Genomic DNA, 69,623 nt, shown 5'->3' on the forward strand with positions numbered 1-69,623 from the left:
TTCAAGGATGGCTATCCGCTGGAGGTACATGGTAGGGAGAGAACTGAAGGCGAAACCCACCCTCAGTTATGAAAACCATCAGGATTTCACTCTTCATCTCCCTGCTGTTGGATTAGATGATGTAGGCCAGTATCGTTGTGAGATCACCATCCAAGGCATTACCATCATTGAAAATGTCACCCTGGCAGCGATGGCAGGTGAGGAAGGAACCTGTAGCAGACCCTTTCCCTCCCTTAAGGGATTTTTCCTGAACGTTAAAGGAACATAACCCACCCCCACCTCCCAGCACCACCAAAAAAGTTTGGCTGGTCAGCACAATTATCTTATGAGGAGGGAGCATGGACCACCAGAATATTTATCACTTGGGAATAATTGAATGGGGTGTCTTCTAGGTGCATTGAATTACAACTCCTACCATACCCAGGTATTGGCCAGGTTACCTGAAAAGGGGGAACTGATGGCCAATGTATCCAGAGAGCAATAGGTTGGGGAAGCAGATCAAAATACATGTAGGCACAAACTCACCTAAGCAGTCAGAATAGCCCATAGAACAAGGCTCTTAACCTTTCTGTCTCATGGACTACTCTGAGGGTTGGGTGAAACCTACAGACCCCTTCTCAGAAAGATGTATTTAAGTGCATAAAATAAAACACAATTATGGAAGGAAACCAATTATGCTCAAATAGTTACAAAAGATTTTAAAAATAACGAATATGTAATGTAGTAATATATGTGCTTCTTTATTAATCCATTAAATCAATAACATGATAATATCCTTTTTAAGGTATAATCATTTTAGATAGTTGGATTTATTGAAATTAACAAATGTTTTTGGAGTCCACAGGCAATAAATTACTTTATTGCCTAAATACATTATTGAATGACAAGCTAAATTTTAGTTGGAGGTTAGTGAAAATACATTTATCATCTTTTTTTCCATCCAGATTCATAGACCCCCTGAAATCTATCCACAGACTCCATGTGAATAACCTCTGCTATAGAGTTATAGCTTCCATTAAAGTTTTTAAATGCTTGTACTGCTCATCTGAGAAAGAAAATCCAAGACTGATATTCTATGGTTACTTATCTGAGACTCAGCCACATTGAGTGGAAACAATGATTTATATTTGGTGGTACTGGGAGCTCTTGGGGGGCAAGCTTGATGTTGTATTGTTTGCCCACTCCTCTGAGTTCTTGCCTCACCCACCCCTCATCCCTGCACTGGGAGCTTTCAGTACTGTAGATTTCATAGCTATGATTCTTTGTACGCAATTTCTAGTTGGTTTCACAATCCCTGTTAAGAGATGCCTGACTTGATTTTTTTCTGCTTCTGAGAAAATAAGTTTTGAGGAAGGACTTGAGAGAGAAAGAAGTCTGGGCATAGAATATAAATATGGCTTAAGGGACATTAAAGGAAGAAAAGGTGTTGAATGTTTGTATTTATTTTGTACCATTGAGTCAGTGTTGGACTAGTTTCTGCAGAAGTTGCCTTCTTCTTAGGGGTGACAGAGAGAATGACTGACCCAAAGTCACCCAGCTTGCTTTGTGCCTAAGGTGAGACTAGAACTCATGGTCTCCTGGTTTCTAGCCTGGTTCCTTAACCACTATACCAGACTGGTTCTCATTCAATATTCTCCAGCTTCCTAAAAACAGTTGAGGATGTTGGAAATGGACAACCAATGGAATACTGCAGTGATGATACAGGTTCAAGTGCATCCTCACTCATGACAGTTCACATGTAACTTTGGGCCAGTCATTCTCTACCAGGCTTATAAGGCTGGGGAAGAAACTCTATACCCAGAGGACTTTTGTTGAAAATGCCCTTCATTAGTCTCCACAGAGTGAATAATTGGCAAGTGCAGTGCGCTAAAGAGAGCATCCAAACTAGATTTTATTTGACAATCATCCTGGTATACAATGAAGCACACATGCCATTAGATTTCCAGATCCTAGGCCTTATATTGTTTTGTGTGTTATAAGACGTATCTTGAATTCAGCTCAATAACAAACTTTTGTATTAATCCTTTAACCATTGTTAAATAATTTTGTTGGGTAGATCTGATTTTAAAAAGAAAAAAGAGCATTTATTTATAGAAACATGTATATACTGTCTACTTCCTTGGACAAAAGGTAATTTACAGTCTACATATACTGTAATGTTGTATGTTACAACACTGTTTAACAAAAAAAAAGTGATCAAGTAAGTTCACTGTAGTAAATTTACTGTATTATTGCATATAATACTAAAGTACAGAAATTAAAACAGATTGCTCAGCATGACTTTTATGTAGGAAAAATGATGCAATAATATTCTAATATCATGTTGCTATAACATTAATTCTAGTATTGTACTGCATGCAATAGTGCTAGTATAAAAATAGTTTTAAAAACTTTGGTTTTGGGGAGTAGTCACAAAGTGGTACAGTATTTTTAAAATCTTGGGAGAAAGAGTCTTGCTCCACCTTAAAAAACATCTGACATATTTATTATAGCATTCATTAATTAGCACACACTTCATTAGATGCAAAAAATGTATCGAGATAGGAATACCATACACCTATATTTTGTTGAGCAATATAATAGTAACCACAGAAATCAAAGAGAAATTAAAGAGAGCTGCAGACACCAAAATAATGGCCATTCACAAAACATCTGGTGTATGCAAGATGCAGATATTCCTGCACTGCTGTACTGACTGGTATTGCATTTTTGGAATTGTCTTAAAAAAAACAAGCATACTAGAGATGTTTTATCAATGTTTTAAAATATTAAAATAAAACAAAACAATAGTCTTAAAAGGGTGCCATCTGCAAAGATTATGGCAGCGGTTTCTGCCCTGTATCACTCACGGAACTGCCTGCAATGGTCCTTTCTGCTGGGCCCTACCCGCTGGTGCTAGGAGGCTCTCTTGGAACCCTGTGGCAAAGCTGCTAGCCCATGGGGTCTCACAGGGTTCCCACTGCCTCCCAGATTATTGAAAATGTTCATGGTATTATCGGGGAGGTCATCTAGGGCTTTGGAGGTGGGTGTCACCAGTATGCTGTGGTGTACCATCCAACTTAAGGAAGACAAAATACAATTAGGCTGGATAGGATGAAATTAAATCCAGAGAGCCAGTGAGGTGTAGTAGCTATGGAGTTGGGCTAGGACTGAAGAGACCCAGTTCTAATCTATCCTTAGCTACAGAAGCTCATTGTGTGACTTTAAACCAGTCATCCTCTCTCAACCCAACCTAAGGTTGTTGAGGTGTGGGAATAATTGGAGGAGGGAATGCTTTATACAGATCCAGGTCACAGTGCTGCAATTTGATTAACTTAAATCATCGTGGCAGGAGGAAGGTGAGGACATTGGTGACTTCTGTTTCCTTCCTTTCCTTCAGTCATTCCCAGCACTGTTGGGCCAAGAATTGCTGAAGGTTCTCACTTGCTCCTCAACTGTAACCTCAGCTACTATAAAGGAAAAGAGCATTTTCAGTGGAAGCGGCTGGACTTGCAATCCACCAACAGCTCGCAGTCTGAGTCTGTCTCCATGAGGCCTGAGATCCTGAAACGGGGCCCAGTCCTGGAATTCCCCCAGGTGTCACCAAGGGATGCGGGTATCTGGGAATGCAGTGCCCATGGTCCTGAGGGGAAGCTGGGATCGGTGCAGTATCACCTGGAAATTACAGGTATTCTTTGCCTCTTTACATTTAATTGTTGAAATGTCTATTTCACTCTAAATTTCATGGATCACAACAGCTCACATCCTTAAGTTTAACAAGAAAAATGGTAAAAACTTCAGAATATTTGTATAAGGTCAACAGATCTTATGAAACAGATCAACAAAACAGATCAGCAAAAGCTTGGAGAAATTAGAAAGCTCTTCTGGTATTTGAAAGATATTAGAATGCATTCCAAGAACTTGTCTGGGCACAGCATTCAAAGGGCAGAACACCAGTAACCCCCACCCCCTCCACCAGCTGCCCTGATTCAGATGGCAAGAAGACTGAAAGATCTCCTATGCGGCTCTGAAACCATAGAAAGGCACAAGTGACACACGACAGCATCCAGGTACCTTAGCCTTTGCCACCAAGCGCTTAGAGGGCAAAACGGTGAACTGGGCTTGAAGACAAACTAGAACACAGTGCAGTGGGCCAAGCACCAGCAGAACAAGATCATGTTGCCCAGTTCCAATCGCCATTCTCACAACCTGCTTCTGAACTAACACAGTTTCCAAGTTACCTCCAGAGGCAGGCTCAGATCTACCGCCCTGCAATCGTCTGATCCAGACGACGTGAGGGCAGGCTACCCGTGACCCGACAGAGAAAGTCTACTGCAAGGCTTCCAACGGTGGGGTCGTGAGCGAATTGGAAAGAGGGCGGGGAGGGGTCGTCGTGCATTTGGCTAGGCGCGCAGACACGAGCGTCTGTTCAGGCGGGAGCGTGATCGGGCCGGGCTCCAGCCGCGAGCCGCTGACGTCACCCCGCCACCCGCAGGCAGGGCGCGCTCATTTCCTCGCTCGCCCCCGGGGCTCGTTCGCAACCTTTCTCCGCAGGAAGGCTCCGAGGTTTTTCCCCAACCCGGCTAGGAGAAGGCGCCGCCGCGGCAGGTTAAGGAGGAGGGCGAGCCTGGCTGCCCGGCGGAGGGGAGGAGAGAGGGAGAGAAGGCGGCCACCGTCGCCGCCACCGCCCCACTCGGCTCTTTCTGCTCGCGGGAGCCGCGGACGCCCTGGCTGAGAGGGGCAGAAGCAACGGCGGCAGCGCCCCTGCCCGCCACAAAGGGAGGAGCGAGGTGGGGCATCGCCCCAGCGCTGGGTGGGCGCTGCCGCGTTCCCACGTACGGCGGACGTAAATGGCGCGGTCTGCCTGCCTGCCTGCCTGCCTGCCTGCCTGCCTCTCTTCGGGCGCTCCTTCACCCCCCCCCGCCCGAGCAAAGGAGAGCGGGGAAGAGGACCGAAGAGCGGCGCTGTTTGTTTTTTCCCCCTTCGCGCGTTTCATGCTTGGGCTTTGGGCCAGCGGAGCCCTTGTGCGAAGCGGGAGGAGAGAAATCGAGCGCTCATTTCCTTTTTGGGCGGGGACGGGGGGCAGTTCTGTCCTCTTGGACGTTGGAGCTCCCTTTTGAAGGATGGTCTCTCTGCAATCAGTGGGCTGCCTTCAGCCCTTCTGACTGGCATCCCTCACCCTTGGTCAGCCTGGCTAAAACTGTCGGGGGTTGCAGTTCAGCAGCATCTGGTGGCCCGAGATTGTAGATGACAATGTCATTATTAAAATTAGGTGATCCATTTACTTCTTGCACAACTCAAACCCCAATGAAACCATTATTTTTGTTTGGGGGGAGGAAGTGTCACACACATTCCTGTCTCATTTTAGGGGGTCACAGCATTGCAGTTTGAGAACCCCGGCTCCATCCCAGGGTGGGAAGACGACATACTACACTACTAGAGATGGTTCCAACAACGGGCCCAAACAGCAACTTGAGAGAGAGAGTGTTGTCCCAAATAGGCTGAACACCATTTACTCAGCAGACACCTCCAATGTACTTGGTTCAAGCCATAGTTGGTTACACGGTCCGTTAACTGCTCAAGACAGTTTTTATAGGTGGTTTTCCTTGCATTCGATTTAAGAGGAAGGGGTGGGTGTCATCTGATTATTAATTGCATATCATTTCAAATCTCTGGGTGATCTCGCTCAGACATTTGATGTAGAGACTGAAAAGTACAGATAGGCTAAACCTTGTGGGGCCTCAGTAAAGCTATGGGCTTCTAGATTGGAATGGTGGCATCATAAAATTCAGATAGTCTACTCCAGTGTTTCTCAACCTTAGCAACTTTAAGATGAGAGGACTTCAACTCCCAGAATTCCCCAGCTAGCATGCTGGCTGGGGAATCCTGGGAGTTGAAGTCCACACATCTTAAAGTTGGCAAGGTTGAGAAACACTGGTCTACTCAGAAAAGTATGATGATTAAAGGGATTGAAAGCTTCAGAGAGGCCCAGAAGGATTAACCAGTCTCTCAGCATTCATAAAGGCAACCAAAGCAGGCGTAAAGGATGCCTGGAATGGATCCAGATAATTTTGTGATCAGGAACCCCAATTTGCATTTGGGGGTATTAAAGAGCATAACTATGGTGATAAAGCTGCTATAGTGTTTGTGACTGAGAGTTCCACCCTATTCTCTTAATTTACCAGGTGGAGGCTTAAAATTATTTGATTGTATTTCTTACTTCATTTTTTAAAATCAAGGGGATGGGGGAATTAGTGAGGTGGCTCCCTTATTTTTTACTTCCTTTTATTCTCTCTTTTATTTTGTTTTATATATTTTTAATGTATCTTACTGTTTTTAGCTTTGTTGTATGCTGCCCAGAGTTGCCTGTGGTGAGATGGGTGGCTATATAAATTGATTTAATAAATAATAAATAAATAAATACAATCTGTGCAATATGGTGGGATTTGTTGCTAAGTAAATAGGAGACAGAACTTTTATCTTGACACACATGGTGCTTCCCAATTCCTTCTGTGTTTTATTGTTTAATCCAACCAAGCATTATGAGCGCTGCCATCTGATTAAAAAAAATAACTTTGCTCTCACTAGTATACTGTTTATTTACTTCCTACAATGTGTATGCTGTTCAGTTCTGAATGGCTTTGTTTACATCTCCTCCATAAGCTGCCATTTTGCTACAGACATCAGATAATTGATTTTCCATGTGATATGCATGCATAATGACCCCGCTATATTGTTTTAACTGCCCAGGTTTTATAGTGCTTCCGTTTTTAGAAAGTTGGCCAAAGATGATAGTTGAATGGAAAAATTAGCCTGTCAACTTTGAGGATCCATGGCTGCTTCATGCAACTCTCTTTTAATTGTTCTCTGTCTCGAGCTAAGCTAAAGATTGATTTTTGAGTTAGCCATTTTCTGATCCTCTCTGATTTTTTTCCCCATTGTGGCTTTATTTAGTTGTGGTTTTGTTTTGCAGCCAGTCCCCAGATTGCCAGCTTGCCGCCAGTCCCAACTGAGATAATATTTGGTCTGTTACTCTTTCTCCTTGTTGTTTTACTCTCCATCATAGCCTTGATCTACCTGAGACGAAGGGTAAGTCACAACCCCTCTCCCTTTTCTTCTTAATTTTCGGTGGGAAACCAATCATCTGAAAACAACTTGATTAAAATGCAGTGAACATAATAGAGTTTCTTGTAATTACCCTTTTTCCCTGAAGAACAACTGATAAAGTTGTTACTAGAACAGAAGACAGAATGTAACTACAATTTCTTCTACCACTATTAATTTTAGATGTGTTCCCTGAACTTCCAAGCATTGGATAGAATTGTGGATGCTTTGCCAGAGAAAGGAGAAAAGAATGGAGGCCAGCAGAAGATTCTGCAGTTGGAATGCTAAAGGAAAAGAAGGAAGAACATCATTTATATGAGAACTGCCAGGACTGGCCAAACAAAACCTATGAGTAGATTTCTGTTGGTTTAGGACAAGGGTCAGTAAGCCTACTGTTTCTTAAACTGTGAGATAGATCCTCCTTGAAAATGTGAAACTTGGATATACAATAGTCCATTGAGGGAGAGGATGTGCAACCAATTTCTTCACAGAAATCAAATTTAAAAGATCCTCAGTTATGCCTGCTGGATTTTGCAGAGATGATTGCTCCCTCTTTACTTCCACCATTCCAGACTGATTTGGGATAACTGCTTGGTATTCCCCTATATGTTTTTTTCCCCCTTTTGTGCAAGCTTAGGAGGGTCAGAAAAGTCTTGTTCATTTCCGTCCCTTTCCCAAGGCTATTGTTGGATTAATGTCCTGATCTACAGATTTTCACACAAAACAGTAGTTTGCAATACAATAATTGCATGCCAAGATACGACCATACATGTTCTGCTGGGGTATGGATGGTTAGTGCAGAATTCAGAGATCCAGGAAGTAGAAAAAAACTGGTAAAATGCCGTTTGTTTAGGTATCTATCAGTTGCAGAGGTGATGATAGCTCCCTGTATATTTAAACGTTTTTACTTCAACCTTTTCACTCTTTAAGCCAATCTCTCTGTGTGGTAGCAAGTACTACCTTCTTGGCATATTTAGGTGCAGTTTGGATAGTTTTTACAGGCTAGAGAGAATAGAAGCCTCTTGATTCCATATATTACTGCATACATTTGTTCAGCTTGTTCTTCCTTAGTGAATAATATCACTTTTATAATAATGCTATTATGGCTTTTAAATACGTTACATGTATTAGTATTGTTACAAAACTATAAAAAATTAATCGAGCAAACCTTTAGCCTCTGAATTCTTTACAGGTAGTCCTTGCTTAGTGACTGCCTCAGACAGTGACCATTTGCAGTTACATTTGCAGTGACCATTTGCATTTGTGACCAATGCCCGCATTTACCTCCTTTGCAGGTCTGTAAATCAAAGGAAAGCTGAAGTAAGATTGTAAGCACAGTTGTGGTCATGTGATTTTTCAGTTAGCGACCACTTTGCTTAACAACCGAGTTGCCAGTCCCAATTGGGGTTGCTAAACAAGGAGTACCTGTATTAGTAGCACCAGCCAGATCTGCTTTACAAAAATCTGCTCTCTTCTCATTTACTTGTTTCTTTATTGCTATACCTCACAAATGATCTAGTGAAAAGCATTGTACAGGGAAATCTTCTGAGTGAAGAAAGCTGGAAGAAGGGGACCCAGTGAGGATGGAGCATGGTCAGTGGACCATAGAAAGCTGGCTGAGTATTGGCAGGGGTGGAATGCTGAATGGTGCTCATGAATGGAAAACAGTGGAGAAAAGGAATTAAATTTAGTAGCTGGAACATTAAACAGCACCATTTCTTTGCAGAACCCACTTGTTATTCTCCCGTTTGTAATCCACAGTTCTATAAGCAGAAATAATTATCTTTGAAAGCTCACCTCTTTCAATAAAGTAATTTCGTTTAGGACTTCAAAGGCTCATCTTTTAAAACAATTAAATTAAAAATAAAATAAATAATTAAAAGGCAAATGATAATTCATGATAAACCTCAACATTCTAAATCCATGTTCAAATCCCACCAGCTGTCTGATGGGCTGGGGAAACTGTGTAATAAAGTAGGCAAAGTGGGAGGGCCCACTCATACAGGTGGCCCGGTTTTGAGGGAATGTGTTCCCTTGCTTTACCTCTGGCTTAATGCTGGTTCGAAAGATGCTCCCCAATGAGCTGTTGGGCAGGATGGTGTAGCAGGGTGGTAAAGTGGGAGAGCTGGCGCTCTGAAAACCCAGTGGCTCCATGCTGAGAGAGGCAGGCTCGACAAAGCCAGCCCTCCCACGTTATTGCACAGCTCCCCCAACCCGCTGAACAACTGGTGGGTGGGCTTATTTTAGTGTAAGTTTAGTCCTTTTTCAAAACCCCACATGCTTGCAGTCTTGTGAAAGTGCAGTGTCTTGAAAGAGCACGAAAACCCTGCTCAAAGCCTAGCAGCTCCCCCGCCCCACTGAATAGCTACTGTACAGCAATGGCTGAAGATTTCTCCCAGAAGGAGAAAAAGGAACAAGATTGACAGTGCAAAAGACCTGAGGGGAGGGACCAGTTTCACCACACCAGTCTGAAGTGGCCAATGGGCACTAGGCTGGTCCCATTCATTCTACGTGAGCTAGTTATAGAGCACCTCAACTGTTGACTACCTATTTACCCCTCCCTCCCTCCATCCATTTATCTGGAAGTTTGCTAAAGTGACACTGCCATCTAGAGTCTACAAAGAAAACAGCAAAAAAAACCCAGATTTATTTATTTATTTATTTATTTATGACCAATCTCAGGTCCTTTCAAGATTTTAATATATTTGCATAAAACATGTTTATATATTACAGAATACAGTTTTCCTCCAATACTGATGTTCATGAGTTTATCCCTTTTTCTTCTTACAACACACCTTTGATTTCAAGACTGTATGCATGAGCAGCAGAAATAGAACCACTACCACATGGGGGACTTTTCTGTCTTAATTCAATCTCAAGGGAGGCTTTGGCTTTGAGTGAAAGAGCTTTGCACAGTGCTTATGGCTGCTCCTTGGGGGCGGGGGTTAATTTTATATATGTATATATGTATGTGTGTATGTATATGTATATAAATAAAGCAGGGAACAACCAAATCAACGTTTAAGCATAACACATGCAACACTTTTGAAAGCAAAAACGAGGCAGCATGCGTGAATAGCTGGTTCGAAAGATGCTCCCCAAAGAGCTGTTGGGCAGGATGGTGTAGCGGGGTGGTAAAGTGGGAGAGCTGGCGCTCTGAAAACCCAGTGGCTCCATGCTGAGAGAGGCAGGCTCGACAGAGCCAGCCCTCCCACGTTATTGCACAGTTCCCCCAACCCGCTGAACAACTGGTGGGTGGGTGCGTGCACCTGCAACTCTCTCCAAGGTCAACCAACGGCTGACCCAAGGATTCAAAACCTCTCTCCCCAGATCTTCCCAGTTTCTGAGAGTAAACTAAGGATTCCATTCTGGATCATTTCCTAGCACACTCGTTACATTCTGTTACGGTAGTTTCCCAGCTTGTTATTCAACAACTGTGAAATATGACCTAGACCTTTTTTTATGATCTTACTAAAATTTATCTTGAATCTCCTAAGAGCTAAAACCCTTTCTCACTGGGCCAGTTGGGAATGTTTACAATTAACTGACTTTTCAAGGGGCAGTCTACATAATTTCATGTTTTAAATGAAAAGAACTTTTTTGTTTTTAATCGTTTGGGCATCAGATCATGAGCTGCCTAGGGTTATCTTATGTAAGACAGGTGGCCATGTATGTTTCTAGACAAACCAACACACGAGCTGAGGTAGAATGGTTCACAGAAATGCCAAATAAGTTTTTCTCACAGACTGAATCAAGCTCTTTCAGAAGCAGGCTGAGCAAAGTTGGGGAGGCTCTGAAATCAGTACAGTCTTGCCTATGGTGGGCTCAACTGTTGTTTGATGGGCCAGTTGCCATTCTAATATGTAGCCTCTACTTACCTCACCTAATTCTTCTCCAAAGGGAATTAATTAAAAACACGCACACAAAAACAAAATAAATATTTGCTATACAAAATAAAGCTAGTGCTTTGAAAAAAAGAGTCAAGTAGACAAACCTTTGCTGTTAGGAGAGTTGGGCCTTCTTGTTTCATGACGGGATAGTGCTTAGAAGCTCACTTCTACATAGGCTGTGTCACCACTAGCTCTTAATCAAGATGCTCTGGCAACATCCTTTTTTGGGTATATCACTGTGCTGTGGTCTTTCCTCATCTCATCCCCAGCACATGAGCAGACCAGCCTTAAGCTGTCCTTAGCCCAGTCAGTGTTAAAGTATGTTCTTCTGTGTACCCATCAGCAACCACCAGGATTGTAAATCTGTTAAACTTTGTCACCCATTATGTTGGAAGCAAGGCCAGGGCCAATCGTGGTTGAATCTGAGAGGAACACTGGTAGTTTCAGGCTAATATGAACATACCCTTTCTCTTTCAGTTAATCCTGTCTGCCATAATTCTGCTGTTGTCTGCATAAAGAGCTTGATACCGCACTACTGTGAGAATCCTCCTTCGGCTTTGCACAAGAGAAGTAAAGATTAACTTCCTAGCACAAGGGCTCTTTTTGCATTCCTCTGGCAACTCAGCTCTAGCTGCATGCAAATGTTTCCCTGCTACAAGCTCATGACTACTTGGATAGCACAAAATGACCCATGATGGTTGTCATTTTGCATCCTTTATGGCATGGTGGAAGTAACTGGCAGTCAGCAATTTAAATGACAGACTATCAGAGTTACAAAATAATAGTAGGTTGCTCAGCTAGCAGTATTGTGAGCACTTTAGCTCTGTAGCCCTTACCAGTTTAGGACAAGGCTGAAATATTATAACAATGGAATTATGGGAACAACCCGCTTCCCATCGTCTCCTTAATAGAGCATGGAGGAATCTGAAAGTCAGCTTTTGTTGCCTACATAAAGAAAGGAAAGGAAGAAGAAAGAAAATAGAAGTAAAAGTGCTGCTTGTGACTCATAGACCCGCTGCAGTGCCATGATTGGTGACTGGTGATTTTTTTCCCCACACCAGCTAGCGATATACAGAAGAAGGAGGGCAGCAAAGCTGAAAGACCCAACCAACTGCTTTGGCATCTATGCACTGTGCATGCATAAATCTGCACCCTTCCACAGTGAGTGGGAACAGAGGCATATTCAGACAACTGGCAATAATAGCAACAGAGACAATAGAAGCAATGGGAAATAGCAAATTTCATGCTGGCATTGTTTTCTGCTGATTAAAGTATGGGTAGATAGCCAGCAGAAGAGGGGGGAAAGCCCACAGTTTGTATGGAGAACAGAAAACTCTTATTAGGATGTTCAGTTGCTTACTTTAGGGGTCTAGGAAGCATTTGTGTGACAGCTGCTTTCTTCTCGTCGTGAAGATGAGAAGCGTTCAAAGTCTTTTATACCAGCATGTCCCGGTGCAGGTCCAAATTTTATCCTATCTGTTCAATTCCACATTAGGTGATTCCACATTCCTTTTTCACAAACACATACTGATTGCATCAATATTTTTAGTTACTGTACCAATATTGCTAAGCAACCATCTTAATGTTAAATTGTTTTAGGATACTTTGCTGATCCACACAAGTGCATAAGTTGAAGAAATGAGTTAATTCTGGGGACAGCGATACTTGAATAATTTAGTTGCTGCCAAGGACAGCATATTTTCATGTTTTCATCAGATATGACAGTTTCAGTGTGTCTGGCACATGGTTACATGGCTGGCAAACATTTCAGTGGTGGATTAAGTACTTAAAATAGTTTCACCCCCACCCCTCACCCCCGCAGTTCTGTAAAAAGTTTTTTTTTTTAAGTAGCATGTTAAAAGTCCTAAACAGTTTAAAGTTATATAAACCAAAATCAGAACATTCCTTATGTTGTATTTTGATTTCACCTTCTCGCTGTTAGGAGAAATGGCTAAGTGTATCTTCTTCCTCTTCTCCTTCTCCTTCTCCTTCTCCTTCTCCTTCTCCTTCTCCTTCTCCTTCTCCTTCTCCTTCTCCTTCTCCTTCTCCTTCTCCTTCTCCTGAATTTGAATGCTGCCAAATCTAATCAGACTTAAGACAAACAGTTAAAACATCTATAGTATAATGTAACCATATAAAACAATAAAACAACCATGGTTAAAGCAATATAATATTAAAACCTCCATAATAACCAAAAACACTAAATAAAAACACTCTACTACAATATTTTAAATTAGTAATGATTACTCATTGTAAACAATATCATAATAAAAATGACCCTCTACCATCGCAGACCCTCCGGAAAAGCTTGGTCTCCCCTGCTTCCCAGAAGGTCATCACATCACATCAACAAATTCCAGTCCCTGCACATCAAACCTACCAGCCTTTAAGAAACAGTGTCGAACAATCTCCTAGCATTTCTCTCCTGAAATTTAGAAATTTGGAGATGCAATACTGTTTTTGGTATGAGATAAGCCCTTTTTGATCTAATGACACTGTGCGTCATGTCCTGCAACTGCATGAGTTCTTCATCTGTCCCTTCTTTCGGTGGATGGGGAACTCTGGTTTTCAAAGAACGATTGCCAGTTCAGAAATGGCTATACCAAACGTCCTTGGATTTGAAGCTGCATTCTGAGTTGCTGTGGGGGAGGAGAGGTTTATTTGGCTTAAACCACCTCCTGGGTTCTGAAATCCTGTAGTGGAACTGAGTGGCATGACCACATGAGATCTAAACAATCAGAATTGCTCACATGCCTTAATGACAGTCAGAAATGGGGATGTGCTACCAATGTATTTTCTTTTACTTGTGAGGAGGGGGAAGCAATGTATACTTAGGAGGCCAGCATGTGTAACTCAGCTATTGGTCAGTAAATAAGCACTGCTCAACTACTGACCAGAAGGCCAAGGTGCCAACTAGCTGTTTCCTCTGCTTGCTTCCTTTACAAGCAGGCAAACATGCCTATAATCATATATCTTGCTGCTGCAAATAATCAGAACAGCCCAGATCAGTCTTGGGCACATTTTAAATTAGAATCAGAAGGATTAGGAGATTGAAAGTCTAGTCATCTGGAAATGCCATAATTGACTAAGCATAGATGTGATTGGCTGTCCATCAAGACTGCTAGAAGATATTCTGTATGTAACACTTTAACCCTTAGCTTGTAAGTTTGATGTGATCACCATCATTGATGTTACAGCACTTGCTGCTGCTTCTTTATGTGCTTATATAAATTCCACAAAAGATCCTTGGAGTAGTATTACCTCAGTTAAATAGATTATTGTCCAACAAGGATAAACATTATCAAAGATACATAGGCAGATATCTTCAGTTACACTTTTGAAATCAGTGTCATTTAGTTTTTTCAGCAAGAAAATTGAAGGAGAGCTGTTTGATATGAACAATATAAAATATGGCAAGAAAGTTTCCCTCTTAGGATCTGGGCAGGCCCATTGTTATTAATAGCTGCCTGGATATATGGCCATTGATCAATTTGTTATGTCTGTTAATTTCCATACAAGCAAGTACATAATATACATGTAAGCTGAACACATATCACAGGAACTTGTGACTCTGAGCAATGGGCTTTAAGGTTGATTATCCCAAAAGAGTCCGGACGAAAGTCCTTACAAGTAATTGTTTAAAGAACTCAAGTAAGTTCAAAACATGCATCAAGAGAATCACATGTCGGACTGAGGATGTTATTTTTCTTACTCATTTATGGAAGGCCAACAAAGGAGTTAATAAACTTATCATCCTCATCAGGGCTCTGAAAGTCATCCCCTCCCTTCTCAGAGAGAGTTTAGGTAAAGATGGTCTTGACAGAAATAAGTGGATTTCATGACATTGAGCAAATTTCTGTTCTTCCCTCTGATTTAACCTCTGCATTGTGCCAACTGTTATTTCTGACTCACAAGAGTATCTCTTCTCCTTTTGCAAGAAAAAAGTGTTAGTAGGGGTATCCTGAAAGACTCTAATTGGTGTTATTTGGAATGCCTTCAAAAAGTCTTTCATGTGAAAAAGCACTGAGAGAAAACTGATCTTCATAAATTCAATTATAATTTATCTCCATCATAATAAGATAGGAACCATTTTCTGATCCCCAAATGTTCAGGGTACATTTGACTTTGCATCAATTGTTTCAGAAAATTTAGAATTGCTTTATGTGCTCTCTACTGTCCTCTGTTAAAATTGATCCTTCTAATTTGTAGGAGCACTTGGTTTAATTGTAAAGTCTGCCTGACCTCAAAGTTGTTCTTATTGGGGAGCTTAGTTATTGTGTTGATAAAGTTCTCTAAGACTCCATTTCACCTTTGAGCTGATTTTGTTCTTCTCTTTCCTCTATTCAGTCTTTCCTCACTAATTTCACTCAAGATTTTACTTTCTGCATCACATCTTTTTCTTCACTAGTTTTGATAACTTCAACATTCCTGTGCCTTTTGTATCCTCATTGTTTGTGTACTTATGAATAAACCAATCCAAAAGTTGTTTTAACTCTTCCACTCTGTTATAAAATTTATCTGTCTGTACACCTTTCTAACAACCTAGTTGTTCAAAAACAGAAAGCACAGTAAGCACTGTTGAATTATAAAATCAGGGGTTAACTTATGCTCACTTGTAGTTTCTCCGGATTGGGTCTGAGGCTCATTTGTCTGCTCTATAGTTGTTGCTGTGACTATTTCCTCTCCCTGGCATCTAAATTCAGCTTGTTCTTCTAATAAGGCTAATTCCCCATATCTATTGCTCAATGATAGCAAATTTAAATCATTCCGAGTGTTTACTGAGGCTTTAGATGTCAGCAAGTTGTCAATTTTCAGTTGTTTTGACAGTCTGTCCCATGACTGTCCACAGCTTATACTACCTCATTTTTCAGAAGCTTTGCAGATCCTTTCTAGAGTTACCCTTTTTTATTTGTTAGATTGCCACAACATTTTTATTTCCCATATCTGTGTGGTTGCCTGTGACTTTTATATCAGGTCCAAGGATCTGATAAATTATTTTAATAGTAAGGTGATTAAAGTAAAAGAAATTCCCTATTAAAATAATAGCTTAATGTGCAGCTCTTTCAGTGATGACCACTTTCCTCTTCAGAGAGTAATGTTATTAATAGATCAAGGAAATTAAAATAAAACATAAAATACAATCAGTATGTTAACAACAGCAATGCAACACTCAGTGAAAACATCTGGATTTATGGGAGAGTATGATTAAACAAGCTAAATTTCTTACTGAATAGTAACCCTAAAGAGGAAGAAAAAGCCAACCAAAGTATTTCCTAGCAAAGACATGCCTACTTTTGGAAGGAGAGAGAAATAAAGAAAAAAAGAAAATCAAAGTGGTTAATTTTGTGGATTATTGCCTAGGTTTTGGGAGAGGAGATGGGGAAAAGAAGGGCTAGAAAAGAATTAAGAGCAAATTTAGCTGATGAGAACTTATTGGAAGTAAGCTTCAGAAGAGCTATGGAGAGTGTAGTAAAACATTATGAAAAAAACACAAGCTGTGTTTGCAAACAAAGCTAATGAAGTCTGCTGTTACCAGAGGTAAATTCTTACAGTAGTGAATCAATGGTAGATGACATTCTGGAATACCATCCTGGTCAAATGGGAAGTTGCCACCTTTGAAGAAGGTCCAGCGTGCTGTTTTTGTTTTTTAAAAATTGCTGGCTGACTGGAGTGATGCTATCGTGAACAGAGGATCCCTATCTACCCCGCCTTGTTTCACTGGCCCTGCATTAAGAGGGCCGTGGGATTCCTATCTGTTGTGTAGGGCAATTCCTAGGAATTTGCCTCTGTGTCAATCAACGAAAGAGATGATTCTCTCTCCTGAGCCTATCTTCTTCATTCAAATGACACAACTGCCCTGGGGACTTTTGCATATCATGCTAATACTTCCTTTCCTCTTGATTCGTAATAGAGAAGAGGCTCATGGATCAATCAGACAGAAGACACAGGGGATATTGCAAAGGGGTACCTGCCCTTTTCTGCTGGGTTGGGTGCAGTAGCAGTTGAACTAATTTCTTCTGCAGGAAGGAGATCTAGAAAGACAAGAAGGGGATTTGCTCAGTTAAGCACCAGGTACTGTACAAGAATCTTTCCTGGGTTGAAAGAATCCTCCAAATCTTGGAATTAATGAGGGATTTTTTATTATCTGTTCCTCACCAGACTTAGTAATTAGAATAAAATAAAAGGAATCTGTCACTCCTGGATGGCCACTGGATTTGGAAACACATTTTTAATGTGTCAGACAGAAAGAAAAAAAGTGAGAAATTGCTTTTCTTCCTTATTTCTAGAATCAAGGGCGGAGGAGATTCTTCTACTCTTGGCCAGAGTACTGTATTTAAGGAAGATCCTTGACAAGTATCCGGCTTGAGTTAAAGAGACGGGAGATAATCTCAGTGATTATGCTAAACAAAAGGAGTTACTGAAGTGATCAGATCAGAATATGATAAATTTGAATTCGGGAATGATAGGGCACTTCCTCACATTTTCACTCCTCAAGCTCTTCTCACTTCTGTGTGGGAATCTTCTCCTGCCCCTAGGTTTCCACCATACTGTCACCACTGGGCAGCAGAGTCAGTTTACTTTCAGCACAAATCACAATTCTGGTTTCCACAGGGCAGACTGTTTCCCCATCTTTCACCTCACGTGCCTCCAAGTTCCTTGGATGTGCCCACTCACCACAGCTGAGAAGCTATCCTTGAACCAGATGCCTTAAGATGAATAGAGAAGAAGCTCTGCAGATCCTTTCTAGAGATCTTTTTTATTTATTAGGGGCCACAAAACAGGCATAGCAGAGCAAGGACAAGAGAAGGGGTCATGGATATTAGGTGACTGCCAGTTTTTTTACTTCTCTGATGGTCAGCTGAGGGCGAACTGGTCAGCTTACAATTGCTTTGCCTGACCAGTTGTAAGGCGATGCAGAGGACAGTCACAAGATGGTTACTGAGGAGCGGGGGTGGGCTGAAACCAGTGGCTGTGTAGAAATGTCTTTAGAAACAGTTGAAGGTAATTCACGATTATCTTCCTTTCTTCTGAGTTGAAATACTGAGAATAAGGAGCAAGTAAGTTCTTGAGCAACTGTAAGCCTCACAGCAAGAAACTGCAACAACAACAACAACGAAAACAAACTCTCTCACTCTGCCCAAAACAGAGAAGGTGAATAGGCTGGCACTGTTCCTGAACAGAAAGAGAAACTGACAAATGCTTGTTAATTTCATCCCATCTCACTCATCTAGGCCAGTATTTCCCATCCCAGAAAACTTCCAGAACTTCACTTCCCAGAATTCTTAGCAATGGCTGTGTTGGCTAGGGAATCCTGGGAATGGAAGTCCACCCATCTAGAAACTGCCAGAATGGGAAACATCATGTCAAGTCCACAATGTCCATGCCCCAATCCCGAAGAATTCTCATGCAACCAGGCCTGGTTCAGAAAATGCTTCTTTATTTTGTGGTACATGTAGCTTTGAACAAACTAAATTGCTAAAACTAAAGCCTAGAAAAATTTCCCTCTATTTATCCCCCCTCCCCTAATTGCCTTGGCGCCTCAATTACTCTTCACTTGGTGGTGAGCTCTTCCCTTCCTCCCACAGATACATAGCTCCTTCCTGGCCAGCAGGCCCCCACTGGCCTTGCCTGCAATTTGACCCGGCCTCATTGCCCATATAAGGTTAAGCTCCTCACCATCTCCTCATTGCCCATATAAGGTTAAGCTCCTCACCATCTCCCGTGACTACTCCTATTACAACCCTTAACTACTAGCTCCCCTCCCTAGTCACAATTGGCAGAAGCAAATCAAGCAAACTCCCATTGACTGCTATGTTTTGTAAATTAACAATTGTTGGTTGATGCAGGTTCTGACACATGGGTCTTGACTTCTGCGGAGGAGCTACACAAGTGGAAAGCTATCATCCCCCTTGCAGAACCTGAAGCTCAGAGGCGGGAGGAAGCAAAAATCCCCTCCAATGGGAAAATAGGATAAACAATAAACAAAAATGAAACACACACACACAGTTTCACAGCTGTTTCAACTGTAACCCTGCTGGGCCAGAAGTAAACCAACTCAGATTTCCAACACTGCTGATAACAAATGATCACAGAAATTTAGACTTACCTTTGAGCTGTTACAGGATATTTATCTGGAGATGTCCATTGACTTTTCCTAGGCCATTTTCAAATGAGATTTTGTTTTTTGTGGGCGATACACTATACAGAGAAGAGACAGAGTAAAAGTGAAAAAAATATCCTCAATTTCTATCTTAAATAAGATTAATATAAATAGGATGGCGACTTGGCTTTGTCTTTAGGCAAGATCTGCAATTAAACAATTATTCATAGGGAGAAATTGAAGTATTAAAAGAAAACAGTAGATACTAGCAAACATATTTGGAAAAGCTCATAGGTATCTCCTGTGACTCTAAATCAGGCTTTTCTAAGGACATTTCCACAATGCCATTGTTTTCATTCCCCAAAGAAAGATCAGCTGCCAGCCTCCTGGTGCGGAAAGAAGGGGAAAATTTCCAAAATTCTGGTCAATTTCTCTCCTCCTTTCTTCTGGACTACTGAAAGGGACCTGCAAAGCTCTCAGCACTGTTGCCAGCATTTTCATTACAGGTCTTGAAGCTCAAAAACCAGGAGGAAGGATGGGGTATGAGTTTCCTCCAACATTTCAACAATCTTAGTGCCATGGCAGAACCACACTGTACCTAAGCCAGAGATAAATCAGTTCAGATTCCCATTCCCTACAGGGCCTATTGTATCTAGTCTCTTTGCCAAGTTGGAATGGAGCCCCTCCTTTCAAGCTCAAAGTGTCCCCCCTCCCCCCGCCCAATAATAGCAAATATCTGAGAGCTTCATATCTTACTGCAATTATTGGAAGCTAGATACAAGTTTCCACAGCAGAAGCAAAAACATCTTATTCCTGGCACAAAGTGTGTACCAAGTGCAGATGGAATGTAGATTTGATGCTTAATCTTGCCCTTAATGCCAGCAGCTTTGGTGTTTTGATTGCATTCTTTCCTGTGGGATCTCCTGTCAGGAAAAGAACTGTCTAAATTGAGTTGTTAAGTAACCCAGATGCCTTTCTCCAACATGACTAGACCAGGTTTGGCCTGCTGAGTTTTAAGAACGGCTGCTGGGTATAACTGCTTTGTGCAAGCAGCCATTTGCACCCCCCACCTTCATGTATTATACCCGACTTCTGTCTGGTCCCTCAAGAGTTGTTCTAACGGTGTCTTTTTCACTGTAGATCTTGTCACAGCAGAGTCAATAATCTGAGACTCATTTGCAAAGCTCTACATTCTATTTCTAGGCCACTTGCAAGTCCCTCGGTGCCAGCTGAAGCTCAGTCAACAAACTGCCACAGATGTCAGGTGCTCCAGCTGCAACTGGAGACTGCCTGGCCTTTGAAGCTGGTTACCACATGCAGAAGTGTGTTGACCGGGCATTTTGACTTTCCTTGAGGTGCTGTTAATTGCAGGTACATGAATTATTGTTAGGCCCAGCCTGGGGTCGCTTTACAGGGTAAACCTCTGGTTATTCATAGTAAAATCTAGTAGGTGACAAGAGGTATGGAAGCCTAAAGGTACCACATAACTGAACAGGCAAAGGAGAACATTGATAATTGGAAAGGAGGACAAATGTGGAGGGTGGGGGGAGGAAGACACACTAACTGTTTAAGTTTCTTGCATCCATGACAAAACTTATAGTGAAAAACTGCAAAAAAAAAAAAAAAGTACTTAGGCCTACATGTATATGAAATTACTTTTTCTAGCATCAGAAAGACTGGTTTTTCAATCACAATATTTTTCCAACAAATCTTTATTTCCAAGAACATATGCTAGCAATAATACAGAATCGACTACTGCATGCGCTTTCCAAATTTCACCATGGAAATATATGACGAGTCCACAGACTCCAGTGATCATCGATTTGAAAAGACTGGATTGAAACCGATTGCTGGAATCAGGAAATAAATTAAATAATGAAAATCTAGGCTGTCAAGTCTATTGACAGATGAGGGAAAGAAAGAAGCAGACACTTTAGAAGGTCACAATACACAAAAGTTTGAATGACTACTGTTGTGAAAACAGTCCAAAATTAACAAAAAGCAAGATACTCAAAAAGCCAGACAATATTTGATTTTAAGGCTATGCCTGCCAGACAGAGGACATGAGAACAAAAAGGAAGACATATTTCCTCACTGGACGTCTGGTAACCCCATGGAAGCCAAACTTTCTGGCCTGCATTCGTGTGGCTAGAACACTTAACTGGACAGGAAAGAAGAGTGTCTTGGGAGTGGCATTAAAAATCAGTATGAAACAGCAGAAAGACATGCATTGGGGTCCAGCTGGTGTGCCATGGACCATGTTAGTCAGTCTAAAGTAGAGGTGACTCCCCTCTTCCCCTCCCAATTACATTCCCTGCTGTGTCAGGAATTCGGTAGTTTTGGAAGGGGCTTGCTGAAATCCTGAACTTAGAGAAGATAGGTTACTATTCCAATGAGACAGCTAGCTTTAAAAAGAAACAACCCCACACATCTGGAAATGGAGCATGGGTTGAGGGCCACAAACCACTTGCTAAGGCATAGATCATAATGTGTAAAGAAAAGTGGCTTGGTTTTTATAGCATACTGAACAAAATTAAAGCTACCGCATAATGGCCTAGGTATCAAGAGTGTTGTGTGCGTTCCATTTCTGGATACAAGAGAGTTACACAGTATTTAACTCTTTCCTTGGAATAGGACAAAATGAGAAAGAGTGCATTAAGGTAAGATACTCAACAATTAACTCTGGACACAAACAGAACACATGAACTCCCTTTTAACTAGGAAATGCCTGGATTTCTGTCCTGTTGGGACCACAGGTGACGTTATTAAGCATGTTTTGTGAATATGGGTGTGCTTTTATAAATGGGTGAGGCCTCTTGTGTCACAAAGATAAAAATGGTGAAGAAAATCTCACCAATATAATTTCTGCACAATGTAATACTATGAAAAGTACAGGAGCAGGTTAGCAGAAAAAGCAGTCTATCTTACATGTGAAATATTTTTTTAGCACATTTTTATTCCAGAACTCAAGGGGCATTTAAGATCCCAGAGTTGGTCATCTGGAACTGACCCAAATCAATCCTGTTGATTATATTCTCCTCAGACTTTCCCCTGGAATCATTTCTCTTGGCCTGTAGGTGATTTATCACTAAGAAAGTTAAGTCTTTTACTTATTTGTAACTTGGTTATTAGTTCTAGCCAAAAATATTGTCCCTAATACTGCAAACCCTATCCAAATGCCACCTGTTCTCCCACTAATGAGCAATGGATATAGGGGGAAAGAATGAGAAGCCCCATTTAAAAAAAAATATTTATTGATCATATTTACATAGCTGCCCATCTCACAAAACTGACTCTGGGCAGCGTACAACACTCAGTTAAAAAACCCATAAATACATATAAAACATTGAACTATAAAAACTATAAAAACACACGCAACAGGAGAGGATGATGTTAACTGTAGTAAGGGAGCCATTGCAAAATCTCCCTGGTTCCCTGGAACCCCCAGGCCTGATCCCATGGCTAGGTCTTGAGGGACTTGCGGAATAGAGGGATGGGGCTAACCTCACTTCTAGGGGGAGAAGATAGCGAACATTTTAGCCTCCAGCTTCCATCTTTAGCAGCCAGAATGGAAGGCCCAGCTAATCACCTCTTCTGGGTTTAGTGCAAGACTTGGCAGGACAGAAACAGCCTTAACTGTCTTGATGGATGATCTCTATGAGAAGAGAAAAAGGGACTGTGATTCTTTTTATTTTATTTTTATTGTGTGTTTTTTTCATCAGCTTTGAGACGAAGAATAACCAGTGAAACTTGGTTGGGGGTAGAGATTATTCCCCACTGCCAAGTTAAAGAACTTATACACTTGTTTTGACTTGGTAGAAAACTAGACCACATGAAATTTGCTGTAGCCATTGCTGATCCATAACTTTCTATTGACTGTGTTCCCAGACACAGACAGTTTCCTGACTTCCCTCCAAGATAATGACAGATTAATTAACAGATTTTAGACACCTTGAAAGGTGACCTCGAATGGCATCAGGATAAGGGGGAAAATGCTCCTTTGACATTGGTACAGCTAAAGACAAATTAACCCTGCCTCACTTATGGGCTGAAGACAAGACTGAGGCAAAATGATGGGGGCATGGTAGGGAAAAAAGTCTGTTTCATAGTTCGGTCTGGAAGATGGACATAGTTGCACCCCCCCAAAGGAGGTAGGTATAGTAGTACAAAGCACTTTTTGCCAGCTTTGTTGGATGTGGTCTTTCCTGTACAGGCAAAGTCTAGTGACAGTGATCCATGCTCTGATAACTCCCAGAATGAACTGTGGGTATGTGTAATATAAGAGATTGCCCTTGAAAAGGACCAGAGACTTCATATTGTACAATATTTGATTGCTAGAATGCTGACTGGTCAGTTTGTCTGTTGGTCAGTCTGTCTGTTTCTCCCAACAGTGGCCTTCAGGATTTTGCTGAACTCCAGTCCCAGTGTACCTCACCATGCCCACTGAGATCTGTAAGTAAAAAAAAAAATGGAAGCTCACAGGCTCCAAAACATCTGAAGAACCATATAAATGACGTCATGTTATATCAGTTATGTAGGCTCCCTACTGATCAGTGTATTTGGTAATAATCCAAAGTTCTAGTGTTTACCTTTAACAGCCTAAATGGCTTGAGGGCCAATACAAGGAGAACCTCCTCAAATTTCACCCAGGCCTGGCCTTGAGATATTCAGAGAAAGCCTTTCTCAGCATTTCATATATTAAAATGCCTAGGAATGTAGAAAAGCAAGGGCCCTCTCTGGGATGATGCTTCTGCTTTGGAAACCTCCCCAAGTGAAGTGTGTCTGATGTTAGCACATACTCTTTTCAAGTAACAATTCAAAGCTTGTTATATTCCCAAGTATTTCCTGTTACTGCGTTTGCAATTGAATTCTCTGAATTGTGCCATATTCTTGTTTAATGTTGAATTCACACTCTTTTTAATCAGGTACTGTAGAATCAATTTTTGGTGGGAAGACCTTCTCAGTTTAATGGCACTCCAATCTTGGAAGTGTCCTGGAGAAAGATGGTCGCTGCCTGCACTCTAGCTTGTTTTAACATTAGTTGAAGATATGCTTGTTCACCCAGGCATTTGCAGGTAACTTTTGCTCCAAGACATTTGCGGCCTTGCAGGCTTCCTTTTTAAATGAACTCCAATTATTTTATTATTTGGGCTCGCGGGACCATTTTTTCCCCCTCAGTAATTGTTTTTATGAAATTCCAAAGTTGAAGTTACTTTATCTGTTGGTTAAAATGATGTTATCTTTTATAATATTGCATAGTACTTTTAAATTGTGTTTGTTTCATTTTTTTTTTTTTTACTTTAAACTACCAGGAGTCTTTGGATTCTGGCAGATAGAAATGTGAGAAATAAATAGTTTTTCTGAAGATAATTTTGATTTTTTTAAAAAAAATACACAACAGGGCTCCTTTGTTGGGAAGAGTTGTATAAAATAAATTGGTAATCAGAGTGACAAATTAGATCACCTACGAAACTTTTTAATGGTTTATAAAGTTCTGGTTTATAAATTCTTCAAATACAGACGTATGTGCATGCCATATTCTCATGTAATTCCTGTTCACTTCCAAGGCTAATTTTCTTCCAGACTTATTGGCTCTCAAAAATCTATTGCTTCAGTCTGCCTTGCTCTGCCTCACATTAAAGCTAGGAGCTAGAGTAAGCATCAAATATATGCTGCAGCCTGAATAGCAGCAGTTCAGACATGGTTCTGTGATGCTTGTGGTATTCACTGTCTTCCCCACAGTACATGTCTATTTGTCACCCCACCTATAAATCAAAGCTGTGCCCCCAACTCCAGAGAGGGTTACAAGCTGCAAGGAAAGAGTGGGTGGCAGAGAGAGATGAAATCTCAGCAGTGTGTAGAACTTGGTGGATTTCCTCTGTGTTACCTATGGCTGGATCTCATAGAAAGATGAGCCACCAACAAAATGTGGGTGAGAAACCACAGAACCCCTCCTTATTTCTCTAAAGAGGAAAAAAATCACTGAAATTCAACATCATTATGAGATACCTATTTCCAGGGGCATCTTGAACTATTTGATTGGTCTATGAGCCGTGCCAGCCAACACACGGCATCTGAGGTTGGATATCTTCAGTAGGGTTATCTTATCAGGGCTGGAAAAATCAGAATGATACTGGATGCCAGCAAAGCATTATGAGTTTTTTGCATCACTTTACTGCTAGTGGTCATCTGGAGTTTTGTAGCCCTAATATATTAGCCCTGTCTTTTGAAAGTCTCCTGTCCTTCATACACAAAATATCAGAGATCCTGAATGCTCTGGTATGCAAATCAGTAAGAAATCATTTCACAAACAGTTCAGAGTTCATAAACTTCCCAGTTCAGGTTTGGGGCCTAGGCTGTCAGTTTGTGAACGAAGATACTTTTATTCATGGGCAAATTAAGAAGTGAACTCCACATGTAATTTGAACCTTAGGGCAATTCCAGGCCTCCTTTTTAGTCCACTAGTAGAATGCCTGCCTTGCAACAGTCTGTCTCCATCCCTAACAGTATGTATGTTGTTCCATCCCTTACCATTTTCCTTATTAAGAAAAAAAAACAACCCTTAAAATCTGCCATTTTTCATACATGGGAAAGTCTAGCCATGCTTCCATGGCCAATGAGGGTCATCTGCTTTAATACTGAAAGTCATTATTGTCAAATCCCCAGCCTCCTTTGCTGTTTATTTGATATCTAGGTGAACGCATTGGATTCTCAGGGCTAAGAGAACATAGATATTCATAGGGAGCAGTGAACTTTGTAGAACTACAGTATAAAGATACTCCTGTGGATTTCAGACCACATGTTCTTCTACCTGAAGAATGGAACATCAAAAGATGTTGTGGTATTAATCTTTTCTTGTTTAAGGAATTTGGAAGGAAAGGAAAGAAGACAGAAAGATGTGTTGAAGAACCCAAACAAGGTGGCAAACAGGTGGCATTATCTAGACAACCGTATAAAATTACATGAATGAAGCATGATAATTGAGCAATGTCTCATGTGGAAGCAGCGCAAGTTATAACATTTATGATCTCCCATGTTTTTTTAACCCCTTCTCCTATCTTTTCATTACTGCAGAAAATCCAGAATTAGAGTACAGCTTCAAATAGAAAACATGCACTTGAAGCACAGTGGGAAGGGTCATCAGTGGCAAAAGTGGAAGACATTTTGAGGTTGTCTCTCCTTTCTCTAAAAAAGCTTGCATTTTCATTCTGTGTCCTAGAGGAATTTACATTTACAGCCTTTTCTGTGTTTTGTCTTCTCTTGCTTTTTCTGCCTGCCAAATCTTCTGTAATAGAAATACTGTAGCTGGTGAAAACAATTCACATCGCTGCCTCTTTCTGTAAATCCTCAAGAAGCCCCAAGTGGATTTGATGTCCTTCTTTCCTAGAATGAATCAGTGGCCTTCACCATACCCATTGCAATTAGTTACTTAACAGGGGAATTTGGTTATTGTCATTCTTCCTTCTTATTCCTAATTACACGATTAGGAAGAAATGAGGCAAAAGAGGCAGCTTTATGCCCTAAAACTGGGAGAAGGATTTTGTAAATTACCACTTTTCAAACTAACTACCAAGGAGAAAAACCAAGTCAGCAAGTTTTCTGTTTGCAGTTGAAGCAGTCTGTGTACGCATGTGAGCATTCCTGGAAGTGGGAATCTGACCTGAGCAATGACTAGTGAAGCAGATGTTATAACTATAACAGAAAGGAGTTTTATTTACATGAAATGCATTATAGGGATAGACAAAGCCCAGCATCTAGCTAGCTACATCCTGCCCAGAGGATGTCAAAGTTAAAGAATACATGTGTTCTGTGCTTGTGTGCCTGGGAACAAAGGCAGAAGGAAGTGACTTTCTTCCAGTCTCTAAGACAAAGAGCAAGCAAAATGATAGACAAAGAGCGGACACAGAGGGAAACCTTAATTCTCTATCTACACCCTATTGCCCCACCTCCCCTTCCACTCAGTAGGTCAGGAGTTATCGAAAGATCAGTGGCACTAAGTTCAACCTCCAACATAGAATGTATACCATGAAATTGATAGGATTATGAAACTTAGTAGATCAAGTTCTAATAAGTTCTGAGAGAAGCAAGATGAGAAATTGACTGGAGATGGCAGTGGTCTCAGGGGAGATGTCATCAGTTCTTTTTTTATAAGGGATAATGGCAGCCCGGCAGAGATGAGACTTTATTGCAAAAAAGGCTTTATTATACAAATATACACAAAATACTTGAGATTTTGCAAAATCCTGCAAAAGACTGAGATTTCTTATTTGTTTTGCCTTTAACCTCATCTCTTTTCATTTAAAGAATTTGTCTTTTTATACCTTATTTTAAGTTAATTCCTTTTAATTAGACTTTGTTGTTTAACCCTGAAACTTTCTCTGGACTAACAACATCTGTGACCACCTTTCTTAGAGAGAAGACATTAACCACTGGTCATTATTGTTGAATAAGAGAATAGAGTATTGTAAAATTTTATGATATTTGCATTATAATATCAGTACACAAATGATGTAAATTTCATAAATGTCATTATTTGCACCATTATAGGTCCTTTGTATGATTACATCATCATACAAATGACATAAACTGCAGTGAGAATTTGGTCAGCTGTGAAGATTATTGTACCAAGGTCTACTGAAACAAAGTTTCACTCTAAGTTGAATGGAGTGGGAAGAGGTTAAAAATGTGTGTGATTAAAGAAAAATAAGGTCAAGAATGAATGAGTGCTGAATGCATCTGGGCTGAATGCAAACATGAGCAACTAGTACGAAAGAAATACGTTGAGTTATTTGATCACATAGAGTATAGGAACGAAGGTCAACTTGCAAAATAAATATATGAAGGAAGAATGAATGCGTTGGGAGAGGAAGAAGACTGAGAAAATCATGGTCGGATGAAATTGATTAGATCCTCAAAAAGAGAGCAGTGAGAACTTTCAAGAATAAAAGGAAATGCATGAAATGGTGTACGGATATGGTAGAAAGCAAGGATGATTTGCAAGTATAGAAAAGTTCAGAGAGGTATAGCAGAGAGTGTTGGTGTATACTAACTCTAGTTTGATTTCTCCCTTTTCCCCTTATCACCTGACTGTAGTTTCTTTTCCTTCCTTCCTTCCTTCCTTCCTTCCTTCCTTCCTTCCTTCCTTCCTTCCTTCCTTCCTCCCTCCCTCCCTCCCTCCCTCCCTCCCTCCCTTCCTTCCTTCCTTCCTTCCTTCCTTCCTTCCTTCCTTCCTTCCTTCCTTCCTTCCTTCCTTCCTTTTTCTTATTTCTTTCTTATTCTTTTTCTGCAATTTCTGTAAAATTGCTCATTCTGAAAGGGAATAGTGTGACTGATGTGTATCTGTGTGGGGTTAGGAGGAAAAAAACGAATTGAGTGCCTTCCTTGAATACATTATTTTGATTGTAAGAGGAAGGTGGTTTTTCTGTTTGGTTTTGTTTTTTCTGCTTTCCTCAGTTCTTGTCATCTGTAGATTAGCTAACATCTGCAAAAGACTCATGCGGAAGGAAAGAACGGAGAAGAAATAGAGAGACGGAACAAGGTAAGGGCATAGTTTTACTGTTTAGCAACATACGTTAATTCATTTACTTGATTTTTAAAAAATACATATTTAAAGAATGATGTTGCCACTCAAAACAATGTTTCTTAGGGCAGCTAACAATAATTTAAACCCATATCTTAAAAAATGCACTAAAAACTAAATGGTATGCAATCTGACATTTAGCGCAGCTCCACTTTAATCTCAAGCTAGTGTGAATCAATCTTCAACCTCCTTTTTGCTTATAAAAGATCAATCATTTTTTCACTTTTAAAATGTAGGTTATACCTGGTAAAAGAAGTTGCTGAACTGTGTTGTATTAATTTTTTTATTACGATTTCTATCTTTTTACTAGAATTCGGAGGCTTATTTTTTACCTTTTTCAGTTCAAACTATTATACTAGTTCTAATTTCTGTGGTCCCTTTTCATGTGGTGTTTGGAGACGGAGGGAGAGAGAAACTGGAATTATCTTATTTATCTATCAAAGTATTTTTTCATCTTTATCTTTACAGAAGGGTCCCAGAGTCAAGCATAAAGCAGTCCGTTCCCTAACATTTACTTTCTAAAAGGCATAAGACACAAAGAAAAGTTTTAGAAATAGAGGAGGAAAAAGATATGGTGATGGTTGCTTATTGAGTTGTCCAGATCAACAGGAGTATCCGTATTGTCTCTCAGAGTTATCACTCCACCTATTCTTTGCCTGGTCTGTCCTGTTTTTTTACTGATCTGTTTCTCTCTTCCTTTTCTATTATTTCTCTTCTCTTTTGTTTTCCCTTTCATCTAGTAAGCTTTATCTCCTTCTTTACCTTTCCCCTCAGGGCATATTGGCTTTTCCAAAATGGCTGTCAGAATAGAGATTACCATGTGGAGCTGGTGATGGCAGTTTACGGAACCATTTTTGCTTCTTCTATCTTCTGTTCAAGATGGTTGGACTTGCCATCTCCATCCCCTGCCTTCAAGTACTCTGAAAAGCTATATAATTTGGACACTTTGTAAAAAGCAGAAATAAACTTTCAGATAAACAAGTGAAGTCTAAGAACATAGAGAGCAGGATGATTGGAATGTACCTCCCCCCATTTTTTTAGCATTCACCCCCCCCCCCGCAACTGCATGTTTGGGTATATACGATATATACACTTCATTTCACTTAACCATCTTTTTGATCTGTCTTGGCCTTTACTCCAGCTCTTGAAAATCAGACTAAAATTTATCCGAGCAATTGCTAAGACTTACCTTGAAAATGGATTTATTCATCAAACAGGGCATTGCTCCCCCAGCTCATGCCCTTTTCCTTCATTCACAAGAGAAGAATTCTCCAATGGTACATTTCACACTTTGGATTCTCCTTTTATGCAGAATCTTTCTTTGGAGAACCAGAGAGACCCTCTCATTAGAAAATCATTTGAATAACTAGGAAGTTTTTCTGTGTAGAGCCTGGTGAAATGAGGGGGAATCGGGCAAGAGCATGTGGCTTTTCATTTAGCTCATAATTTGGTGGGGTTTCAGCAAAAGTATGTGTTGATGACTTGTTTACTATAAGTTATGATAATCCACTGCCCTTAAAGATACCTGCTCAGTTGCCAGAGTCAGCCGACTTTATAAATAAATGATACTAAAAGCATATTAAAGCTGGAAGTAATTCAAAACTATCTTTTGATGTTTACTTTAAATTAATTTTTTAAAAATGTGTCCCAGTCCAATAGCAGCTGAAGACCATCAAAGGGTCATCAAAGAGTTTTTGTTTCATCTGGGACAACTCACCCAACATTGCTGCTGTACAACCCTGCAGAGGAAAAACTGCCTAACGGGCCTGAATTATTCGATTCAGGGCTGGATGAGGAGACACCCCCCCCCACACACACACAACTACTCTGGGATATTTGCAAGTGTTTCATAGGGACAGGTTCTGGGCTAGCTTTCTCTATTAGGCAGGTGGATAGATTTTCCATCGGGTCTCTTCCTGTTAAGATTAGGAATGCATGTGTGGAAAGATCCTACGTTCAGCCCTTTAGCTGAGGGCAATGTCCAAGCTGGGAGATTACTGGAATACAAATAGAGAAAAACTTAACTTCTGATTATCAAACCTATTCTATGGCAGTACAAGAGACCAATAAACTACATACCTTCTGCACCATTGTGTCCTTTCAGTATTCTTCAACCTTCTTTTTATATATGTGTGTGTGTGTGTGTATATATATACACACTTTCAATAAAAATTATATATACATATAAATATATATATATATATATATATATATATATATATATATGTATATATAATTTTTATTGAAAGTTTTTACATAATTAAAAGATAAATAAGAAAAATATGTAAAAGAAAAGTAGAAAAAGGCAAAAGATAAAAGAAAAAGTTCTAGAAGCAGTACAGATAAAGAAAGGAAAAGAAAAAAGAAACTTAAACAAGCGGCTTACAATCTTCTTTACAGGTAGTCCTAGCCTTACATTCATTCGTTCAGTGACCATTCAAGGTTATGGAGGCACTGAATGAGGGAGACTTATGACCAGTTCACAAAGTTGTGGCCCTCACAACATCCTCCAGCTTGCAATTATGACATCCCAGGGAGCTGTGGTCATGAGATTGCCATTTGTGACCTTCCCTGCCGGCTTTCCACAACCAAAGTCAGTGAGGAAGCCAGTAGGGAAGGTTGCAAGTTGCTCTGGTAAGTCGCTCCCACTTTTTCTCCTGCCTGCAGCAACCCCTCCACACACGTGTCAGCCCTCCCAGGGTCTCCCCAACCCATGTGCAGCATGCGAGGGCCACCCAGGCCCTCCTGTGGCCTCCCATGACTTGCGCACAGCCTGCGTCGGCCCTCCCTTGGCCTCCCCCATACCACTACGGCACCACCCCACTCCCATGCTCTTTACCTGAAACTCCCACCTCTTCCCACTTGATGACCTGTGCATCTTGGGGTTACGATGGCAACCAGAACTGCCAGGATTGTTGTCACTAAGTGATGCAGTCACATGATGTCGCGCTTTACGGCTGTATCATTTAGCAATAGCAATCCCAGTCCCAGTTGCCATCATAACCCGAAGACTACCTGTACAGGTGTTATAAACAAACTTTTACCATCTCTCTCCCTTTAGAATTATATTATATAATTCCCTTCTTCCCATATTTAACCCTTTTTTAATCAGCAAATCTAGAGATCACCAGTTCATTTTTGTCCATTTTCAGCAAAAAGTTCATAAAAGTTTTCCAATCTTTTATAAAAGTACTTATTGTTTTGTCCCTAATCAAACAAGTTATTTTGCCATTTCTTCAAGTTCTGCCATCTTCACAATCTACTCTTCCATTGTGGGTACTTCTGTGTTTTTCCATCTTTGTGCATATAATAGCCTCACTGCAGTTACCATATATAAAACCAATCTTCCATGCACACTGGGTATCCATAAGTCCTAATAAAAAAAAATGGTTTCATCTGAATATTAATTTTAAACATTTGTTGCATCATTGAATGTATAGTGTTCTTCAGTCTTCTAAGCCCTGGTAGAGCTTGGTGGAATGCTGTGACATATTTGCAAGATACAAGGATAAAATTGATTGGAGCCTTCCCAGTTCTGGCAATTTAGTCTGTGGAGGTGGTAGATGTGTCTAACCAGATTCTTTGAATGATTTCCAGTACTCATAACCCCAAGAGGCAGACAACTAAAGTTGAGCTCCTGCCGATCGTGGATTACATTTAGCAGGGAAGGGGTGACCAGCTTATTCCCACTCCTGATGAATGGGAGTAATCCCAACTGTTTTAAAGCAGGTGATAAAGACCAGCCCTGATTTTTTTTTTTAAACAAACAAACATTGGATTTAGAATAGATGAATAGTGATGACTTGTGGCTAATATCTTCTCTTTAGGCAAGGTGATCATGTGGGTGGTAATTTATCAGATTTAGACATTCTTGGATGAAATGGATAGTTTCTAGTTCCATTTCAGGTAGAGTTTAGGCATGGTTTTGCAACTGAAGCTGCCTTGTAACCCTAGAGGATGGCAGTAAAGCTGTTCTGATTCTTCCAGGAATTCAGCAGCATTCAGCACTGTTGATCATGATATCCTGCCAAAGAGTTTGTATGTGTCAGAGTCTGCATGCTCGGTTCCCAATTCCAGTAAATCTCCTGGAGCCAGTTTGTTTCCAGTAAAGATTTCTTTATTGAGAAGCAGCATACAGCATTCCATAGATTGCTGAGACTAACCCTCCCTGGCCAGGGCTCTCCTTCTAACCCCCCTCTACTCTATTTTCCCGCTTGATTCCTTTGCGCCTCTTCTTTGGTCTCACGGTTGTTCAGCCTTGCCGACGCCTTGAGGCTAGATAACACCGCACCTGGCCTTTGTTGTTTATTCTCCATTTCCCCTTCCCTTTTATGGCAGGAACAAGCAACCATCTACACAAGTTATGATTCCTTCCCAAACTAACATTTGTACTTACTAGCTAATTAGCACATGCCTGTTAACATTATCAATATTCTAATAACTTTCTAATAGCCCTTTGATAGTTGCTCGCCTAGATCCTGACAGTATGAAGGCACTTCCACTCAAAGATTCTATACCAATTTGAAAGTAGCTCCAGATTTTTTATTTCCATGAAGTCAGTAGTGTCGAAGAACTGAGTACAGTAGAGTCTCGCTTATCCGACATAAACGGGCCGGCAGAACGTCGGATAAGCGAAAATGTCGGATAACACACAGTAACGATTGAGTGCAGTAACAAAAAAAAAAAAAACCGATCTGCTGTGCCTGTTGCAATCGATTTTTGTGTTGCAGCGCCGCACTGTCAGGAGTAACAAGAAAGAGTACACTCACGCTCACAAACAAGCGGCACACTTTTCTCGTTGCCGATTTATGCGTGTTGTGTTTTTTTTAGGGGCGTCAGATAAGACGGAATGTCGGATAAGCGAAGGTCGGTTAAACGAGACTCTACTGTATATTTATTTCCAGCTACAATGTGTGTAGCTGAAATTGGTGCAAAGCTACATTTTGTGTTGTTTTTAATGCTGTGGCTTCACTTTCTATTGGAGGTAACTCTTGCCTTACTGTTCTTCTTGGCTTCTGAGCTTTGGATTCTGAAGGAGAAATGCTACTTTGCTTTGCAGTAGGCTAAGTGAAAGGAGCAGGTGTGAAACCGGCAAGAGTTTTGTCCGTCACATCTATTTCAGCTATAGACCAACCAGGGTGCAAAGCATCACTCAAACGGGTTTACCTTTCTTTCCTTTCCCTATTATATGGAGTAGGATTGATGGAATTTTGTTTTTGTTTTGGGGCAATGATTTGTGTTCCTTGTTCTCAGCAATGCAAATCAGCAGAATTCAAACAATCATGGATTTTGCTTCTCTGTGTGTGTGGGGAGTGAAAATGGCAGTGTGGAAGTACCATGAGTCAGGTGTGAGTGATTCTTCTTTACCATGACTTCATGCTTACATGAATGATTCTGTTCAATCACAAGATGTTATAACATTTTATAGGGTTCTATCTTATGCCACATACTATTTAATGTGAATGTTAGATCACTCCTTGAGGTTACTTTTTTCAGCAGATCCAGGTGATGGAGTAGAAATGATTAGTGGGTATAAATGATTATGCTACAGTTATGGCTTCATTAAGCTTAGACCAAACAAGATAGAGGGTGAGTGGATTATCTGAGTGAACAGTTGAACCAAATTTGGAGGGATTGAGAGTTTATTAAGGGATTACACTTGTAGCTTCAGGAAGCTTTTAAATCCATCTCAATTTTAGAGATGTAGATATCTTTTGTGGAGTAATTACTGTTTTACCAGTCTGATCTGATGTGCTATCTATGGTCCAACCTACATAGAAATCATGTGCCCACTTGCACTTAACTACAGCCCTGGCAATATCTTTTGTCCATTCTAGATCTTCATGATGTTGCCCTCATCTGATCCCCAGTTCCAGTATGTCTGTGAAACAGTTAAATCACCCTTAGTTGTTCCATTTTCTCCCTCTCCCCCCAGCTTTTTCTGACATCATTCAAAAATGGCCTTTAAGGTGTATAAAATCTGTTAGGTGTTGTCATCTTTGTCACCTCGGAAGGAAGCCAAGTACCTGACTGAGAATAAGGCAACAGGGTCAGGACAGAGGTTAGCAATGGAGGTAACAAATTCCATGCCCATATAGCTTTCTGCTGACTCAAAGATGGGGTAGAGAACATTTCAACTCCGCAGCTGATAGCGCTTGAATAAATAATAAATTTCTGGTAATCCACATGAAAGGATAGTATACCACAAGCACAAATTGAGTTTTCTGTTTTCAATAAGTCAATGCAATAAAAATTTATTTCATAATTTGATTATTAAAGAGAAAGTATGTAAGAAACCCCTATAACTATTCCCAAAATATCTTGGAGGATTAGAAGAAGTTTAAAAAATGAATGACGTCAACCATAAAAACATCACAGAAAGTCTGACTGTACTCAGAACTTGGCATCTCTACTCAAGAATATTTTGGCTTCTGTCTATGCTGGAGCTCATACTCTTGTTCTAATTCTGCAATGCCATCAGTGTAACTGGAATTGTTAGAAGCAGATGGAGGCATGATTTGAAGGTAACAGAATAATGCAATCCAACTGAGATCATCACCAATGATATGGGCTTTTTTTTTTCCCGTTCAAAAGTCTACAGTAATTACAAACAGTTATCTATATATGAAGAAGTAGCCAGGAGCTCTAACCAATATTTTGTTTTCTTATTTATCAAGAGCAGTTTCACTTTTAAAGCTAAGAAGAAATGAAACAATAGTTGAATTATGTTGCGGAATGGGCACATTAGCTGTTAGCCATTACTTGACACATTACAGACTGTAATACTGTTCCATGGAAGTGAATAGGAGATCTTTCCCCTATGTCTGTCACCATTCCACATTCTCTCTTGACTTCCACAGTATAATCCCAAAGCAGATCCCTGGTATGAAACAGGTTGTGGTACCTTCAAGTAGGAAATGAAAGGATATGTTTCTTGGATCTTTCCCAGTGGTCCAAAGCAGTGTTTCTCAACCTTGACAACTTTAAGATGTGTGGACTTCAACTCCCAGAATTCCCCAGCCCATGCTGGCTGGGGAATTCTGGGAGTTGAAGTCCACACATCTTAAAGTTGTCAAAGATGAGAAACACTGGTCCAAAGGACCATGAAAGTGAAGTGCTTGTGTCAATCCTGCCAGCCAACTTGTGAGTTAGAATCATTAGTTCTGCTTTTAGAGGAAGAACATGGAGGAGAGATGCTGCCAAAAAGCAAGATAAGAACAGGATTTAGTCTTAGAAAGATTAGTAAGAGTCCTTATGCAAGCAAGACCATTAAGATTGGGAAGAGGAAGAGGACCTTGTGGAGAAAGTATTGCCCTCCCTTTCCTTGTGTTTAATTTATAATTTCTTTTTCTGCCTTTATTTATTTAATTAAACAGAATGGAAAATATAGAAAAAGGAATTTTTTTAAGAAAGTAAAACAACAAAATATTGTGTGTGTTCATGTGTGTGCATGTGTATGGGCTTCTCATATATGTATATAAAGTTTTACCCAGTGGTTTCAATAAAGGATGATCATATTTCATTATAAACATTCATAAGTAATCTATGTCTGCAGGCCACATGTCCAAAAGTCATATTCATAGACTTATGAATGAGTGTGCAGTTCGTAAATGTTATGACTTCTCTGTTCAAGTCAGACAAAATCTTGAGCTGTTCTTCAGTTGCCTGCAGCATCCAAGCTAAATGGTCAAAAAGAGCATTGTGTCTGATTCTGGCCATGAGGGCCTGCTGATGCAAATTCTAAACGTCATATACGTCGGTTCTGCTCTGTACCTCTACACCAAGCAGCTCAGCTTCTGTGATGGGACAATTCTTCTCCTTATTTCACCTTCAGCTGCAATTAATCAGATTGTGGCCTGTTGAACTCACTCTTTACGCAGTTTGACCTTGCCTGGTTGTTCAGAGTATTTTGCCCTGAAAATCTTTGGCTGAAAAAAATTTCAGCTGAAAGAAGAAACTTTGGGATAAGTCCACCATAAGTGGAAATACATACCTCCCAAACTGCATCTTTCCAAGACAGAAGTTCTTGATCTTCTTTTGCCCTCTGATTCATCTGTTAATTGTTTAAAATGAATTTTACATATTAAATCCAGACTTAAAATATGAACACATCACAAAAATTTCAGTAGTAAAATCTAAAGAAGACCCTTACAATATTCAAAATATTGTTGTTGAACTAAAATGAAGGAAGGGTCTACAATTTGTCAAAAAAAATGTTTTTCTCACTAATTTCTTTAACCTTTTTATCAAACGCAGAAACAGTCATCAGGAGGAGCCCACACAAATATTTCTTGACTTCTGTACAAAATGAAATCATGCTCCCTGATGAAAAGAGCAGTATAGAACTCAGTGAGCTTCCACAACAGAAGGTAGTCTAAAAGCTGGGTCTCTCTGCTCCTTAATAAAGCTAACTGTAGACCCAAGCTTATTTTCTGTTTTGTGATCTTATTTCTGAAAAAAAAAATTCAGCCAAAGAAGAAACTTTGGGACAAGTCCACTGTAAGTGGAAATTCATTCCTCCCAATATGCATCTTTCCCAACAAAGATTAAATTAAATTAAATTAAATTAAATTAAATTAAATTGATCTTCTTTTATATGGACATACATCATATGCAAAGGACTTTTCACCTAATTTTTAACTTGCAAGTTGCCCAAATGTATTGAAGGAGGAAGAGCAAACCAACTAGGCTAGAGAAACCCAGAAAGAGTCCCCAAATTGTGGAAAGACATGGTAAATGACAGATCCATTCCCTTTGCAATGCAGAGCCTTGAAGGGTGGATATTGTTGATGTGCTGAAGAAGGATGACAGCAAAGTCACTGAAGAAAACAATCAGCATGCCTAAAATGAGTGACACTCCTGCAGGGAGGCCCAAAAGAGGAACAGCAGCAACTGATAATACAGACAGCCAATGTTATGATGGCATGGTCTTGTTCCAACCCATGAAGATATGGATTGCACTTTAAATCAATAATGGAGAAATATCCAGGACTACTGCATAAGGCACAGAAACCACTTTGTGGAGAGGTAGGGAGCAATCAAGCAGCTGCACGTGTAGAAAGCAGACAGAGGACATACCAAAGGAGCTGGGAGGAAAATGAATTTATTCACACCTATTCTTTCAAATTTGCAAAGGCTTTCCTCTACGCATAATGATACAATCCTCAAAAAGTTCCACTTTTCACTCATCTGTCCATGGAACATTCCTTCAGAAGCCTGGAGGGTCATCCAGGTGGTAAACTTGAGACAAGCATCAAGATTCCTAGTGAGCAATGGCTTCCCGCTTGCTATTCTTTTACAAGCCTGATTTCATCCAGCACTTTTCTGACGGTGATCATGGACACTGATTTAGTATATAGCAAGCCTGCAGATTTCTGGGTCTTTTTCTGTTTTTTTTTTTTTTTAATGACTTCCTGCATGGTTCTGGGCTATGGTTTTGGAATGATTTTGACAGGACAATCACTCCTGGAAAGTTTAATTATTTTCCCAATTTTTTCCCACCTCAAGACTATGAACTTTTCCTCATTGCAGTCTTAAGCTACTTGATTCCTGCATGTAAAGTGGCTAGAAATGAAGCCAACTTAAGATGCCCCTGTTCAGATTTCAATCTCCTCTTCCTTTTTCAGCCTAGTAATGTCCTGATGTTCTGTCTGGATCACATTTAACACAGCCTCCAATAGATGCATTCCCCTGCTTTTATATGTCTCCTGGGCTGGTAAATGTAAACAGAAAATAACACAGTTTTATCATTTTTTCCTGTCATTTGGCTAGAAGGGGATGTGAAAAACTCTTGTCCATTTCACTTTTTTTTTTTTTTTAAAGGGTCCATAGTGTAATTCAGTGTTTCCCAACCTTGATAACTCTAATATGTGTGGACTTCAACTCCCAGAATTCCCCAGCCAGCATGTTGCTAAGTTTGAGAAACACTGGTGTAACTTCTCCATCAGTGGGAAGGAAGGAAGGAAGGAAGGAAGGAAGGAAGGAAGGAAGGAAGGAAGGAAGGAAGGAAGGAAGGAAGGAAGGAAGGAAGGAAGGAAAGGCCTAGCTTTCTACCATTTCTGTAATTAACTTGTAAAAAGAAAAAATTGAAGGGCAACCACCAGTGATGGGAGGGGTGGGATGCTCCTGCTTCAGTAAGTGGAGGGGTTTGCCTACAATGAAAGGAAGGGCAGCAGGCAAACTAGATAGCACTGCTTGAGTCAGAACACAGTACTTCTGACACATAGCAGAAAAAGTCAGTCACAGATTGCCTTCCCAGTAGGCTGTGGATGAGTAGAAAATGATGTCATGCATTTCTGACTTCAAGAAATGGTTAGTGGCCTGTGTTCACACTGAGGCAAGCTGGTCAAATGAGTCAGACCAAATACAAGCTCTCCCAAAGCTTCAGGCTGTCAAACTAAAGGTCAAACTATGATTTCACTAGGAAGATAAACCAAGCCAGCAGGGAAATACAAAGTCCTTTTCATATCCCAGGCTCTACGCTACATTTACTCTGATCCACTTGACAGAGATGCTCAACTGATGGAATTATAGTAAACCAGGCATTCAGGAAACTAAACTACCCACCTAACGAGAGCAATAGATAAATCAATAGTTACAGATCAATTCCCAGGGAAGACCTATTAAAAAACACACCACAGAAACAGAACAACAGAACATCATAGTTGTCACCTACAGCTCACTGCTCAAGCCATTCAAACACATTATCAACAAGCCACAGTCCATATTGGACAATGACACTGCACTTTCTCAGGCACTGGGTGGCAGATCCATACTTTCATACAGACAGCCATCCAACCTGAAGCAAATTCTCACAAGAAGGAAAAAAACAAGACAATGATGCTAACATGAGAGCTACACCCTACGACAAACCTAGATGTTCACTTTTCCCCCACATCTACACCAACAGCACCATCACAGGCCCCAACAAGTACACACATAAGATTAGAGCTACCTTCACATGCTGTTCCTCTAATGTGATATATTCCATCATCTACCAGCAATGTCCTTCTGGATTCTACAATGGACAAATGGAACACATTTTGCACAAGTATTAATGGACACAAATTTGACACCAGGGCTCAAAAGAACGACAAAGTAATATCAGAGCATGTTAACCTCCCAGAACACTCTGTGGCAGACCTCAGAATGACATCTTTGGAGAAATGGGACTTTAGCAGCACTATTGAACAACACTTGGTTGAACTCACATAGGTCAAAAGGTTTCGGGCAATCTCAGGTCTCAACAAATACAGTGGATTTTTAACACAATACAATAGTTAACTGATAAGCTACTTCTAATCTGTCTCACATGTAACCTGCATCTGAATAACCAACCTGTCTTCTCCTCCCCTCCCCCTGCCTTCACCCCAATTTAAATCCTACATCAGCCTAGACACTTTATGGATCACAATAGTTTATGCATTTGAATACAACTTGTTAGGTGGTCATGAAAGGTGCTACCAGGTTCCTTCTGATTTTTTTCCCCTCCACAATAGGCAAGTCTTGAATACCAACCTCAGCTCAGGAGGCTTAGCTAAGGAGGTCTTTTATGTTCTACCTGGGCCTAGTCAGAGAAAGTAAGTTCTTCCACAGTTGACCCATTGGAAGAGTTGGGGAAATTTAATTGGAAAGCCCTGACCAGAGAGTTTTCAGTCGTCCTCCTCTGTCTCGCCTTATCCTCAGGGATAAACTTTAAGCTTCTAGGCACTGAGACTGCAACTATGCATTTCCCAGTCATTATATTTATTTCCACAGAGGCTGCAGATTCATATATTATTTGCTCCTTATTCTACAATCCTTGCATACAGTAGCTAAAAGGACAAGAAGGAGCAGGCACTCTCTAACTCTTCTCAAAGATGGGAAGGAATTGAATGGACACATTCAGTTTTCCTGATTTCCCCTATTCTGTAGAACACACAAAGATGTATGCCTCTGTGGGTTACTTAAAGTATACTAAAAGTGGATTGTCTTTATCTCTGTTGATCATTTATCTTTTCTTGGTTATTCAGTAGTATTGATTTGATCTTACAAAGCTTTTAAGTTTCTCTTTGAACACCCATGTTGTTTCCCTTGTCTCACATGTAACATGTTGTAACATTACTCTTGCATGAGTATTTACTGTAGATGCATCCATCTGAGATCTGATATATCTAAGATTCAATGTCTGTGTGTGGAAAAATAAACTAGGATTATGGGGAAATCCAACTTAGTATGAAAAGCTGCAGACAGCCCACTCAATCTTTCTTGGCTTCTCTCTTAGCATGAGTAACTAAACAAATCAGAAGTGGTTTCTTTAGCATGTCATCTAAACCTGGAATAGTGGCTTGTTTTAAAAATGCTAAATTCATATACTAAAACAAGTTTTTGTTTACAATTCTGGCTTGTAAGAGGAGAAACAATCCAGAATCCTGGGATCAGACCATATTTTAAATATGCAGTTTCTGGATTGTTTAGCCATTAACTCTAATAGGAAGAACCAAGTGGGAGTGAACAGGCTGTGTATTTCACCACACAGATCATTTCTGGAAAATTTGCTATTATCTGATTTACTGTTTTGCATGCATCTCAAGAGACAGTAGAATTCTGCCCTGAGGTACTACAAATGTATGTGCGTGTTTTAATGCATGTTTCAGATAGAATTCATTTTATTTACATGGAGTAACAGGGTCAGCTTTAACTCGCCTAATAGAACATTTAAGCTTTTTTGATTTAGACATCAAAACATATTTCAATTCTACATTTAACAATTCTAGATGATGTTTATCACATATGGAAATATATAATACATCAGAAGTAAGTTTCACTATTACTATAAAATTCTCACTATAATTTCCTACTTATTCATTAGGTTACACCATTGGTCACAACCTAATCTTCATAAAATCTATACACCTGTAGCTTCCTTCAAGCATAAACAGCTTTTTTTCCCCTACAGTTTTCTTAAGTCCCCTGTTTCCTGTGGGTGCCTAAAAAAGTATTCATTCATTCATTTATATTGCACTGTTTTGCAGCTCACAACTTTTGTAAAATGCAGCTGTTTCATGAGAAGATAAGCAGTTAAGATGAATTCAGTATGGAAGAAAGAGAGCAGAAAGAAAAACAGTAGCATAGAAATCATACCCTACTAACAGTCTCAAACATTTTCACATAAGACATTCTTACTTTTGCCACATGAGGACCTTAAAGCAAAACAGAATGCAGAAGACTGAACTCTGTAGCCATTATCAGTTTTATGCTGACGTTAGAGACCAATTGAAAAGTGAAATTAAGATTAAGTGTACAAAAATGCACAAAGGCTCCACTCGCCGTGAAAAGTCTTTCCTGTTTATTGGTGCATCTAAAGTTGCTCTTGAAGACCATAACAGCGAAGTTTGTTCATCTAATCAGTTAACAAGTCGGCCTTACTCTAGTGCATTGGTTCTCAACGGGGGCGGTGGGAGGATGCTGAGGGGCTGTGAACTTGTTTTGGGCGGTAGGGGGGCGGTGGGCATGTTTTGGGTGGTGGAGGGGCGATGAGCATGTTTTGGCATTCGAACTTAATTTTAAAACTCCCCCCAAAATTTATTAAATCGATTATCCGGTTTACACCATTTGTACCAGCAATAAAACGAACGTACGCGACAGCTGCCCTCACGCACTTCTAAGAATGGTGAGACGAATCTGTATTCTAGGTAGGCTGACCTTGAAGAACTCGACACTACGATTCTTCTCCGATCCCAACCAGCACAGCGCGTGTGTCAGCTGTTTTCCCGCGCGATTAATCGCAGCGCATATGTTGAGCATCCTTTCAATATGAATGTTTGATTTGACCCGTGTTTCTTGAGTTGCTTTTCGTTCGCTTCATTTCTGTTTTTTCCCCTCAGTTTCGATTTACTTTCATTGTTTATTTGGCCAGTCGGCTAGGTAAGTGCGCTTATTAGTTCTTTATCGTTGTCGTGAATTATTAATTTTGAGAAATAGTTTTTTATTTTTAATTGCCTTCCCTTCCTCCTACCTTGTCGAGCGAGGATTCAGTGCTGTGACTGATCTAATTACAAAAAAGAGAAGTCGACTCCAAATCGTGGGAAGAGGGGACTTGCGCCTTCATCTCTCTAACAATATTGAACCGAACGTTCAGAAACTGGCTCTGAACCATCAAGCACAACCATCCCACTGACATAATCAAGCATGTTTCATTGATATTACTCTTTTAGCATTTTTTTGCTGTTTTTTTTAATTACCTAATTAAGAATAAAGAATTTTTAAACATTAAAAAAGCATTTGCAAAAAAAATTAAAAAAATAAAATTAAAAAGTAAAAAATTTTTTAAAAAGAGCATCAAAAAAATAAATAAACGTATTTACAGCATTTTGAAATAAACGTATTTACATAAAAGAGCATTTAAGCATTTTTTTTGCATTAGTCATTTTAATTTTAATAAAAGGAATGCAATTACCTTCCAGGGCAAAAGTATCGAGTTAAATCGAACAAATTTGGTGTGTAAGTCTACTGAAAAAAATTACTTAAAATTTTTGCCTTTTATAATTCAGTAAACCCCCCCCCCCCCCATACCCTAAATTACAGGATTTTCACAAAGGGTGGCGTTGAAAAATTTTCCTCTCCTTAGGGGGGCAGCAGCTTCAAAAAGGTTGAGAATCACTGCTCTAGTGGGATACCCGTGTCTTGCTAGACAGTCCTAGAAATCTAGCAAATAATGTATGCAGAAAGACTATGCATTCAGATCTAGATAGCTTGGGGAGAAAAAAAAAACTTTCAAAGAGCTTGTGGATTACAGTTCATTCAATAGCATGGCCAGTCCTGTGCACTTTTTAGACATTGAGGTGTGTTGTAATTCAATACAGTATGTATAGATGTGCAGCTAATTGAACACAGGATAACATGCTTGTTTTCTTTGGAAACACATCCAACTGATCTGAGTTAGGGAATAACACACTGAGTACATTTTTAGACATTGAGCAAATGATGTTTTACCCGTGAGTGTATTCTCAACCAATGTTCATATTTGAGCATGGTATGACATGCAATGATCTTTTATGAAACAATCATAATATTGTTAAAACACCAGAATAGTTTTGCACAAGTAAAATTAAAATTATGAACATCCCTTCTATTTATGAAAAATAATAAACATTTGAAATGCACAGAGGCACCCCATGACAAGATAATTTTATTCAACCCTCCTAAACAAGTTATGATCTTTTAGGAACTCTACATTATATTTTCTACCTCCCCAAATACAAGGGCAATTACGTACTTGGGTCTTTATAGGGCATATTTGCCTTCTCTGTTTGGAGGAGGAATTCAACATAAATGCTGTTCCCATTGTATCGATAACAGAAATTGCTGCTATAATTTAAGACTATTATTCTGTGTCCTACATTCTGGGATGATATAGAACAGGAAATGACGACTTCGGTGGAACTTCTCTTTAAGTATTTGAACAGTGCTCTTATTTCCCCCCCCCTTATTTTTTCAAAAATTCAGTTCCCTCAGTTTTTCTTCTGCTTCTAGATCCCTGATTGTTGCTATTCTACAAACCTGTTCCAGTTTCTCTGAATCTTACTTGAAGTATGGTTCCAAAATTTAACACTTCTCTGATCCAAGTACAATGCTGAGCAATCATTTCATTATCATTAATTCCTTTGCTTAGATTCCTACAAGAGACCTGTAGCACAACTTCACAGCAGCCAACTAATTATTATGAATCCATTTTGTGTTTAGAGAGAAGCATTGCATTGGCTAACAAACCTGATTGGGATGATCATTCCCCCCACTGAAACTGACTGCTCTTACTGAGGATTTTGACCTCTGTGGAGGCAAAGCCTTCAGATAGTAGAGTTTTTGCCCTAAATGCTGCAGCAAGTCCCTTCTTTGGTTTACACTCCAATGTTCCACTTCATTTCTTCAAAAATCATGATATTAGTGCATTGCCTTGCTCACGCTTGACCAGTTCCAACATGTGACCAGAATATACACCTATCAACTTCCTTTCTACCATGTCGATTCAAGGATGAGTCTAAATATTCTGGAAAGATTGTTCTTCTCTGTTTCAACACCCAGCTCTAATGTTTTTGCGGTCAATTATACATTGCACGTTTTGCCTTTTGCAAACACATCTTGGCTCCTAGAAGAGGACCTTGGATTGAGGAACAAACAATGTAATATAGGAAAAATCATACTGCATTAGAACTTGCTACTCGGGCTGTGCAATGCTTCATAATGGAAGGGAAAAATATTCTTCAGAGCATATGTGTGCGTGCATATGTAGTATCTGTCTACAGTTCATTATACCAAATGCATCTTTCCCAGGATCAAGTTGCAGTTCAAGATAGCTCTTTGTTTCTTTCACCTGAGTCTTTAACTTCACTGTGTCAAGTTATATTTTTGCCATTCCCCTGTTTTTAGGGAACAATTTCTTTTCTTGCTGGACTTGTAGGATTACACCACGGTGGATCATTGGATCCTCCCTACCGTGAAGCTGAGATAATTTGCTGAGTTCTACATTCTTCTCCCTTTGTCGTCCTTTCATAACAAAACTTCTCTTCTGGTTCCAGTTCCCTGGACCCATCCCCTTCTTCTCAAGGGCACCTTTGAATTTATCTCTCTATCTCAACATCAGCAAGGACTCTACTTCTGATATTACATGATTTAGAAGATATATCTAACCAACGAAGTTTACATTTTTTAATCTCACTGATGTCTTGATACTCATCAGCAATTCAGCATGTTTCATCTTTGTTTACTTTGAAGATGCATATTTTCCTATTACTATCTATCTGCTGCATTGTTGCTTCCTACATTTTACCAACTGGGACATTTGCTACCAGTACATTTCTCAGTATTATGACCAGAGATTTTATTGTAAAATATATAGTGCATTTATTATAAAATACCTATTGCTTTCTTTCAAAAGGAACCAAAGAAGCACGTGGGTTTAATTTCTATCATTCTCCAGTTAAAAGACTCAGGTTACATATGATATGAAAGAGCTCTGATGGAGATCTGAGAAAGCCACTGTCATTTAGGGTAGACAGCGCTACATTTGATGGATATGTAGTCATTTCCCCCCTAGTAACTTTAATTCTAGAGTCATTCAATCACCATGGTGAAACAATATCAGTTAATGACGATAGGCTTTATATAACTTCAATAATGGCTGGCTGATGCTATGAAGATGCACTAGTAGGCTGTATGACTGTAGGCTGACTTGACAAAAGACAGGATCCTATATGATACAAAATTTTGCCCTACTTTAGGTTAGGGGTCAATGATTTTTTCAGGCACAAGAAACCGATATACAGTCTTATCTGCTTTTGAAAATTCCATATGTCCTAGAAATGAGAAGACGCATAGCAATGTTTGTTTATATGATTTGGAGGCTACCCAACTCCAAAGGATTCTGAGTGGCTTACCCTTTGAAAGCAAGAAACTATAAAATAAACCATGATCTATATGATCTTGATTTAATTGTAAATTGAAAGATTGAGTTTATTTTATATCAGTACCAATAGACATCATTTAGATTTTTTCTCTTTTTAGTTAATTCGCTTTTTTTCTCTTTTTTCACATTTAGTTTATTTTAGTCACTCATAATACATCTACACTTTTTTTTTTCACTGTACAACCACTATATTCTCCCTCTCTCTCTCTCAAACTTTGAGTGTTCTGGTTTTATGTATTTCACTGTTAACATTTTTGATTGATTGATTATGTGCCATCAAGTTGTTTTTGATTCCTAGCAACCCCGTGGATAGATTTCCTCCATGACATTCTATCCCTAACCTGGTCTTCCAGGTCTTCCAATGATGCATTCATTGCCACTGTGACTGAGTCCATCCACCTTGCTGCAGGTCATCCTCTTCTTCTCTTTCCTTCCACCTTTCCCAGCATTAGAGACTTTTCCAGAGAGTTAGGACTTTGCATAATGTGTCTGAAGTAGAATAATTTGAGCCTGGCCATTTGTGCCGCGAGTGAGAACTCTGGGTTGATTTGATTGATGATCTGTTGGTTTCTGTTCTTAGCTGTCCACGGTATTCTCAGGAGACTTCTCCAACACCAAAGTTCAAAGGTGTCAATATTCTTCCCATCCTGCTTCTTCAAAGTCCAATTTTCACTTCCATAGAGTATCATAGGGAACACCATGGCTTGCATGATTCTGATCTTTGTAGGTATGAACACATCATGGCATTTGAATATCTTTTCCAAGGCCTTTGTGGCTGCTCTACCAAGTGCTAGTCTGCAGTGTATTTCTTAACTGCTTGCTCCTTTACTGTTGATGGTTTAACCTAAAAGGCAGAAGCTATCCATGATTTTGATATCTTCATTGCCAATTCTAAGGCTTGTTGTTCTACCTGTTGTCATTAGTTTGATCTTTATATTTAATTTTAGTTCCATTTTTTTCACTGTGCTCTTTGACTTTTAGTACTAGGGTTTGCAGATCCTTTGTATTTTTGGCTATTGGCAGTGTCATCAGCATAGTGCAAGGTATTGATGTTTCTTCCTCCAATTTTAAAAACATGCTCATCTTCTTCTAATCCAGCTTCCCTTAATATATATTCAGCATGTAAGTTGAATAAATAAGGGGAGAGTAGACAGCCCTGTGACACTTCTTTTCCAACCTGGAGCCAGTCTGTTTCACCAAGTTCATAAGTTTCTCATGAGGACAATCAGATGTTCTGGGATTCCCACATTTCTGAGCACATTCCACAGCTTGACATGATTGACACAATCAAAGGCCTTTCTATAATCGATGAAACACATAGTGATTTATTTTTGGTATTCTTTGGCTTTCTCAATTATCCAGCCTGCTTTAGCAATAATATCTTGTGTTCCTCAGCCTTTTCTAAAGCCAGCTTGAACATCTGGTGTCTCTTTTTCCATGTAGGGCTCTAATCTGTGTTGGATGATCCTAAGCTTTATTTTTCTAGCGTGTGAAATTAAGGATATTGTACAATAGTTTGCACACACTGTTAACTCTCTCTTTTTGTATTGGAATGTAGATTGACCTCTTCCAATCGGTTGTCCACTGTGTCATTCTCCAGATTTGCTGGCATAGCTTGGAGAGAGCGGTGGGAGCCACATGCTTAAAGTTGGTTCATGAATAAGCATGACATTTAATTTAATTTAAATGAATGAAATATAAATTAAAATATTCTCCTTGTATATAACAATATGCCCTCTCTGTCATATAAAAATCATGATCTATCATGAACTTGGAGGGAGATCTGCACACTGGACTCAAGGCTTGGCAGGGGTGAGGTTTGCAGGCTACCCATTCACATGTTCCATTAAGAAAATGCATGGTGTCAGGGTCATAAGTACTACTCCCTGAGCTCCAAGGCAAATCTTTCATATAAGGAAGAGTTAAAACATTTTATATGTTTCCTTGCTGCCATCTAGTGGTCACCTGTATTTATGCAGCACAATTATAGTATGCTTACTGTCTCTCCCTCATTCCTTCACAACAGAAAGGAAGAGTGTCTTGGCAGCCTGGTGGCCAGTTGTCAGCCTATAGGTTCTTTGGGATTCAAATGCAATAAGCACAACGCAGGGTAAAATGCCAAAGAGGAATTTACTGAATAAATATTCAGAGAGTTAGTAGTTATCACGATCCTTGTCCCTTCAACATGCTAGGAACCCCCCAAATGGCAGCAGATGGATCACACAAAGCTGATAATTATGCAGCACTCTCCCAGGACTTTGAGTCTATGCTAAAATTCAAACTGTCTGGGCACTTTTGCCACCTTTTGCCAGTTTTCTTAAGAGACAGGGAGTATAAACAATAACTCTGGGGATGGCTTAGTAGCACCTGCTTATCAGGGACTTGATCATAATCTTAGACTGTGGAATCTCTGCCAAGGATATTTTTAGGGAAGACAGAGCCTCTAGCAGACACCACTTGGGGATGGTGTGATGACCTACAGAATCTGGTCAATATCTTGAGAAATGACCTTTTGGTTATTTGGCATATAATTTTTTTTATTAAGGATTTTGATTACAATAGTACAAACTAATACAAACTAAACTTAAATAAAGAAAAAAAGAATAATAAGAAAGAATAAAAAATGCAAGAAAAAAGAAAAAGAAAGAAAAAAGAAAGAATATAATAAAGAAAAAGAACAATATTTAAAGAAGTGATTTCTAACCTTCATTACAACACATATAGACAAATTTAGTAACTTTTTACCATCATAAGGTTAGAAGCAGATATCTCTTCAATCCATCTCTCTTCCCTTATCTATAAGCAAATCCATAAAACATCAACTTTTCAATTCTGGTGTCAGCAAAAAGTCTGTAAAAGGTTGCCTTTGCAAATAAATGTCTTACTTTAACCTTGATCAAATAAACCAACCCTATATTCCTTCCTTTTACTTTTAACAGTCTTAATCTTTAGTTCATTCAAATATTGTTGTAGGATTTGATTTCTCTTCAATTCTTCTTTATTCCACAGACTTCTTTAAGGGTTTAACAAGCCTTTTTTGTAGATCCACTAAGAAAACATTTTCCAGGTCATTCTCTTGGTTTGCCATTTGTATTTCCCATTTAATTTTTAAAACTTCAGCCAGTTTCTTTGTATATCCAGTAAAGCATCCTTTTCCAAATCATTCTCTTGGCCTGTCATTGTAGTTCCACTTTTGATACTTTCTCTGTCTTTTCAGAGAAAATTTGCTCCATATCTGTCATTCCCACATTGACATCTTTTGGACATAATCTATCCATAGAATCAGACATCACTGTTGACACTGTTGATATAGTAGCTACTAATTTCTGGCTCCAAAGATCTCCTTTAATATTTCCAATGTTATGACATTTTGTGTCATTTTGTTAGTCCCAGTTAACTGACACCAAAAGCTGGTTTGTATTTTTTTTCCCTTCTACTTAGAATCTTTAGTCCCCTCTAGTATCCAGTTTCTAAAATCATAAAGTCACTTATCTTTGTTATGAACCAAGATAGCCAAAATAACTCTGATTCCCATGAGAAGCTATTTATTTTTTATAGTTAATTCCAAAATCTTATAGTAAAAGTCAATATTCCAGATTTAACTGGACTCTTAATCCATTTGTAACTTTCTTAGATCAAAATCTTATTTAGCTTTTTGCTATTTATTTCAACTTCTTTAAGTTCTTAAGCTTGTAATTAATTTTTCTTTTGTTCAGAGTTGAAGTTGAACTCACCCAGCAACTTTTCAGACTTGTCATTCCAAAGGTCTCTAATAGCTTTAAGATGGCTAATAGGCAATTTCCGAAAGTGATTAGAAAGTGAGGCTTGCAAACTTAGTTCCTTTTAAAAGGCTCCACTGTGGCTGCGAGCAAGATGGCTGATCCCTTCATCTCCCGGTGCTCAAACCCCCAGAAGACCGCTGTCCTGCCATCTGGAGCATATGTGGGCAATCTCCTGTCCTTTCTTTATCCATAAAGGTTCCAAAGAACTGGTCTACTCTCCAGTTCTTTGGTCTTTGCTGTGGTCATCAGCTCCATTTTCATGGAGACATCTTCAGTTTGCCACCCCTCCCCTGGAAGTCCAGAGATGACCTTTTGTTTATGAGAATGTTGCTTTTAGGCAACTATTGTTCCTCCTCCCTTGGCAGGTGTTAGATTAGGGAGCAGGTATAGCCTTCTTTATCTTAAGAAGTAAGACTAGAGATAGAAGGTAAGTAAGTAAGTAACAACTTTTAACTTGTTTTGTAGTTTTTTAACTGTTTTTATGCTTCTTATTTGTGAGCCGCCTAGAGTCACATATAGTGAGATGGACAGGGTATAAATCTGATTTATAAATAAATAAATAAAATAAACAAGTAAGAATAGAGATAGAAGGCAGGACAAGAATGGTTAACAATAACAATGATGCAATCTACTTATAGTAATTATTTGTACTGTCTCAGCATTTGTGAGTGTTTTCCATTCTTTTTGTTAAATTCTCTATGATGAAGAAGTAGATATTCCCTTCAAATGAACTTTGCCTCATGATTTTTTTTTTCAGTAGGGATAGCGAATAATCCCCACAATAAAACAAGTAGCAAGCAACGCAGCTCATCAGTCCCCATAGTAAATTTCTCACATGAAGTAAGTTATCTTGCTAGGAGGCTAATCCACCCTGTGCCCTAAAGCAGGATTCCTCAGCTCTGGCAAATTTAAGATGGATGGACTTCAACTCCCATCTTAAAGCTACAATGTGGGTCCTTTGGGGAGGGGAGGTTGTATTATCCAGCCTTGAACCTAACACCCTCAATTCATTGGTTGCTGCTTGTCCTTGTAGAATACTGGATTATACATTCATCTACTAACTATTATTGGGGGGAGATTGATGGCAGCCATATCTTTAATGTTCTGACTAATTTAATAAGAAGACCAACTTATTAAATGGTTAACTGCAAACCAATGGAAATGATCATTCATTATATTAGTTGTTTTTGCCCTACATGCTGAATGCTACAAGACATGTTTAGAATAAGCCAAGCTGATTTTTTCTGATGATTTTTATATTTCCTGCCAGGAACTTGTCACGGCCTTCAGTTCTCCAGGTGAAAGGGTGTATTGGTGAATATGGTTTTAAGCAGCATTCTTGTTTCCTTTGTTCTTTACCTGGGTGAGTTTATGGCAAGAGATATTTGTGGTACAATGGAGCTGCCATATGATCTCTTATTTTCCTGTCTTTAGCCTAATAATTTTCATTCCTTTTCATAACTTTTGCTGTAGGAAAAAAAATCCCACTGGGTGTTATTTAGCAGTTCATCAGCATACGTATTGAGATATACTAGTGATGGCCAGCATGAATTATCTATCTAGAAGCTCTAAAGCAAAGGTGGGCGGCCTGTGGCCATATGATACAGTGACCATACATCCTTTATTATAAAGGACAGCCCTTTATTTCAGAAAGCTGTTCTTTAGATTTATTTAATTTAATGATTTGTTTTCTTGGTTTTGCTCTTGAATTTTCCTTTGTAACGCAAAGTTCAATCAATCGATCAATCAATCTTTTATTACGGTCACAGACCAGAATGTAAAGAAAAATTATAAACATAAACAATTATTTTTTTATCCTTATGAATCTCTTTCAGATTTGCCTCTTCTTTAGGTTTGTCCTTTATTTTTTCCAAGAAAATATGGTCAATGTACCATAAGACCAACATACAGCCCTCAGCTTAATTTCATGCTGCTCTTAACATAATTTCAAAAGCATTATCTGAGCAATTACTTCAGAGAGAGAAAGAGAAAGGAAGAGATGATGAGAGAGAAGAATTTGGACCTACTCATTACTGGCTTTGGCCAATATCCGTTTGGTCTTCTCATGGAAAAGTTCTAAACTTTTGTCCAAAAGGAGCCTGATTATCAACTGGTATCAGCTGATATTCTGGAACAGCAGTAAACTCATATTCCAAAGTAGGCCAATTATAAGCTTTGAATGCAGAAATATAAAAAACACTTGAAAAGCCCAAAAGGTTTTTGTCTGAGGGCTGAATCCAATGGTCTAGCCATCAAAACGAGTCAAAACTCACCTCCTCCCAGCCCCAGCTCCATCTTACATTAAGAAGAATGATTGGTGAAAGCTTTCCTATCAGATGGTGAAGTTTGAAATCCACCATTCCTGTCCTTTAACATGCTCCGTATAGCACAAATAAGGATAGTAACTTTTCCAGGCATTGTTCCTGTGATAGGATAGGCATGGCCCCCATGAGCAGCAACTTCTATAACATTACAGTTTTCTGCCAGCCCAAGAACGATGGATAGCATTTTAATTTGGCTGCAGTGTGCTCCTACCCCAACTATTAAGAAGGAGCTGACGAGGCTTGGCAAGATGTTTCAGGCCAGGCGTGGGTACACTGTTGGTGTCCCCTTAAGTCTAACTCTTATTTTCTTGGGATTGCATGGCTACCTGAAAGCCCAGAAAAGACCCACATTTTTTGAGGAGCCACTGACAGAGATGGTGTGTGGGCTCATACCCACTCTGAACTACTTCTGTGGCTTCAGATCCAAAATGCAGCACAACCCTAATTTTTAATCTTTCTCTATGGACTTGCTGTGAAAAAGGTCTTTGAGAGGTAGGGCTATTCTATTTTAGTGCACTGATATCTATACTCACAAACAAGAATAGTGTTTTGACATTGCCAGCAAGTTTGCTACGTCACCACTAAATCCAGTTAACCTCCTTGGATTTAGAAACTAGACATCTTCTATGGTAGTTTATAAAAAGAATGATGTGCATTATTCTTCACTCTTCCTTGTCCTGGAGGCTGATCAATATATTCTTCTTTTCTCCTTGACCTTGTTTCAGAACAAATGCCTTTTATAGTGGCAAAGACTTCTGGAGATTGCAGACCTTCTGAAAACTCCAGAGTAAAACAGCAGATGCTTAAAATGTAAATAAACATGTTAAAATGTAACGAGTAACATAAAATAAAAGGTCAATATAATACAGTAACTTGGATTATGAACTTTGAGCTCAGAAACATCCATAATTCAGTGTTGATGAAATCTCATTTGTGCCCCATTGCTGACTTTCCTTTGTTCTTCCATTATTTTGACCCTCCAGCTCTTCCAGGGGCAATGCTTCCTGTTACTGTGAGGGCTGAAAAGGTAAATGTTATTGCTGGCAAGCCTGCCATCCTTCACTGTCTAGATAGCACTGACAAGAAAAATCCAGCTACATTGATCTGGAAATATAACAACAAACTTCTGCTAAAGATATTTCAAGGAAACCCTTTTAAAGGTAAAACTGGTTGGGCCATTCCACATATAGCCAATAAAGGGGGATATGACTCTTTGTGTTTAAGGTTTAATTCCATCCATTTCTGTTTTCTTCAAAGGTGAAAAGTCTGAAATGTGGACACTTAATAATGATGAGTCCTTCTCTCTAGAACTGGTAAAGGCAGAGACAGGGCTGTATACCTGTGAAGTGGATGGAAAGCTGGAGACTACTTATGAAGTTAAAGTGTGGAAAGGTGAATGATGTAACAGAGACCATGAAGTCAGTCTGTCTGTCTGTCTGTCTGTCTATCTCCATCATCTATCTATATTTTTCTCTCCCTATTATTGAATGAACGAATACATAAACAAATTATCCTTGGGAGGAGGGATGGGAAGAAAAACTTACCAGTAGGCCTTCTTTCTTTGACAGTTATTGGATCTAAAAGTGGATACCTCCTGCAAGGTGACACTTTAAAGCTGAATCTGTCTCCTTTCAACATGGAAGATAACAGAATTGAATGGTTTAATCCCCAAAAGGCCAAAGTAACAGGAAAAGAACTACGATGGAAAGTGCAGGAAGATAGTATACAGATAACAAACCTTACAATTCAGGAGGACCATGGGATGTGGGAATGTCATGTCTTTCCTGATCAGCTCAAAATCCCCTACAACGTCAAGATAATAGGTAAGAGAAGTCACTAAATTTGGTTCTAAGAGCCTGGAACTTGGGTTCTCTCAAAGTCTTTCCTCACAGAAAATCCAGAATCAACAGTAACTTGCTCTGCTAACTGCTTCCCATATCACTGCATTTTGAAATGTAGTCCAGCATTTTGCAAAGATAAGGTTGCTTCCACACTACTTCTTTTTTTGGAATTTACATCCTACATTAACTCACATGTACAATACAAATAGGATAGAACAATATCGTTGTCTAATCACGGCAGTCCATTGTCTGCATTATCCTCCTGGGTTTTATCAGATCGATTTTGTGTCAAAACTTTGCAGTAAAAACTTCAGAATCTCTTTTTCCAGTGTGAGCAAGCAAAGTTATTGTTACGCTTCTCATTGCCCTTTGCAGTAAAACAACGAGGGATGTTGAACTGGGACTTCGTTGATTGTTTTACCAATTTCCCTGAATTTTACTGTTACAATGACTTTTCCATCCCTCCTGACTGGGGAAGTATAGTGGTACCTCGGGTCACGAACGCTTCTGTTCATGACCAATTCGGGTCACGAACAGCACCGTTCACAAAATTTTGCTTCCGTTCGCGAACTCCGCATCAGGTGACGAACAGGATCCGTGGCCATTTTCCCTGCCGTGACACATGGTTGTGGCTTCCTGTAGTGAGGGGGACTCTCCCTCCAAACAATAACCGCATCCCCACCCGCCTTCCTGTCCTCCACGCCTCAAGCAAGGTTAGTGTTCTCTCTCTCTTCATAGTGTACTGTACTGTACTTTGTGTCATATTTTTGTGGTTTAAAAAAGAAATACATATGGTTCAGAACGGATTAACCGTATTTACATTGAACCTTATGGGAAAATTTGATTTGGGTCGCAACCAATTCAGGTTGTGACCAGAGTCACGGAATGAATTAAGTTCGTGACCCGAGCTACCACTGTAGTTGCCCAGGATCCAGTCAATTTCACCACTCCAGACTACAGGATCTTGCTAGTTCACAATCATGGCAGGGTCTGCTTTTCTTTCTTTGGAGCTATTTCTGCCCTTGGGGCTTCCCATCTGTTCCGTTATTCCACATTATTAACTTGGGAGATACCCAAGTGGAGTGTGAGAAGAAGGCAGATGAGCCGGACAAGAGTCCTGAAGTCAGATCCTCCCCATTCCTTCTGCAGTATCCAGACTGGTGGATGTTCTCCCTACTAGCTGCCGACCTGCTAAAATGGGCTGGCTGCGACCCAAGAGTAGAAAGCCAATTACCTTGCCTATCACGAGTGTCATGTTCACAAAGCAGGGAAACCCCTCGCAGTAGTAACCTGAAACAGCCACCACACAGGCAGAGCAGGGATTAGCTCAGAGGGAAGCATATGTTGCACCAGCACTGCTTTGTGCCATCTCATGGTTAGCACTTTAACTCAACAGAGGGGAAAGGACTTTAGTCTTTTTCTACAGTGAAAAAGCAGCAATTCATACAATTCTGATCATACGTTGCTTTCTCTTTTGGTTGGTCATAAAATCAGGTTTTCCCAATCCTTTGGATGAGTTCAATTTTGCCGCTCTCAACAGCAGCTTCAACCTTTCATGTCCTTTGAACATCAACCTGGAAAATCAAAAAGATCCAGAGATTCCAAGAGTCCAATCTTGGAAATTGGTTAAGAATAATATTGTTGTGGAGGAGCAGAACATAAGCAACATGAATAACTCTTTCCCCACCAAACGAATACCCCGAGTCCATTTTGAAGATGCTGGAAAGTACCAATGCCATCTCAGATTTAATCACAGGAATTTGAATAAGAACATCAACTTGATAGTTATGACAGGTAGGAATAAGTCTTGATCCCTTTGTTTCATGGTACCATGGAATTCCAAATTATTATATGAATCATAGGTACTATTGCCTCTGAACACCAACACAGCCATGTTTTTACATTCTCAAAGACTCAACCTTCTTGAAATTAATAATGGAGGAATTCCAGAACCCAATCTATTTATATTTCTTTATAATAATTCATTACCTTATTAAGAACAAAACTGAAAGCATCCTTCGCAATCCAGGCACCTCCATTTAGGCTATCTTCCCTTTGCCATATAATGCACAAATGCAACAGCACTTCTACAAGCCACTGTCTTTCACTCCCAAACCCTCGGAATAATTTTGAAAAGTATCCCGGCCTCCGCTGTGATGCGCTCCTTCGTGACCTCTCCTCTGCTTCAATAAAGAGGCGAGTGAGTGGTGCTGTCCTTGCTGTTTTAATGCGGGACAAGTTAAGGAAAGCCATCGGTGGATCCCTCTTGCTTTGCTTTCCTCCCATTGAGCATTGCCTACTGGCGGGAAAAGCAACAATCACTCCCATTAGCAGGTGGTGGGGCAAAATGGGCTGAGTTCAACAGAAGTTTAACTGAGGTTGCCTGACATGGATGTGCTCTGAGTCTGAGATCTGCCAGTTGGTCTATTTCTGACTGGGTCTAGTGCTGTTTCAGAAGCACTGTGTCCCAAAATAGCCAGTCTGACAGATGATAGGCACAGAGGAAGGATGTGAGGAGCTCTCCTGATGCTCCTACTTGGCACAACCCTATGACCCATCAGTCAGGCTATTTCTGAGCACAGGTCTAGCACCTTTTCAAAAGAGCAGTAGATCTTGAGAAGTAACCTGGTTGACAGGGAACAGGTATGGAGGAGGAAACGGGAAGGAAGCAGTGGGAACAATCAAGAACCAGCCAGCTCTACCCTAATGTCACAAGGGGATGGCAACACTGGCAGCAGGTGGCTGTTGCTGGCAACACCTGGAAAGAGCAAAGTAGGCTAAATGGTACCCTCTCGACCACACACACCACCACTTGTCAGCAGAAGCAGTGGAAAACCTGTCGTGAAGCCAGTGGTGACAGAACCAGCAACTCACAGTTGGCAAACCTGGCTCTTTCCAGGGTTCAGTCAAACTTCTATGCAGCACAGGCCTAGCATTCTCTCCAAAAAGCATTAATCCTATTTTTAAATACAGGTCTAGGAAGGGGTTAAACTGATGCATAGAAGGTGCTATGAATGGTACACTTTCTTTTCTTATTCATCTGCAGTTCATTTGTCTGCACCTCATACTAGATGCTCAAGACCTCTCTCCTGAGGTGATCTTGGTATTACAGTGGTTACATTCACTATGGACCACTAGGAGGCACTATATGACTGGTTTTGTTCTTGGAACTTATCAGGCATAGGTAGCCCCCATATGTTAGGCCAGTGTTTCTCAACCTTGGCCACTTGGAGATGTGTGGACTTCAACTCCCAGAATTCCCCATGCTGGCTAGGGAATTCTGGGAGTTGAAGTCTGCACATCTTCAAATGGCCAAGGTTGAGAAACACTGTGTTAGGCTTTATGTGTTTAACCTTTTACAGGGATTTGAACATGCATATAAGGCCTGCATCAGACCTGATGTGCTTCTCTTATCCTGCCTACTGCCTCTGTGGCCATGGGGGACAGCTCCCAGTGCCCAGTGGACAGGAGGCACACCTGGAGTAGCCTAAAGTGGCCAGCAGGAGTTGAGCAGTTTCCAATCCCGTTGGTGGGGCGGGGAGGAGGGAGAGATGAGCGCACAGGGATGGGAGGATGGTCCCTGTAGCAAAAAACCTCCACTGAAGAACTTTAAGACAAGGCAACACACTCCAGAGGCGCTCCTTTGGGTCCTGATATTCCAAACTGTTTAGGGCTTTAGAGATAAACAGCAGGAAAATACGATGCTTTGTATAAACGGTACCCCCATCCTCCTATCCCAAAGCAGAACTTTTACTTTAATGAAGGAAATGTGGCATACCCATAGTTTAATAAAGATATCATTTTTGATGGGAAAATGTTTTCTTTTCCATTCTCATAACTTCATAAAATAAGTTCAAAGTTTTATTTTATGTGGTGCATTTACAGTGGAATCCTATGCATGTTTAGTCAGAAATAAGTCCCATTTAAATTACCCTATACTGAACTGATGGATCCTTTTCTTAGTAATGTGGAAGGTGGTATCTACTTTATTAAGCCATGCAACATAGTGAGCTATTATACCATTTGATCAATTCCGACACTTTGAAAAGTATGATTTTAGTATGATGTTTAAAAATCCATTTTCCATTCTGCCCTATGGATATCTGCAATGTTTTGTGGGATTGTAATTGTCCCAACTCTGCTCTCTCTAGCATGATGGCCAAGGACATGTGTTGATAGGACCTAAGACACACGCAGCATGGTTGCTGTGCCTACGGTCTGATTTGGAGCTGGGGAAACTTCTGGTTGAGAAACAAAGATAACTCCTCATCTTCATTATTAAGCTTAAAACAGGAGAGTTCTCACTTTGGAAAGGAGCAATGATGCTAGGAGAAGAATTGATTTGATGGTTCAATCTATATAATTTGCATAAGATTATGGCTGAAACATCCCAAGTATTTGCTAATTACTTTGAGCTACTTGTTTCCTGGAAGCTGGCTTCTGAAAGTTGAATATGTAATTGAACAGCTACGTATTTTGGTGCCAAAATATGGGAAAAACTTGGATCATCTTCCTTTGCATCCTGCTGACTTAAGTTGTGTCTGTATCCTTTGATGTCATAGAATCTGTCCTCTTTCCAGTGAGAGGACTCTTTCCAGCAGCATGAACAGCCTGGCCCTTTAGATCATATGACAAAATATGCTTTATGGTAAAGAACGTTCTCTCCTAAATCTTGTAGAAACTGTTTCCCTAATATATTTTTCCTTTCTTCCCTGCAGTCTCTGCTGTCCCTGATGAGCTCAGTTCTAAAGAGAATGTGACCCTGTGTGGTCACATCAAGCCTGCCCCTCCACTGGCTGAATTGTGCTGGGTTAATGTAAATGAGTCTATGAGTAAACCCACATGTGGCTCTCCCATTTCAGAGAATAAATTCTGTCACATAGCTACAACTGCAGGGCTCTGGAGGTGTGATCTCAAAGTGAACAACAACGTGAAGATCAGTATTAACTATACTCTGGGTAGGTTCCAAGTTTAGTAACACTCCCATCTTGTTCCTGCCTCTGTATCTGTGCACATCCTACTGTCCTCAACTTCAGATCTTTTTTCCACAGGAAAGACCACAAATGAATGGACTGTCGAGAGTAGATTCCCACTGATTGAAATAGCCTCAGGAGCTGGTGCAACACTTCTTCTGTTAATTCTTGCTGGCATCTGCGTGCCTACTTGTAAACATATTAAGCGGAAACGGGTGAGTCTCTAGGTGTCCATAAACCAAAAGGGAGGCTGGGATCCACAACAAAAGCCAGTGGAAGTAGATCTGAAAGAACATGAAAATAGAAGAACCTGTCTTTTGTATTTTGTCAGCAACAAGCCAAGAGGATAGCACAAATTAAGCAACATTTACTTGCCAAGAGGACTTGCCAGTGTCAGAGGTAAGGGTCAGCTGCCCAGCAAAGAGGAAAGACATCATGGATATTCTTTTTGAAGGCCCTTTGTCAAGCTGTCCTGGGATGAATTATCAGTCTATCTGGATTTTCAATCATTCTCAATCCAGCAGATCCAAGAGACCATAGTTATTATTCCTTACTAGAAAGAAAAATCATATCTAATAGCTTCCTATTCTCTTGCAATAACAAACCAGAATCAAAATGCCTCAAAATAATGAACCTGTGGTGCCTTTAGCTTTCAGCTCTGCCAATTAAAATTTGTCATCTGCTCATTATTCAGTTAAATTTATAGTTGAATTGGCTACCAGTTAAATCAAATAAAGCTTGCAGACCTACAGAAATTCAGAAATAAATCATGTCTAAATTAGACAGCCATGCAATTTCATCAAAGGTCTCATGAGCAATCATTCTTCAACAATTCGCTTTTATGCTTTTTAAAACAGCAATTATCACACTGTGCAGTTTATATTGCAAAACCAAGTACATTTCTCTACAGGAAATCTCAAACATTCCCATGTTTTGTGCTGAGTCTAAATTTTGGATAACTCTTTTTCTACCCTACAGGGAACTGGCTAATGATTACTACCACACCTGAAGGAGAAAAACCACGTGATTGAAAAAATCACTAGCCAGATCATTTGCCAACCCTTTGCAATGTACAGTTAAATGAATTCAAATACTGCTAGGTTGCCTTACCTTTCACAGGCCTATCGGATATTCATAATGCTGTAATCACTGGGCATGCCTATATTTTGAAATTGTGGAGCTTGCAGAAAATATGGACCCAGTAGGGTTCACCCTAATTGCCTATAAGTGGTCAAATAGTTGACTGTTCTTTGAACCTCTCTGCACTCCTGCCTTCCACTGCAACTGTAAATGAACAAAATGTGCTTTTAAAAAAAACAAAACTTTTTTTCTCTTTGTTGTATTTTTTTACAATTCTTTGGTTAAAGCACTTTTATGTACCTCTTTCTTCTTTTTGTAATTAAACATTTAAATAATAATAATAAACATTAAAAAAGTGCCCAGTGCCCTTTTTTCCCCCCAGCCAGAAATAAAATAATTATACCTTTCCCCCAACTCTACTGGTTATTCCATGTATATGTCTACATACATGGGTTTGCATTTGTCCTGCAGTTTGCAGTTCCTTCTGAGAGAATATTCTGTAAAGAATGGGGATCAGAGAAAAGCAATGGTTAAAAAAAAAAGGACATTAACAAGCATGATATAATTACGATGCTAATAATTTAATGCATTTCAAAGGACAAATTCCTTTTCACTGTTTGCAAAATAGCAGGAGGTGGGAGGGAGGAAGATATGGAAAGGCTTCGGCATTCTGAAAGCTGCCATTAAGTAGAGAATTCCACTGGTGGGCTACAGAAACAACTGGAAAGCTATCTCCAATCTACCTTGGCTCCTTCCATTGCTTTATTTTGTTCCTTAAAGGAAAAAAAAAACACCTTCTATCTCTTGATATGCATCCCTACCATAGCTCTACAATGCAGATACTGAATGTAAGCATAAAGAAAAATTCCTGTTGCTTGGATGTTTATTTTCATATTCTCCAAATACTTATTATGATCATGCACAAAAGCAAGAAGTAAAAGGGCCTGAAGCCATTCACCTGACGCTCGTGAAGAGAGACATTTGAAATCTCAAGGTATGAAGAGAGCCATGAACATATTTTAATGTTCATAAACATTCCTCAAAAGCCTTGGCGTTCCAGTTTTTTGTTAGGGTTTTGTAAGGCACTCTATGCTACCCACGTTTCAGAGAGCCCAACAAAAACTTGAGATGAGACTTCTGTAACAATTTAACAGATATTTACTGATCAATATGTATCTGGGTGGCCTAATCAACATCGTGGCAAGAAATGCTGAAAGAAACCACACCTTGCAAAGCAAACATCAGAGGCTTTATAGAAAGGTACAGGTGTAAAAAAATTCAAATCAGATAGTGCATCCTCTCATGCCCATACAAAGGATTTTTGGGATGGTCTAGGGGAGGGGTAAAGGTGGGTCCTAAAGAGGTGAATCTAAGTTTAGCTTTCTTTTCTTGTTACCAAGGAAACATCCTGTCAGTCTTTCTTATCTCTTCTTTCTCTCTTGGCAACTTTCTTTGCCTGGTACCAAGCTAATTTACAACTTGTTTATTCAAAGACAGTCAGGCATCTAACGGCTGGCTGTTTCTAAAGGAAAATGGGGTGGGGGAATGCTGTGCTCTTTAAAAGGCAAAAAGCAAGTTGCAAGTTTTAAACATAATGTAAAATAAAATGCCCTATTAAATGGATGTTATACATTATGTGAAACACACACACATGGTACAAAACCATGTACTAAAACAATGCCCTTCAGTCTGGCTGCACAAGCTCCTGTTTCTCAGGCCCTCTGAGATGTCAGAGCAGCTAAATCAACAGCAGTTGGACTAGGGTTGCAATGTTTCAGCTGAGGTTAGATGATCCCCAGTAAAATTGCCAGCCACATATAATTATAACTCATATGCCGTCCCATTGAGACAAGTACGCAAATATACCAATTAAACACTTCAGAAACTAAACTTTCAGCTCTGTGCATACTGTGTTTAGAACAAATATGAGGCATCCACCTTGTAGCTGCAGGAAATGTTAGAATTTTGGTGACTAATAACACTGCAGTTGAAAACTCCTGGAGCTGCTATTGTGGCTTAATTCATTCCCCCCCCCCTTAATAATAGATCATTCCTGCCCTTCTGAGTATTTTTTTTTTTTTATCCATCCTTCCTTGTCCATCAACCTTTGGGGAAAGCAAAGACAATTCTATTCCATAACTTGAGTTTTATCAGATAACCTGATCAAGTCAAGTTCATGATCCCTTAGTTAGACTCCTTCCACTCTACCACCCTTTCCTTGGAAAACTACTGTGAGTAATGTCCAAGTTAGTATATACCTAACATACTCCCAGTCAATCCCTATACACATATCAGAGCAAGCACGTACACCACTCATTTCAGTTAGTAAAAAAATATAGCTTGATGCTTATTTATAAAATATCAGCTACTACTAAAAACAGTTGGCTGGCAAAATGGGAGAAAAACAAGGAGTGGGAGAGAGACCCGAGCAACAGGCAAGGGATAAAAAGGCAGAGGAGTTAGTATCAACAGTCTACGTGATTTATATATTTATATTTCAAAAGGCGCAGAACTTTCCAAAGCCACTGGAAGCAATATTGTGGGTAATTAGCACAGACCATCCCAAAGGCAGTGGGATGCCAAACTTCTTTTGTACACAACAACAGTGAAATAGAGGTGGAAAGTAGGATACTAGATGATCCCTCCTTTATTCTGCATCAGAAAGGAAATAATTTAGTGGATGGGGATGATGTATCCAATGTGTTTTCACTCCCCAAATCCTTAGGAATGTTGTCATGCTGACCCAAAATTGCCATCACCACAGCCACCCTTGAAACAGTGAGAAGACCATATTCTCCCTCCTGCTGATCTATCAGCACAAGCGTCTGCTTCCATCCAAGGTCTGTTGAGTTTGGCAGGCACCTTTGCAAACAGAGTTAGCTGAGATGTCGCAAGCGGACCCTGCAACCATGGCACCATTCCTCCCCTTGTAAATAGTAAATAGTAAAATAGCGAAGCAACGCTAACATGAAACCACAGCAACTTCACCTCTGTGGGGAAGAGGTGAGAGACCAGGAGCTCAGAAACGTGAGGCAAGAATGCCTGCCAATATGGGGAAAGGTCCAGGAATGCAAATCCTCTATAGCAGTGTTTCTCAACCTTGGCAACTTGAAGATGTGTGGACTTCAACTTCCAGAATTCTGGGAGTTGAAGTCCACACATCTTCAAGTTGCCAAGGTTGAGGAACACTGCTCTATAGGTTTAAAAAAGGAAAAACTCCCCCAGCAAAGGAATAATTCAGAAAAATCTGCCCCTGCCTCAGTGCGTGTGTGTGTATGTCTGTGTGAGAGAAAGAGAGAGAGAGAAAGTGAGATTATTATACCCATGTAACCCCAATGATTTTAACACAGCCAAGGCAGAAATGGTAGCTGGCTTGGGTCTTGCAGGCAGATGCGATCCCAACTGGATCCCAAACCTGGTTGTGTTCTGATACAGGCATGAGCCCACACACCTGAGGCAGTTGCCTAGAGTGGCACCATTTAAATTTTTTTATTTATTTATGAAACATATCAAGCTGCTTCGATCTTTGAAAGACTTTAAACGATACACAAAAGGGAACCACCACACGCCAACAAGGGAAGTAACAACTTCCCTTGACTACCATAAGCTATAATTCCCATATGATATCAGATCATGATAAATACATCTAGTGTTGATAAGTCCCCCCACTTAAGCCCCCAAGGACTTCCAGAACATCCAGGTCTTCACAAGCTTCTGGAAAGCCATAAGAGTGGGGGCCACCCTGGTCTGGAGGGGGAGGGAAGCTCTGCCAGAATTGGGGAGCTCCCACAGAGAATGCCTGCTATCAGCCCCCTCCTGCAGTTTACGTATTTATTTATATGACATATTTATATAGCCACCCATCTCACAATCAAGTGACTCTGGGCGGCATACAACAAAGTTAAAAACAATATATACAAATTATTATTAATATTATTGATATTAAAAACTTTAAAATGATAAAAAGCACAAGACTACACCAGAATAAAAGAGAGATTGGGCAAAGAGCAGGTGTTAATTACACGGGAGCCATCCCAATATTTCACCAGTCCCCTGGGGTCCCTAGGCCTGCAGACACAACCAGGTCTTGAGGGACCTCCCGGAAGTTAAAAGGGATGAGATCGGGAAGAAGGATGTTCCATAAAGCAGGGGCCACAGCAAAGAAGGCCTGCTGCCTAGGACCCACCAAATGAAGCTCCCTAGCCGACTGGATCCGCAGCATGTCCTCTCTGCTGGATCTGGTGGGAAGGGTAGATGCAATCAGGGAGAGGCGGTTATTTATCCCTTAAATAACCCAGTCTGATTCCATGTAGGGCTTTAAAGGTCAAAACTAATACCTTGGACTGGACCCAGAAACAGACCAGTTAGCAATGCAGTTCGCGGAACAGAGGATTAATGTGTGTTCTTCTAGAAACACACATAACTACCTTCGTCATTGCATTCTGCACCAGCTGAAGCTTCCAGATATTCTTCAAGGGCAGCCCCCTATAGAGTGCATTACAGTAGTCCAACCAGGAGGTGACTACGGCATGAGTGACTGTGAGTAGAGTAGAGCCCCCAATCTAGGAACGGGTGCAACTGATGCACAATACGAAGTTGAGCAAAGTCCACCCAGCCATGACTGTCACCTGCTCCTCGAGCAGGAGTCATGAATCTAGGAGACCTCCCCAGATTGCGCATGGGGTCTGTTTGGGGCAGTGCGACCCCATCTAGCACCAAAGATACTATAGTCCTAGAACCACTGGGCCCCAAAACCCAAAGCCACTCAGTCTTGCCAGGGTTCAGCTGAAGCCTGTTGTTCCCCATCCAGACTCTCACAGCCTCCAGGCACAGGATAAGATGCCTATAGCATTGCTTAGTTTGCCAGGGGCAGAGATGTATAATTGGATATCATCAGTGTACTAATGATACCTCACCCCATGGTGATGGATGAGCTTAGCCAGCTGCCTCATGTAGATGTCAAATAGGAGTGGAGAGAGCACTGACCCCTACAGCACCCCATGCAGTAGGGGCCGAGGGCAGGATCTCTCCCCCCAATCACCACAGACTGGAATCGACCCCTAAGGAAGGAGGCGAACCAGCACCACACCATACTACCCACACCCAATCCTCTGAGTTGATCCAGAAGTATACCAGTTGCAGCAGCCATTCTGATCACCTCCTTGTCTTAGAAGCTCAATAGAAAACCAGCTTCTGCTCCACAGAGTGTAGGGACAAGACAAGGGAACAGCAGGCACCTTGCACTTCCATTTTCATCTGAAGGCTAGCTAAAGCTCCATCACTGCATGGGAAGAGAAGCCACCCTCTTGTATCTCCACAGGCTTCAGAACTGAGTCCTTGCCAAGTGGTATCATGTTCAGCTGGGAAACAAATAGGTTGCTCTCCCTTTCTGGAGGGTGTGCATTTCAGGCCTGTCTTTCCTAGCAGCCCCAGCGATTACATTTTATTAAACAAACCATTTAAATAACCAGTTTCCGTGAATTGGATCAAACCAGATGCAGGTGAGACAGCATCAGTGTGAACCATAAGATGGCAGCAAAGAGATACAGAAAATTGGTCATCTGACTTTTTGTAGCCCAGATCTGGTACCTTGTATTGATGTAACCTGCTGATGCTGCTCTATCCTGGATAGAGGGCCCGAAGTCACCATTACTGTTGGGTCTCCCATCTGTAGTTTATGTATTTGAGTCCAAGACACCAGAACAGGTCTCCTTAGTTGAAAGTAGGCACTAATACTTTAACTATACAGATGTTGAGATGGGGAGGGAGGGCAGGTCCCATTGAGGCCCAGGGAGTTATGTATCCATGGTCCTTGGTCTCCCAGAAGGTTAACTAAAGTCTTGGCCACCAAAAGACTGTCTGTAGAGGAATATAAAGATAACTTTGAAGAAAATATGCAGCAGCCATTACAAAAAAAATCAGCTTAGCCAGAAAAGACAGGAGCGGGTGAGGAAGGAACTCAAGGTTGGCCCACCTTGACTCTCTTGGGATTAAGAGGGAGGGAAAGAGAAACTCTGTCACGTTTCCAAGATTTTGATATTATAGCCTATATCAATAAAATAGAGTTCTTCTGTGCCATTTTGTTATAGCCCAAGCTGTTTCTGGAGGCCACCAGCCCTGCCATTCCCCTGAGACAGAGCTTGCTCATTCTTGATTGCTCCCTCTATCCTGTGCTCCTCCTCCGCATCTGAGTTGCTTTTGAACATGGACTTAGCATTTTTGGACAGAGTGCTAGACCCAGGTTCAGAAGTAGCCTGACTGACAGGTAACAGGCACAAAACACCTCCAGGTCCGCAGCCTGTTGGTTGGGCAACTTGACAGGTGGCTGAACCAGCCATTTGAAGCATCTGCCTACACTCGCTCATCCCAATTGCACTATATCGTAAGAAGAGCCCTGGTGGTTGTTTTTCCCATCACCACATAATATTTGATGGGAGGAGAATGAAGCTAAGGAAATCCACCAATGGCTTCTCTCAGCTTGTCCTGCATCAAACCAGTAGGAAGCTCCCTCCACTGAGGCAGAAGAGGCAGATGAGGGCTTGGCAATAAGGGCAGCACAATTTATGTTGGATGTGATACTTTCTTGCTGGCTCATGGACCGAAGGATAGTATTTTAATGGAAACACATGGCTATGTCCATTGTCCTCATGCTCTCTGATTCTCACTGTTGAAGAAACAGTAGGCTAGCTTTTCTACATTTGCAAGCTTCCAAGCCACAAATAAGTGTTCTCTTACTATTTAGAAAAGAATAAAGTGATATGAATTATATGTGATTAAAGATTTCCCCTTATCTTCTGCGCTAAAAAGTGATAACTGAGGCCCACCAATCAGCTTAAAATATAGAATCAATGAACTGATATTATAAGCAAACTGTATCTAGAGACTGGCCTTCTAGTCTTGAGTTTCCATCATCTGGCACCCAGTCTTGTCTGTTCCAGTTATGCTCATGCAATTTCTTTGGTAACAATACAGAAGCGGTCTATGCTTCTTCTAGTTGGTTTGACTTCCCTCATGCCTACAGAACCCTGGCTGCCCTTACCCCTCATGGTGGATTACTCTTAGCTACCATCTTGATGTAATGAGAGGGCTCACTATATCCAGTGATGCAGAGAGTGAAGTAGAGGAGTGAACGCTCCTGCTAAGATCATCCTTGACCTAATAAAGAGAAGGATTTATAAATACAATTTTTGTTCAACAAGCTTTTGAACAATAGGAGATCTTGGTACTGCGAGTTCAACTTGAACCACACAGATTGCTGCTCATAATAGCCAACATAAGAAAGCGCACAGATTTCTCAGTTCCAGCTCTCTGATAAATGTTAATACTTAGCAAAATATGAGTTAACCAAGGTTCATGTTGTTCCTTAATCTAGAGAACCCTGGCTACCCTTCCCCAATGTTAGGGCTGGCTGCCATGGACTTACCTGATCGTTGCAAAGTGGCCTGAAAACTGTGGATGCTCACCTGCAGTTTTGATTTAATTCAGATATCTTACTAACCTTGTTTGTTTTATTCCTCATTAATATGATGCTTTCCAAATGCTGTAAGAAGGAGTCCATGGGCAGTGAAAGCTGAAAACAAAGAAGGCCTTTTTCTCTGGTGACAATTACTAATATCGAAATCAGGCACATCTGAAAAGCAACGTAAACAATAGATTAACTTACTTTGAATGTTCTAAGAGGGAGAAGGGGTTGCTTTTCTAACACATACAGTGCATGATGGTTTGTTGGTTTGTTTGTTTATATCCACCCTTTCTCTGAGAGTTCAAGGCAGTTTACATGTGTCTCCCCAGCTTTATCCTCATAACAAAACAGGTAGGTTGAGATAAAAGCGCCTGGCCCCCTGTCTTCTAATGAGCTCCAAGGTCAAGTACAGTGTAGTGGTTAAGGTGTTAGAGTAGGATTGGGCAGACTCAATTAAAGTGCAGTACAGTTTCAACAATGGAGGGGAGTAAAATTTGAGCTCACAGAGGAGATGGATGGATGGATGGATGGATGGATGGATGGATGGATGGACGGACGGACTGAAGGGGATGGAAGGAAAAAGCAGAGAAGAGCAGAAGGATAATGAGGAGGCAGCAGACACCCAGGACAGAGAGAGGAAGGATGCTGGAGGACATGAACATAGGAGGAAGAAAGTGTGTGTGGTGGTGGGGAGTGCTGGGGAGGCTGTGCCATCTCCAACTTCTTTAAAAATAAACGAGCAACCCTGCACAGGAATCTTTTAGATTCCCAAAGAGATAGGATATTTGTTCAAAGTCTAAAAATTGGGTTTGTCTGGGAAGTACCAATGTATAGTTTGCCTAACTTAGTTAAAATGTTAACCTCCAGAGACAGAAGGTAATCTGTCAAAGACCCTTTCTTGGAGAGATGATTCCAACATCTTGGCCTCTGGAGGAAGATTCCTGAGGAGCCTCTGCGGGGGGTCAGGCACAGCCCAGACAATGGTTGGCACCACTGAGAGCTCCTCCCGCTATGCCATGGCCTAAGTCAAGAACAGCAACTACAGCAGCACTTCACGCCCCTGGCAGCCGCTCTGCGCCAAAGATCAGTGTAGCTCAGCTCAGCAATCTGTCTGTTGGCTGTGTATCAACTAATCACAACAGGGAAAAACATAATGGCAATGCCAGTCCTCTTTTATGTTTAGATACATAAACCCTCCAGTACATTTAGCTTTATATCAATCAGTAGTTTATGTTTTCAAAGAGGGAGCTTGCACATTAGTTATCCTTACTGCAGTAGTCTCTGTATGATGGTATTTTTTAATTATGCCCTTTTTAGTGTATTTGTTTTTCTATGCCATAACTCTCCAATTGCTTAAGTCTGTCTTTCCATAAGAAAAATAAGCCTCCTCTACCGTCACCCTGACCCAAACTGGATAATTAAAATCACACTGAATATTCTTGCTATGGATGCACTTCGCTTATATAATGGCATTAGGGTGCTTGCTTGAGACATCCAGTCCCTTCAGAGTAATTCTGAACACACACACAGCATTAAAGCCAATTCAGAACTATCAACATCATTTATGCACTTGGGATTATTGTCTCAAGGGGCATTAATCTACAGATATCAACACAGATTTTCATCTGTCATTTGTGGATTAGCTGGAGCTCTTCCTAACCTCTTTTGGATTTTACTAACTTGGGTATTTTGATGTACATTTTTCCTCCCCTCTACACATCCCTCCTTCTAACCATTCCCCTTTCCCCATAGTAAATAAATGTAATAATAAATCATTTTGCAGTGTCTGGCTTCAGTATAGCTATTTTTATTCTCTAGGGCCAGTGATTCTCAGGAAAAAAAACCAAATCCCCCTGTGCCCAATTTCTACTCTCTAAAAACTTCCCGAAAACAGCCCTGTCTCATTTCCCAAATCTTTTCACACTTCTCCATCCCATCTGCTTCTGTATCAGAGATTCTGTGCCAGCATGTGGGTTGTGAAGTGGAAAATAATGATAAGAGAAAGCCTCAAAGTAGAAAGAAGCAAGAATGTAATGTCTTCCTTTTGTGATTGAAGATGGAATT

General features: G+C 40.3%; 2 protein-coding genes across 2 annotated transcripts in view; both read left to right on the forward strand.

The window, feature by feature from the left end:
* LAG3 (lymphocyte activating 3) overlaps positions 1-8,873 on the forward strand; it is a 10,990-nt gene extending 2,117 nt beyond the window's left edge. The window contains exons 5-8 of the mRNA XM_025165118.2: positions 1-197; positions 3,380-3,667; positions 6,953-7,068; positions 7,267-8,873. The exon at positions 1-197 is cut by the window's left edge and continues 97 nt beyond it. Coding sequence (XP_025020886.1) covers positions 1-197; positions 3,380-3,667; positions 6,953-7,068; positions 7,267-7,371 — 706 coding nt within the window. The 3' untranslated portion in view covers positions 7,372-8,873. The remainder of the gene's footprint in view (positions 198-3,379; positions 3,668-6,952; positions 7,069-7,266) is intronic.
* A 19,692-nt stretch (positions 8,874-28,565) lies between these two features.
* CD4 (CD4 molecule) lies at positions 28,566-60,444 on the forward strand. Its single transcript, XM_025165114.2, has 10 exons — positions 28,566-28,612; positions 51,150-51,242; positions 53,187-53,363; positions 53,461-53,595; positions 53,772-54,026; positions 55,539-55,838; positions 58,763-59,002; positions 59,096-59,232; positions 59,349-59,416; positions 59,996-60,444. Exons 2-10 carry the CDS (start codon positions 51,200-51,202, stop codon positions 60,024-60,026), a joined length of 1,386 nt encoding a protein of 461 aa, XP_025020882.1. The 5' UTR covers positions 28,566-28,612; positions 51,150-51,199; the 3' UTR covers positions 60,027-60,444.
* The last annotated feature ends 9,179 nt before the right edge of the window (positions 60,445-69,623 follow it).

The sequence above is a fragment of the Python bivittatus genome, unplaced genomic scaffold (assembly GCF_059951505.1).
Source record: "Python bivittatus isolate LINGU-HERP-01145 unplaced genomic scaffold, Pbiv_v1 ctg000270_np1212, whole genome shotgun sequence".
In the NCBI taxonomy this organism is placed as follows: Eukaryota; Metazoa; Chordata; class Lepidosauria; order Squamata; family Pythonidae; genus Python; species Python bivittatus.

Excerpts from the sequence above, each read along its gene's own strand:
- CD4 (XM_025165114.2), top strand. The coding sequence starts at position 51,200 with ATGGTTTTAAGCAGCATTCTTGTTTCCTTTGTTCTTTACCTGG. Across the intron at positions 51,243-53,186 it reads TTCCTTTGTTCTTTACCTGG|CTCTTCCAGGGGCAATGCTT; the intron begins GTGAGTTTATGG and ends TTGACCCTCCAG. Across the intron at positions 53,364-53,460 it reads TCAAGGAAACCCTTTTAAAG|GTGAAAAGTCTGAAATGTGG; the intron begins GTAAAACTGGTT and ends TTTTCTTCAAAG.